This window comes from Mytilus trossulus, chromosome 4 (genome assembly GCF_036588685.1).
Source record: "Mytilus trossulus isolate FHL-02 chromosome 4, PNRI_Mtr1.1.1.hap1, whole genome shotgun sequence".
Classification (NCBI taxonomy): domain Eukaryota; kingdom Metazoa; phylum Mollusca; class Bivalvia; order Mytilida; family Mytilidae; genus Mytilus; species Mytilus trossulus.
Window position 1 is genome coordinate 3,326,953 of NC_086376.1, and position 69,766 is coordinate 3,396,718.

At 32.0% G+C, this 69,766-nt stretch overlaps 2 protein-coding genes across 2 annotated transcripts; one reads left to right on the forward strand and one right to left on the reverse strand.

Annotated features, from left to right (window-relative positions):
• Positions 1-15,809: 15,809 nt before the first annotated feature.
• LOC134714498 (slit homolog 2 protein-like) lies at positions 15,810-18,642 on the forward strand. Its single transcript, XM_063575794.1, has 2 exons — positions 15,810-15,904; positions 16,221-18,642. Exon 2 carries the CDS (start codon positions 16,233-16,235, stop codon positions 18,450-18,452), a length of 2,220 nt encoding a protein of 739 aa, XP_063431864.1. The 5' UTR covers positions 15,810-15,904; positions 16,221-16,232; the 3' UTR covers positions 18,453-18,642.
• Positions 18,643-34,625: 15,983 nt separating this feature from the next.
• On the reverse strand, positions 34,626-60,552 carry LOC134714499 (CWF19-like protein 2). Its single transcript, XM_063575795.1, has 18 exons — positions 60,446-60,552; positions 55,476-55,586; positions 52,438-52,539; positions 51,466-51,579; positions 50,536-50,658; positions 49,751-49,951; positions 48,122-48,905; positions 46,865-47,013; positions 46,079-46,297; positions 43,202-43,276; positions 41,154-41,219; positions 40,391-40,505; positions 38,963-39,051; positions 38,561-38,677; positions 38,136-38,291; positions 37,181-37,261; positions 36,253-36,354; positions 34,626-34,838 (listed from the first exon to the last, which is right to left on the reverse strand). Exons 1-18 carry the CDS (start codon positions 60,530-60,532, stop codon positions 34,680-34,682), a joined length of 2,850 nt encoding a protein of 949 aa, XP_063431865.1. The 5' UTR covers positions 60,533-60,552; the 3' UTR covers positions 34,626-34,679.
• Positions 60,553-69,766: the final 9,214 nt, after the last annotated feature.

The following is a 69,766-nucleotide window of genomic DNA, read 5'->3' on the forward strand; positions in this document are numbered from 1 at the left end:
ATGTGCTGATTGTTTTTGTACACCTGTTGATAATCCTAATCGTTATCCTTTGTTTCAAGTCTCGATTCGGTTAATCTTTATATTTTACATATGTACATGGATGTGTCGTGTAAAGATTACCAACCGGCAAACCCAAGGGTTACAGGGACAATTCTACACATCCAAGCATTATGAAACTATAAATATGACATAAAACATAAATCAGTGAAGGTATGTCTTACATAAAGACAGTTATCAAGGCAAAACAAGACACTTCTTATCGAGTAGGTGTTATCATTTTGTCGGATTGTTTTGTTATTCTGCTTTTTTCCATTTTATATTCTCGCTTCCAAAACAAATAGCTGAATATCCATAAACATTTCAGAAACATTTCAATTTCATGTTATGGTTCACCTTCTATCCTTTTTTTTTTGCTACATGAACATAGCAACATAGAACTTCCTTATCAATAAACAGAAGTAGATATGTAGGATTCTAAAGTGCTATGGGGACGCTTAAGTACGATGGTCACGCTAAAGTGCGAAAGTCTACGCTAAAGTCCGATGCCTCCGCACGCTAAAGTGCGATGCTCCGCGAAAGTATAGACTTACGAAATGTAGTTGGATTATGACGTTTACCGCCGCTTATACAAACCGAAAATGAACATGCCGGAAGATGAAATAAATAATGGGGTCGAACAGATGCATATTAATATTTACGTCTACGTTAAAATATTGTCGATTGTATTAAAGACTATTAACGTCGGTAAAAAAAAAGGTACCTGTTTTCAAGCGTACATAAATTGTTCATTAAAAAATCAGTGTGTACATTGTAGCTAGTAAAATATACCGTATTAGCAATCGCTACAAAAATAGGGAAAGCTAAAACAACAACCTCTTTCTCTTGCATTTAATTTAAAGCCTGTTCAAATAAATTCTATTGATTCCGACAATGACCGAATTTTGTATTTGCAACTGCTAGCTTTAAGGGGATGAGTTTACATTAATAAGCTGTGTAAACGGCAAGCTACATCAATTATCCAATATGCCCGTCGTCCTGAATATGCATGAAATATTTGTCACTGGACGTTAAGCAACCAACAATCAATCCAATACATCCGAATTGTGAAAAATTCCTTTAAAGGAAATATAGTATTTTGTGACACCTAAATAACCTATTTTTTGAATTATTACTAGGTCAGTCTTTTAAATCTTGAAACAGTCACATAAGACTATCGGTAAAGTAAAAGCCTATCGCATTATATTTTATATCATAGCAAACTTGATTTTGCATAAATACTAATTTTAACATTAGTGCCCTTGAACCTTTTTGTTTTGTTCCATCGCATTTTAGCGTGCTATACCATCGCACTTTAGCAAACAAACATCCATCGTACTTTAGCGTGAGAAACCATCGTACTTTAGCGTAGACCATCGCCACTTTAGCGTGACCATCGCATTTTATAGTACCATCGCACTTTAGCAAACAAACAACCATCGTACTTTAGCGTGAGAAACCATCGTACTTTAGCGTAGACCATCGCCACTTTATCGTGACCATCGCATTTTATAGTACCATCGTACTTTAGCGTCCTACATATGTAGAGCATGTTAATATTTGTGACTCTCAGTGTCAGTGTCAGTGTCAGTGTAAGTGTCAGTGTCAGTGTCTGTGTTTTTCTTTTTCTTTAATAATATTGATTCTTTTTGTAGCATGGTTTCTTGCAACTTTATGTTTAAGATGCTGGTTAATATAAGTGCAGTGTGTGACATCTATGTTTATCATTATAAGGAAGACACTATATCAAGGGCACAGTCAAAACCAGTGAGGTGAAAACAAACGGATATCACCGTGACTTAACAAATAATACGAACTGTCACTGTGATAACGATTAGCATAGGAAAGACAACAGTAATTGGTTCATTTTCTGTAAACAAACAGTTTGGCTGTATTTACGTAGTTTCAAAAATAAATTAATGTCAAAATAAGACATGTTCAACTTTCGACTGTTGTAAGGAAAAGAGTGCCAGAGTACTTTACTATTATTATATGAAATTATGTTAAACTCTCTGTAATTCCTAAACCATAATGAGCTATTAAATAAAATAAAAACCCGATGTGGTTTTTTTTCAAATTAAAGATCTCTGTTCATTTTCATGTAATTATATCCCCCGAAAAGTACACTAAACTAATTTTAAAACTGTCATCTGTTCTCGAAATGTTGGGCTCAAGATGTAAGATGAAAAATAATATTACTCCGGAATATTTATCAACCTTAGTTCCAGAGTCCCATGCAGCCATACATTATCATAATACGAGAAACTCGTCCCTAATACCCCCTGTTCGAACAAGAACAGCACTGTATTCAAATTATTTTTTACCGGCAACTGTACGTTCATGGAATCTCCTCCCTGAGAATTCTAAGACCAGTACTTCGGTGGGGGCATTCAGGAATTGTGTCCAGTCTCGGGCGATTAAACCTCCAAATTATTATTACATTGGTAAGCGTTTAGGTCAAATTTATCACTCAAGACTTCGTATGCAATGCAGTTCTCTAAATCATCATCTTTTTGTTAAAAATATAGTGGATTCGCCACTTTGTTTATGTGGTGCTATAGAAACTACAGCGCACTACTTGTTGCACTGCCCCCGTTTTCACATTATGCGTGAACAGCATTTTTATAATATCAATATAATACATTTTTTGTCGGAAGAAATCTTGCTACACGGTACAACGGACTTCAGCTACGAACAAAACATTGAAATATTCTTGGCAGTTCAAACATTTATACTCAGTAGCAAAAGATTTGTCATATGATAGCACGCATCTTGTTCAACAAGTAATACTTATATCTATAATTGTGTCCGTTCAGAAACATACACTTTATTATTCCGATGTATATATTTTTTTCTTCTTTCTTGTGTGTCACAAACCTTATTATATGTTTTTTTCTTCTTTCCATCTAGTGTAACATTGTTATTTTTTATAACATTTTACCCTTTGAGTATTAAAATATGAAATGTTCTTATTAGGAAACGGATTAATATAAGCTAAGAGCTTGTTTCTGGATCCTATTAATTATTTTACTTGTATTATTATGTAAATGCCTATGTATGTACCTGAATATAATTAATAAAATATGTTTACACTAAGATGTAAGAATAATTCGTCTTATTACACTCTAAATATTGAATGTCATCCTTGAATAAAACAAAATGTGTTATCGTGTTGCTGTGAAATTGATACACGCTCAGTCTAATGTTGTAAGAATGTGTTATCGTGTTGCAGTGAAATTGATACACGCTCAGTCTAATGTTGCAAGAATGTGTTATCGTGTTGCAGTGAAAATGATACACGCTCAGTCTAATGTTGTAAGAATGTGTTATCGTGTTGCAGTGAAACTGACACACGCTCAGTCTATTGTTGTAAGAATGTGTTATCGTGTTGCAGTGAAATTGATACACGCTCAATCTATTGTTGTAAGAGTGTGTTATCGTGTTGCAGTGAAAATGATACACGTTCAGTCTATTGTTGTAAGAATGTGTTATCGTGTTGCAGTGAAATTGATTCACGCTCAGTCTATTGTTGTAAGTATGTGTTATCGTGTTGCAGTGAAAATGATACACGCTCAGTCTATTGTTGTAAGAATGTGTTATCGTGTTGCAGTGAAAATGATACACGCTCAGTCTATTGTTGTAAGAATGTGTTATCGTGTTGTAGTGAAAATGATACACGCTCAGTCTAATGTTGTAAGAATGTGTTATCGTGTTGCAGTGAAAATGATACACGCTCAGTCTATGGTTGTAAGAATGTGTTATCGTGTTGCAGTGAAATTGATACACGCTCAGTCTATTGTTGTAAGAATTTGTTATCGTGTTGCAGTGAAAATGATACACGCTCAGTCTATTGTTGTAAGAATGTGTTATCGTGTTGCAGTGAAAATGATACACGCTCAGTCTTATTTTGTAAGAATGTGTTATCGTGTTGCAGTGAAAATGATACACGCTCAGTCTATTGTTGTAAGAATGTGTTATCGTGTTGCAGTGAAAATGATACACGCTCAGTCTATTGTTGTAAGAATGTGTTATCGTGTTGCAGTGAAATTGATACACGCTCAGTCTATTGTTGTACGAATGTGTTATCGTGTTGCAGTGAAATTGATACACGCTTAGTCTATTGTTGTAAGAATGTGTTATCGTGTTGCAGTGAAATTGATACACGCTCAGTCTATTGTTGTAAGAATGTGTTATCGTGTTGCAGTGAAATTGATACACGCTCAGTCTATTGTTGTAAGAATGTGTTATCGTGTTGCAGTGAAATTGATACACGCTCAGTCTATTGTTGTAAGAGTGTGTTATCGTGTTGCAGTGAAAATGATACACGCTCAGTCTATTGTTGTAAGAATGTGTTATCGTGTTGCAGTGAAATTGATACACGCTCAGTCTATTGTTGTAAGAATGTGTTATCGTGTTGCAGTGACATTGATACACGCTCAGTCTAATGTTGTAAGAATATCCGAAAATCAGTGAATTCATGGGTTTTTATCGATTTCATTGATTAAAAATCACCTACCTCAAAATATAACTATTTCTTCATTTCTTGACCTGTTTTTATTTTTAAATTACATACGGGGAAAAACACTAAAAACGATTTACACAGCTTTGCTTTAAAGTATTCCCCTTCAATCATTCTGCCGGTTTGCAATGCGCAAATCATAAAGTACTGTTGTCTCTATTCATAATGATTTGCATTTATATACTATTTGTTCATGCTTATATCCATAATCTATGTTATAATGTGTGTTTGTGTGTGGGAGGGGGACAATGCCTACAGGTCCCGGGGTTATGTCTATTCATAATGATTTGCATTTATATACTATTTGTTTATGCTTATATCCATAATCTATGTTATAATGTGTGTTTGTGTGTGGGAGGGGGACAATACCTACTGGTCCCGGGGTTATGTCTATGAATTGCAACTTACGAAAGATATGGGGCGGAATCAGGGTCATAATTTGCGCTTTTAGCGTATTTTAAATCCATTTAAGTGTATGCTTAAATGATTCAGGCATATGCTTCCTCCATCTTGGATTATAAAAAACAGAGAACCAAAGGTCCAGATTTTCTATCAAGTTAGAAAGATTTGATGCAGGAATGGAGATGTTTAATATGAATTTTCATTTAAAAGAACAAATTTAAAAGACTATAAATTATAAATATTAATATTTTTGAAATTGTTGATTATTTTTGGTTGTTTTAAAAAAAAAAAAATTGGCATTTTAAGCGGAGGTAACTCTAAAACAGTGCATTTTCTGAAGGAATCTACATGGAATTTTCCTATTTTGTATTTTAGCCGGAAAAAACGTACGGTGACCCTATCTTTTGTTTTGATATTGTGAAAACATTGTCTGAAAGCTATCTTTTCCTTAATTATTTAACAATTCTATCATTTTGTTTAGTTTCAAATCCCGAAAGGGTATTTTTTCCTGTATAATTCATACAAAATGTGTCATTTTGTCACGTCCTGTAGCTTGAGAAAATGCGCGGTGACCTATCATTTCTATTATATTTTTCAACATATATCAATAGATACTACCTTTTGGCAAAGTATGAACAAATTCTATCATTTTTATTTTAGACTCCCATACCACCTTAATTCGATATTTATGATCTTGATTCCACATAATAGAAAGCTATCACCAAAATTTGCAAATCTTGTTTTACAACTATGAATTAACTCATCATAGATACCAGGATTGATATTTTATATGTTATATTTACGCCAGACGCAAGTTTAGTCTACAAAAGACTCATCAGCAACGCTCGAATAAATTAATGTTAAAAAGACCAAATAAAGAACGAAGTTGAAGATAATTGAGGCCAAAAAATCTTAAAAGTTTTGCCAAATACAGCTAAGGTAATCTGTATCTGAGGTAGAAAAGCCTTAGTATTTCAAATATTCAAAGTTTTGTTAACAGTTAATTTATAATAATTATGAACATATTATCATAATAACTCAAGTCAACACAGAAGTGCTGACAACTGCGTTAGTGATACCCTAGTGGAATTAAAACTACACCAGTAGTGGCATCGACCCAGTGGTTGCAAATAAACTAATCTTATAAACCAGGAATGACATTTTATATTTACGCTAGACACGGATCTATCTTAAATTAGATACAAAACAAAATAAGTTTTTCTTCACTCTAGACTAATTTATGAAAAATAATATCAATCTGGCAAAACTTTTGAAGACATTGTCAAAGTTAGCAATAATTACTAATGGAAGTTAAGCAAACAAAAAATAAATCATTAAGAAGATTGATATTTACAATCGCATCTTTTGAAAACACAGATATCAAAAAGTGTACATCATAAAGTTAATAAATCTTTTTATCTCAACTAAACATTACCTATTCAAAATATTAATAACCTACTCAAACAAATTACTAGTTCTGAGTTTACGAAATCAGGTCTAATTTACTTATTGTTTTATCTTACTTAAAAATGAAAAAAAAAAACAATTTTATGAAAGCAGATTTTGTTATAGTCAATATTAGATATCTATAAACATGATAAATAAAGGCAACAGTAGTATACCGCTGTTCAAAGTACATAAATCGATAGAGAAAAAAAAAACAAATCCGGGATACATACTAAAAACTGAGGAAAACGTATTAAATATACGAGAACTACGACACAACAGAGACACAACACCGAAACGTAACACACAGAGAAACAAACTATAATGTAACAATGGTCATTTTCCTGACTTGGTACAGGGCATTTTATGAAAAAAAGGTGTGTTGAACCTGGTTTTGTGGCATGCCAAACCTCCGGCTTTAATGACAGTTTTAATTATAATTATCAAAAATAGTTTTATACACCAGACGCGCGCTACGTCCACACAAAACTATGCCCAGATTTTAAAAGTTTGAAAGCCGTAACAACTATCAAATTGAAGATCGCCGAGGACCAAAAGTTCCAAAAAGTTGTGAGGCGACGGTTATCCGCCTTGGACAAAACATCATTATTATCAAGAATAGTACATAGTTTTGCAAACAGTAAATTTTATACAATGACTATATAATAGATATACATGATTAAACTGAAGTGGTGACTAGCTATAGTATAAAAAACAAATAAATTACAAAATCACAGCCCTATTAGTCATAGTCAATGCAACGCCCAAATAAACTATATAAATTTCTAAAACGTGTTACGAAAATTGAGAGAATTTGGATGAAATTCAAGATTAGATTTCTATGACTTATCTAACTTATATTAATAACAGTGAACATTATAATACTAATGAATATTTGATTGAAGTAGTTATTAGATAATTAATTGTATTATCTAGCTTTGTGGTTGTTTTTCTGATCAAACTGCAAACCACATATATAGTGTAAATTTCGTTGATCCAAAATTAAATCTACCAAATGAACTAGATGAGTAGTTACCACCCAATACAACACAATAATACAACAGAATAAATACGATTTACAACTACAGACATTAAAACATTTGAAAAAATTTGATGACAACAACAAATACAACATCAAAACCCAGCACATTAGTTTGGCATGGATAAGTACCGTGCCACATCTTAAAGCAATACGAATTCATACTCAGAAAAACAGTCACCTTCGGGAATAAGTTATGTTCGGTAATAAAGACAAAGATACATCGTATGGATCAACCAATTTGTGATGGTGTCCGTAAAATTTACAGAGTGTCATTTTTAATCTGTCCTCATAATTTTGTTGGAGCAGTTTCTGCGTGAGGAGCACACTCCTGTATATGAAGTCCGTATAGTGTGAACCTGCACAAGAATAACGTATTAATTGAGATATAAAACACCATACGAAGGGGCAGAGGCTATGTTACTGCTGAGAAATGGGAAATTATTAATTGGGAAGTTGAAATCGTCCCGTTTATTATAGATTTTCGTGTGAAGTCGTCCATCTGTGTCAATATTGAGGAAAAGATCAAGGTATGAAGCAGTCCTTCTAGTATCAGAAGTATCCTTAATTTCAATATAAAAAAGATGTGGTATGATTGTCAATGAGACAACTGTCCACAAGTAACCAAAAATGATACATACATTAACAACTATAGGTCATCGTATGGCTTTCAACAATGAGAAAAGCCCATACAGCAGTTCGCTGGGATATATGAGATGCAAGTATTGGTTGAAATATAGGTTATTCAGTGAAAGGACATCATCAATATATCGGAAAGTGAAATGAAAGAATTTCTCCAGGTGCTTTTTCTGTTTAAAAGGGTTTGCATGTATAAAAGTTTGTTAGCATTTTGAAAAAGACAATACAGTCTTATGAGCATGTAGAGCAATAAGAAGTAAAATAAACAAATATTGAACTCCGAGGAATATTCAAAAAGGAAGCTCCTAATCAAATGGCAAAATCAAATGCTCAAACATATCAAAAAATGGATAGCAAATGTCATACTCCTGACTTGAAACAGGCATTGTATGGCTAGCTAAACCTCTCACAAGTATGACAGTCGCATACAATTGTATTTTATTGACAAAGTTGTGTGAACAAAACAAACAAACATAATAAGTTTAATAAAATGAAATGTCTTAAAATATGTCCAAACATGAATAAATGTACATTGACACAGCATACTAAGTATTTGATTTTAAGACAACCGCACTCGCTCTCGAAAGCATTACTCAGATATCAATAGAGATAATTTTCAAAATACAGTTATATTGACCATTATCATCATAATTGATTGTTATACTAATTAATACCCTGTTTATGTTTGCATTTATGAAGGCCTCATGGAAGGTTGGTTAAATAACTAACTGTGTAACCCTCTTAAAATAGAGTATTGTTGTATTGTTACCAGTATTTAAAAACATACTGGAGCGTTAACAAAACAACAACATCTATGATTGAAAATGCAGTTTATTGCGTAACAACATCGTTAAAACAATCTTTAGGACAGACTTATGTGACGTATGAAATGAAAATGTTTTTAAAATACTTGCTTTTACACTCACTTGTTTCCAAAATTGGTGCAGATGATAAACTGTAGTCATACTTATTGTGTGTAGTCAAGTCTGAAGACAACCCATAGCCATTGGTGAATTTTGTGGTGATTTTCGGAGATACATCAAAGTCACTCTTGTATGTGGTTGCTCGGTCCAAAAATATACTATAGTCGTTCCTAAATGTGGTTGTCCCGTCAGAAGATACACCATCGCCATACTTAGTAGTAATGTTCTGCTTTGGGTAAACTTCATCTTTATGTGCGTTCCCAAAATGAGAAAAACTGCATATTACAGAAATGACAGAGACCAAATACATTTCGGCCATTGTTATCAATTTAATTCGTTCGACTAGTTAGCTGTTGAACATCAGACACGAAGTGTGATAAAGCTAATAGTTTTGAGATATATAACAAACTTGGATTTAATGGTAATATGTCATCAAATAGCATTTTGGCGAAATGTCACCAATTTATTATGCTTTAAAAATGTCAGACAAATTTCATAATGATATTAAAGAGATCAAAAACGCAGATAAGTTCGATTAACAAAAGTCATCATTCGCTTAGTTTTAAATTGTATATTTCCTGGATCCCTCAAGATTCAAAATGGCTAAGTGCCATTCGACCAAAGTGAATACAAATGTAACTGTTCTGTAACAAAAGTATATTTTAAAAAGTACAGATTCGATTTTGAAAGTTTTTCTACCCTATTTAAATGTTGTCGTTTTTACAACAGGAGCAATGCATAGTCATCGAGATCAATATCATCCGTTACCTAAATGTTAGCTTAATTAATCATTTGCAATCATTTTTTACGAACAAAGTAAAATAACAAACAAACCGAATTCCACAGAAAATTTAAAATTCAAAGCTGCTTGTCAAATGGCAAAATCTAAAGATCAAACAAACCAAACTAAAGGTGTATATGATGCACAAATGTATATGAAAAATGTTGAGATGAGTAATAACAAGTTAAAGATAAATTATTCTTCTATTTTTAGGTATATAATTTACATTGAATGGGTAGGATAAGGGATTATGTATATTCCGTGAAGCTATCGGGGATTCTGTTAATCACTGGGAAAACCTGGGTTATAACATATAAGTACTACAATTGTCAGCTATTTTGCATAATCACTAGAAAAAGTCCGGGATTATCTGTTAAAACTAGAATGAAGAGAGAAGGAATAAAAGTAAAATAATGTATTCTATAAAATCATATTCAAATATATTTCGAAACATCAACTGCAAAATCTGAAGCACAAAGCAAAATCACAAAAAAAATGAAGTCCAAGGAAAATTCAAAAAAGAAATTCCCTGATCAAATGGGAAAATCAAAAGTTCAATTTCATCAAACGAGTGGATAACAACTGTCAAATTCCTGACTTGGTACAATACAAATCTTTTTTTTATAAACTACATTGTAAATTAGGAGAAAATCTTCTATGAGGGTCTTGATTTGGGGCTTCTTGTTTCTTTATACTTTAAATTGTAGATAACTTTTCTCTGTAAAGTTATTTTTATTTGGTCTTTATCTGTATTCCGTGCATTTAAGCACACGATCATTTGCTTCTATTTTTCTCAGTCCCTTTATTTTAATCTACTTTCGCCTTATTCACTATTGAAAAAACCGTTTAAGATCCTTTACCATTTAAAATTTTGCTATGCTTATCCTTTCTTGTTTTGCAACAACCCTGTACCCTTCTTTTTCCTACAAGAAAACCCAAAACCCTAGCATTTGCATATTGTATCCAATTGTAGTGAACATTGAAGTGAAACAACTTTTCCTTCAAGAAACATGAACTGAAGGTGCTAAAAAGTTCAATCAGACACATAAAATTTAGCTCCTTGTGTATCATCTACGCATAATTTTCAATTGTGTAGTCCTGTTCAGCCCTTTTATGAACGATGGCCATTTTAAACTTCTAGTACATTACTAGAACAGTTTTAGACAGTTCTGCTGACAGTTCTATGGTTAGATCTGATTTATTCAGTTCTGCTGACAGTTCTATGGTTAGATCTGATTTATTCAGTTCTGCTGACAGTTCTATGGTTAGATCTGATTTATTCAGTTCTGCTGACAGTTCTATGGTTAGATCTGATTTTTTCAGTTCTGCTGACAGTTCTATGGTTAGATCTGATTTATTCAGTTCTGCTGACAGTTCTATGGTTAGATCTGATTTATTCAGTTCTGCTGACAGTTCTATGGTTAGATCTGATTTATTCAGTTCTGCTGACAGTTCTATGGGTAGATCTGATTTATTCAGTTCTGCTGACAGTGCTATGGTTAGTAAGCACTTCGGTGTTGACATGAATATCAATTACATGGTCATTGTTATAAATTTACTGTTTGCAAAAGTTTGAATGAATTATTCGAAATACTATGAAGGTTCTTATCCCAGGCATATATTATATTAGCCGTATTTAGCAGAATTGTTTTAGTTAAGGGTCTTCAATTCTCTTAAATTTTATAATTGATTGGCTTTTTAACTATTTTGATTTGAGCGTCACTTATGAGCCTTAAGTAGATGAAACGCGTGTCTGGCGTAATAAATTATAAGCCTGATACCTTTGATAACTATTAACACCATTGGGTCGATGACACTGCAGGTGGACGTTTCGTCCCCGAGGGAATCGCCAGCCGATTAGTTAGCACTTCGGTGTTGACATGAATATCAATTATATGGTATTTTTATAAATTTACTGTTTGCAAAAGTTTGAATTATTCAAAATACTAGGGATGTTCTTATCCCAGGACTAGATTACTACGGTCGTATTTGGCACAAAATTTTGGAATTTCGGGTCCTCAATGCTTTTCAACTTTATAATTGTTTGACTTTTTAACTATTTTGATCTGAGCGTCACTGATGAGTCCTATGTTGACGAAACGCGCTATAATGGATGTAGTTCGAATCTCGTTCAAGGCAAGGTGAATTTGACTTCGAAAAAAATTGTTAAGGAATGCAACTTTTACTGAAATTGATCGGTAATACTCTTTGAGTACAACAATTTCTCAACAATAGAAATTAAAGGGCCTCTTTTATTTAGCTAATGTCGATGGAAGTAATATAAAACACATTCAAACAAAACAAACATTTTGTCACGGTTTTGTATACTGTTCAAAGTAATTAAGAATTGAATTAAGATAGAAAAAAAATATTATTCAATGGTTAAATAATAAAATTGATAGTAATTGTGATATTCTATGACGAACTGTATTTTATTTGACAATATTGTTTTTATCGATAAATAAATTTATCATATACTTAGACTAAATAACATATGATTATTACTGTATGATAATAGCATTAAATTAAACGTAAATTCCATATCATCGAATTGGTGCTTAGCGGGCTGATATGAAAAGTATATCACATGCTTCGATTGTTATGACATGCCTTTCCGTAACGTTATCGCATGACATTCCGGTGATACTCGGCAAATTCCGGAAAATACATCTCAATTCTACGTTTTCAGTGGAAAACATTACAAAGTAATGTACAAAACAATTATTTAGATACTGGAAAGTATATTGTGTAAAATAATTTAAAAAAAAAAACACAAAAAAAACAAACAAACAAATTAATAATAAATGCCTTTTTAAAAGTTTCAAACACAATTTAGAAAATTACTTTAAAAAATTGACTTTTCAAAACAGTGTTCATTATGAATATTGTTGAATAACTTTTTTTTTTGTCGGTTTGTACATATTTAGATATTTTTCTCTTCTGTTTGGGTACAATGTATACGATAGAATTCAAAGATTTCATATCGAATGTACTAAATTTGGGGTCCGACATCCGTAAACTTTTCACTCTTTGAAGTTCTATTTTAGAACCACGTAAAGGAATCAATATATGAATATGTTATTTTTCTCCATTGTTGAAGCATATGATAAAAAAGATCATAACATGTCATTTTTCATATCGCATGTATTATCAGCCCTTGGTCAATATCAGCCCTCGAGCCATTGTGAGTGACCGAAAATGCCATGTAATAATCTGATAGTATGGCCATTTAATTTCCATCTAATAAACGTCTAAATTTCACCAGTTGCTCCGATCGGTCTTAATCGGTGATCACTTACAAGAATTTGCTCAAGACTATTTAAAGATACTGAGTTTTGATTGTAAACTTTTTCTTTTGTTAACTAGTAAAAATATTTTTCTATTTTTGTAATCTTATTTAGCCTTACGTATTTTTCCACATTCGGCCTACATATGAGTGAAATATTTGCCACTGAACAAATAACGAAAATCAATCAACATAGTATGCATTATTAAAATATAGGTTAAGATTCAAAGTATGCAAGTCGTATTAATTGAGTAATTTATAAGTTATCTCTAGTATATGGTACAAATATATAGTTTACTTTTAGGTTTGCAAAAAATTATACTCTTTGTTAAAATCAGTTTTTAGTTATCTCCAATGAGATTAACAATAATCATTTCTTATTGGTAACGAAAAGTCATCTTTCAGATATTGATAATAATCTCTGGGTTGTATTTTTCCTGTGTTTCCGAATACTTTTTTAGCTAGATAAAGACCTTGGAGGAGAGAAGTTTAGTATGTTTGATAGTATAACTAAAGGTGATTATATCAAATCAGTGATATATTGTAAAAAGTAAAATAAAATAAAAATACGGAACTTTGGGGAAAATCAATTCGTAAAGTCCATAACCAAATGGCAAAATCAAAATACAACACGCATCAAAAACGAATGGACAAGAACTGTCATATTCCTGACTTGATACAGGCATTTTCAAAAGTAGAAAATGGTGGGATAAATCTGGTTCTATAGCGCTAGCCCTCTCACGTTGATGACAGTCTCTTCAAATTCCGTTATAATTTGGTTTAAGCCAGACAGATATGTAACTTTTGAGGGTTATGATAGCACGTCACATCAGTTGGTCTAAGTAATGAAACTACTCTTGTATTCCGATAACTGCTACAAAAAACACTTGTTGTTATTGCATAAAAAAAAATCACGTGTACTTTTATTTTATTTGTATTGTTGTATAACATATTGTACACTTATATTACGAACTGTCCTATATGTTGTGTGTGCTAGGTCAAATTAAATATTGGAATTTGAATTATTATTTGGTATTAGTTACATTATCGAACCTGGTGCTTTCGTAAGAACAAGACACTGCTTGACGAATAACATGTTTAAAAATAGTCTTACATTAAATCATGTCTTATGGCATGAGTTATTTAACGTATATATTAATGGACATATCTTCCTATATCTATATGATTTACAAGGCTGTTTAATATTAAATTTCATTACAACAGTTTATAATTGAACCTTAATGGTATAAGTCATATACAACAAATCTAACCCGTACCTTTCTTTTCCAAATTCTTAATATAGGCATAGCCATCTGTTTCAATTATCCACTACAACCTTTGATGTCCAATTTAGTGGAAAGGTCTCTTGTGAGTGACTTAATATCTTCAATTGTTATAACCACTGTTTCTGGTATGTACCAACTGCTAAAATTTCATTTAATGTATTACTGCGGCAAATAATTTTATTTCACAATTGCTGTAATAAAAAAAATAGTTAAATTAAAATATATATTCTTTTAATTATTATAGATAATATCGGTAACTAGGTTAACGGTACAGTTCATCTTAGGAACAGACTAAGTTCATCTAAACCTTACTATAAGCTAAGTTTAAAGTCTACTATGCGATACGGGCTTTGTTCATTGTTGAAGACCGTACGGTGACCAAAAATTGTTAATTCCTGTGCCAGTTTGTGTCTTGTGAAGAGATGTTTCATTTGCAACCATATCACATCTCTTTTTCTATACGTGTACGTCATCATCAAAGGATTTAGTAACATTTGAGATGAGAAAGCTACAGTAAAGGCACTTTTCTTACCTTGAATATTTGCCAGTTACATGCATTTTACGTATCCAGTATATTTTTCCATAGCCTTTGCTTTTCTTTAAAATACGAGTTAATAATGTTTTTAACTGTAAAATCATTTTATGAATTAGGTTAACCATCTGTATGATTTCATTAGTTTTCACATTTATCAGTTAGTAATAAACTGTACTAGATTCTATAAGCATTGCATAATTCTATTGAAGGGATCAAAAACATTGTCTTTTTCGTGTATTTTAAAATATATGTTCATGTTTAATGTATCCCATAATGTGTGATCGTCTATGGAGATTCCTCATTTTAAGCTAAATGAAGAAAATAAATAATAACATTAATATACCTTTCATATTCAAATCAAACATTAAAATATTTACCATCAAGGTTCCAGAAGTTTAATAACTGTTACAAAACTAAACGTAAATTGTATTTGCATTTTAATAAGATATAATAGTTTTATAAATAATTTGATATTAATCCAATTTAAATTAAAAATCTCGACATATATAAAATGTGAGCTATGTTTTGTTGGAATTAAATACAGATGGGTGTATATAGTTAATGAAGAGCTTTTCAAATATTTGAATGTATTTTAGTATTTATTTTTGTTTAACTGAAACAGTTCGTTTGAACATTCTTTCTCGTGTAAACTAAAGATAAAAGTACAAATATCATAAATTTATTGCATATACTTCTAAATTGAAAGCCTTTAAACGATTTTATCATGTTAGCACTTGGTTTTTAAATATTTCTTGTTACCCTTTGTCAAGACATGTTACTTAATTATGATCACTCCATCGACCAATGTAAAGATTAAGGTTGTCTATGTTTAGAATCGAACTATTGACAGGAAATATATGGTTTTCATTTTAAATTTAAATACCCTTTATTTACTTTCTAAACCAATCAGGCTGACTTCCTTGTATATTCTTTAAATAAGTACTTAAGATAAAATAGTTTAGGAACACAGGTATTTCAAGTCTAATAGTTCTTCAGAGACATCAGAATTGAGGTAAGACAATTCTAAAGATTTGTTCTAATTTTATACTAAAAAATTGTAGTTGATTATTTAAGTAATATACAAAGGTAGAATGTTTTAAAAGTGCTTAATGACTTGAAATACGGATCACAAAATATACGAAATTTACATTCATATCTATTCATTGGCATGTTTCAGTCACATGTTTGATACTGTGATATTTTACCAAAAAAAAACACATGGATTTTTTTTTATTTTTAGAGAAGGTCTCAAAAGTGCATATTCATCATATTCATTTTTTTAAATACTGCCCATTCAGATTCTCTTATTTTGTTATTTTGTTTTACAGAACCAAGAAACAATGGCTACTGTGTACGTCTTGTTTCTGCTTGTTTCACTGCTATCGAGAACCGAAGGTCAAAGCTGTGATTATAAAGGAACACTGTCAGGCCACACAACTTTAACCAAAGCGCTCCTAACCAGCTGCCCACGTGATACGACTTATATAGACATTTCGTACAATGACTTTACAACAGTTTCAGTCGATGCTTTTGATGGCTTTTATGCTTTGGCGAAGATAAACATTACCAATAATAAGATAACTGAATTACCTGTTGGTCTTTTTGATCAGTCGTTTAAAGCATCTCTAACAGAGCTTTATGGTAGCGATAATATAATTGAGTCGTTAAAGAATGACGTGTTCGAGAACAATTTCAATCTTAGAATCCTTGATCTAAGTAATAATATGTTAAATTTCATAGACACCAACGTCTTCCATAAGGATCTCTCAAAACTAGAACTGGTTAATATATCGTACAACCAGATGACATACTTTGAACCATGGCCATACATACCAGAAACACCTCAAACCGATGACATTGACTTAGTGTTTGACATTCAACACAACTTGATTGAAAAATTTACAAACACAATGAACTGGACATACAACCTTGTTGAGCCATACGAGTATTTGGTGAATCTACAGTTCAATAAGGTTTCTGAAATGTCTGATGACGTCATTTTTATGTACCGAGATAAGGTTGAAGATCAAAGTGTACTCACGGAATTACTAACATACAATGTCAACATAACAAACAATCCATACTTCTGCAATTGTAAATTGTATGAATTAGTTAGAGATCTGCATTCTTCGTTCTTTCTTTACTACAGAGTGGAAGAGTACCGGTACCGATGTGCTTCACCTCCTCATTTGGCAAATGTCGATTTGTTGCACGATTTGGATCTCGATCAGTTTGTTTGTAATATAACAGACAATTGTCCTTTAAACTGCACATGCCAAGAGAAACCATATATATCGACACTCGAAATGAACTGCACGAATGCAAACCTTCGCGAACTACCTCAAACTCTCCCGCCAATGTCAGATAATATCCAGTACGTTTCGCTATATCTTTCTGGAAACCGCATTACTGAAATTACAAAACGAAACTACAGTAACATTATTTATAATTTGACAGTTTCAAATAATTATATTAACTATATCGATGGAGAAGCTTTGAAGGAAATGGTTAATCTTAACAACTTAGACATTTCTGGAAATGCTTTAAAATTCGTACCAAAAGAAATACAAAAACTATCTTTTCACAAAGTCAAAGTTCGTGGAAATCCCTTCCAATGCGAATGTAATATGACATGGATGGCAGATTGGATCGCATTGTCAAATGGAGCTGATGAGTCTTCTATCACGTGTTCCTCTGATGAGAAGACACACGTCATCAAAGATGTAACAGAAAAGGGTCTGGGTTGCAACATATCAGACTTTGTCATCATATTCAGTGTGATAATGACTGTTGTTGTTGGAGTTATCATAGGTGGTATTATAACGGCAAGACGATGTCCATATGAAACTAAAGTGTTGATTTACCGTTTCTTCAAAATCAAACCAGATGGTAAATACAAGATTGATGAAGATATAACAATGCATTACGATGCGTACTTAAGTTATGACGGAGAGGATATCCAAGTTAGACAATGGATCAGAACTATTTTTATGAAAAAACTTGAGGAAAACGGAAAAAAGAAATACAAATTCTTCTGTCCTCTACGTGATGCCCTTGCTGGGGATGATTATGGTCCAACCCTTGTTCAGGAAATGACACAATCCCGCCGTATTTTTGTTTTATTATCTCCTGGATATTTTACAGACACATGGAGAATCTTTGAGTCAGATCAGGCAGAAATGGAACATAATGCTAGTAGTGAGAATCATCCACGTGTGGTATATATTATCTGGCATGATGAAAATGAAGTCATAAAACAAAATCTCCAAAAAGAACCATGGAAATCAAGACTTATAGGTAAACGTGTATTATCACCTGACAAAAGATTTTTCTGGTCCAAAATTCGTTATGAACTGCCAATTAAGCCAAGAAGCAAAATAAATCGTGTTAATAACAGCTACACTGATATTCAAGAGGCAGAAAGAGACGAACGACAACAAAACAATGACATAAAAGTGATATGTAAAAAAGACTTCATACCACTCGCTAATAGACCTCAATCAGCAGCAATCGGTGGTGTAAGTCATGATAATTTGTATTTAGAGGCTATAGAGTTATAATGTTGGAACTTAATCAAACACATTCTGTTATAAAAGTGCAATGTATTGTAAAAGTATTATGATAATTAGGTCTAGTAGAAGTATAGACATTGATTTTGTATTAGCGCGTCATGTTGAAGCTGCAATCTACGGCAGCTCAAAGTGATCTATTCATATGCAAAGGGCATTCATTAAAATATGTTGATTTTTACTCGTGTTATCTTCTTCACAAATTATGATTTGAATTACATGGGTTTTTTTTTTATTTTTGAAATGTCACTTATTATTCTGCATCATCTTATTAATAAGCTAAACATACAAGAACAGTGCAATACATTGATATTCAAATTGGAGAGCTAAGAGTTGAAGAAGTGCGTACAAAAACATAAGTTCAGGAAAAAACAAACACTTACTATAACACCTTGTTCAATAAACAAATATGTAACAAACAACAATGAAAACAGACTTTTACAGATGAGGTTCTCCTTGTTCTGAGCGATCATGCTGGTCCAAAATTATTAATGATAATGAATTTTGGAAGAAATGTCATTCAAAAATGTCATAAAAAGTACAGGACAGCACACTTACGTGCATATCACAGAGTCAATTTTGTAACTACGTCTAATGCAACAAAATCAATTGAAATATTTTAGTGTTGTTTATAATACCGAATTTAATGTTGATGATAAGAAAAGTAAAAACAGACAAGTATTTTGAGGACGATTACACAATTCTTAATAAATGAATGAGCCTGAAAGATTCTCTCTTGTAAAGCTCGCATACCTCACGGAAACACGTATGGCCTTCAGCGATGAGAAGAATCCGTATTGTAAGTTATTAGAGTCCCCAATATGACAAAAAGGGAATCAATGGTAACGAGAAAACAAACAAACTTTTCTATGATACTGTAATAAACGAAGAACAAATGTTGTCATACAACAAACAAAACACAACTACTGAATCACAGGCTCCTGACTTGGGATAGACACATACAAATTGTGACGGGTTTTAACACGTGTCCCGGTGCTCTACCCATCTGTTAACCTGGGACAATGATGTAACAGCTAGACCTGATAAATAAAGATACAGTTATGATCAGTTAAAAAGAGCTTAACACGTCAATTTGACAAGAAGCACATTTATTTTAAGTCAAAAGTTGAAATATACTGATCAAATAGAACTTTCAGTCACTGAAAGCCAGTAACAATTGATAGATGGATAATAATTACCCCTTTATGCACATTATATAAATATATAAATTGGTACGAGCTTTAGAAACAGAAATGAATATTGTGATCGTAGCGAGTACAAATACATTTAAAATTATCCGAAAGACAATTTATAAAATGTACATTTGTTATTTTTATATTGCAGTTTCATGTTTTAAACTTTTAAATTCAAACAGTTGTCTTTGATTTTTATGGAAATCGACACGGTGCAGCCCCCCCCCCCCCCCCCCCAAAAAAAAAATAAACAACAAGAAGCAAACAAACAAACAAACACATACAAGAATAAAAAAACAAATTCAAGCAAAATGTAAATGTTACTTTCAGAAAGCTAATTTTCACATTACCGTTTGCTTAAAATATAGGAGGGATGTCATGGGTTTGAAAAATTATTTATTATATGCATCAGGGGTGGTGTTCTCGTAAGTATCCTAAGATTCGTCCTAAGACACATCTTAGACAAATTTTAGGATGGACTTAGTATCAACTTATGACACTCTTAAGTTGTGTCTCGAAGCTCTCTCAGACGAATCTTATGTTAGGACGTCCTAAACATTTCCTAAGTAATTTTTTTAAATCTTTAAAGTAATTTTTTGATAAAACATTTATCAATGACGAAATTCTTTGATAAAATTGCTTACGAATTTTGTAATAACATGTATAGAATTAAATGCATAATTACCAATGTAATTTTATCAAAAAGGATTGTTATTAAAACTTGAAAACAATTTGTTTTGAAATGAGAATTAAATTTGAAGTGTAATCGTATCGTGAAACACGAAGTTCAAAGTTTAAAATCATGCACAATTTTTTTATATACGAGTTAATAACCGATGGTGCGTTTCATTTCATGTTCATTTTCACGTAAAATAATGAGCAAAAAGCGAACTCCAAACATTATTACACTAGGATGAAGATAGGATGCTCTTAAGACACCTTATTGGGTGTCCTAAAGTTAGGACGAAAAATGAGATATATCATAAGTTAAGAGAGCTTCGAGAACACGACTTAGGACAAAGAGTTGTCATAAGATAGACTTAGGACACGTCCTAGTCCTAAGATAGCTTCGAGAACACCACCCCTGGGGTGTATAAAAAAGTTAATGCTGGAATTCGTATGAAAGCTGCTTTCATAAGTTGTCATTGTTTCAGTGATGAAGACTTTAGTTTGAAGTTTAAAGGACTGTTTTAGTAATATTGTGTGACGTAACTTTAGAACTATATATAGACTTAGTACAGATGTTCCTAATGCATCAATTACTTTACTCTATAGTCATTGTTAAGGGGAAATACCTCTAATAATTTTCGTAATTTAAGATGTAAAGTTTAAAGGCAATATACTTATTTAAATTTTCGATGTCACTATATATATTTGAAGTTCATTATCTTTTTTGACATGTTTGAAACATTAGATAAAACGTAAGTTGTTTTAACACGATATGTATAAGCTGGAATTGCAAAGCAAGATGCCGATACCTTTTAGAATAATACCGGGTATACATTTGCCTACACGATGTAAAGCGCAAATGAGGGAATAATCTATTTCACTTACATGGAAAGGATAACATGAACTAAAAAGATATTGGACAGATCAAATCAACACTAAGATTATTTTAAGTTGTGTATATTTCACTACTTCATATACTGATTACATTGTTACACTCAACTAAAAGAAAGGAATGTGTACGGCTAACAGGCAGTCCCTATTTACAAAATAACTATTAATAGACTTTTATATACAATACAAAAGCACTCGACTTTTTCAACTTGACATATGTAATCTATTGTAACACATATTCTCTACTTCTAACATCTTTATGCTGCATATCCAAACAAAACATTTTCACCCCCAGTAATATTCATGTCGAACTATATCATGAATATATTTATCAAGTGAGCTATGTATGTTACTAAGAGTGGAGGTCGATTGTAAACCTTTCTTAATTGTTTATTTTCTATATTAGGGTATATACCATAAATTATAGTTATCAGTTCTTGAAGTGTGAAAGGTTTTAAGCAACTAATCCTTCACGACAGTTGTCACAACCTTTGATTGAACGTTACTGAGTCTATCCGAGAAAACTATTACTTTCATTTTGTATACTCTTTTATTTTTCAAATAGATAAAAAAAAAATAGCTTAACCAATTTGGCACTCAGTCTGATTAGATCAATTCATTAAAAATCAATGATAATATTCCCTTTGATCTGATAATGTTAGAAAATCCTTGGACTATTAAGAGGTTGTTACAATTCTCAAATTAAAAACATCAGATAAGTTAATGTGACCCTCAAATAGCGTACATTGCAGTTGCTGTTATAAAATTACAAGTATTTTTTACTGTTTATGTCATACGAGGCCAGTAAAAGCTTTTTCGAATTTCAAGTGAAGTTATATATTATTTTTATCGACTGCAGCAACGTTTACCACAGATTTTTCGAATATACATTTTTTTATGAAAAAAGGACGTCATTCAAAAAAATGTTGATACTCCGAATGTTAGAAGCCAGAACTCGGCATCTTCAACACTAGTGTTATATTAAGGTATATAGGAATTTTTTTTTGAGACAAGTGCCTGTGATCTTCAACTACCAATTCTAATTTTAGCTCTAATTCGCCAGTACACTGTTGACATCAAACCATAAAAGCAAATGCATTATTCTTCTAGCTATCTTCCTGACAATACCGTGCGTTTTCATTTTTTTAATACCGTATTAATAAAATAGATAATTCTTTATTCTGGTATACTTGGACACCTCTAATAAACCAAACGACTATACGACGACATAACGTCTGCTTAACCAGATTTTTTCACTCAGTATATTCAACATTGTACGATTACTACTATATTTACACTAAATCCACTGGATGTTGTACGGATTGATAATTTAGTTTTAGAGGCATGTTAGTGGCTTTGAACTAGCTGTCAGATAACTGCGAGTACATTCATATATGTTCCTAGTGGCTTTTTGTTGTCGGGATGTACCCGGCCACGTCAATTTGTATTTTTGTCAATCTGATGAGTTAAGCCTTTTTCGCCTGATTTTTACAGTTCGTTCTTATGTTGTACTATTATACATTATGTATGTATGTATGTGTCCCAAGTCAGCTGTAATTCAGTAGTTGTTTTTCGTTCATTTTTGTATATAAAAAGTTAGTTTTCTCGTTTGAACTGTTTTACATTGTCATTTCTGAGCCTTTTATAGCTGACTATGCGGTATGGACTTTGCTCATTGTTGAAGGCCATATGGTGACCTATATTTGTTAATTTCTGTGTCATTTTGGTCTCGTGTTGACGGATCTCTCATTGGCAATCATACCACATCTTCTTTTTTTATATCTCGTGAATAACAGAGGTCGATAACAGGGAGTACTATATTCAAATGTGTTTTTGAAAGTTTTCACAACATGTTGTTGTTTTTTAACATACGAACAAAATTTATCATAAATGACAGATAACCTTCGTTAGTATAATATATACAATGATTTTTATAAATCTTATCAAAACGAATCTACAACATCTTTCACCAAACAAATATCATGAGGGTTAATTTCTTTAATTAGTTATCGATTTAATATTACACTGACATTGGAATGATATTTGCGTGGCAAACGTTTTCGAATAATAACAAGGATAGTATATATGAGCCACTTAAAGCGAAAAAGTACAAACAGTGTGTTTATGAACTTTACGGGACATATTGTTAAAGTTTGTTAAAAAACTATTACATTTGTACCATTTTGTATCTGTAGAAAAGGGTAATATATAGGTCAATTATATACCGAAATTTTCACATAAAACTAAAAACAAAAACGCCAAAATATTTGACTTAAAAAAAAAACATTGGCAAAGCCGTATGATGTATTGACCCAGCCGCAATTTTGCAACTGTCCCAAGTCAGGAGCCTCTGACCTTTGTTAGTCTTGTATGCATTTTGGTTTCTTGTGTATAATTCGGAGTTTAGTATGACGTCCATTATCACTGAACTAGTATACATATATTTTAAGGGGCCAGCTGATTCCCTACATTGAAGACTCATTGGTGGCTTCGGCTGTTGTCTGCTCTATGGTCGGGTTGTTGTCGCTTTGACATATTCCCCATTTCCTTTCTCTATTTTAACAATGTTGCATACCGTTTCAATATAAAACTGTTAATGACACTTTAGAGAGAAGATGTCAACTAATCTAATCATCTCTACGTAGGAATAAAGAAATGAATACAAAAGTAACACGTCAGAGAAAATGAACAAAATTATCTTGTGCTTTCTTAAATTGATATATTTTTAAGTTCAGTCAAGATAATTTTTTTAAATATTATATCAATCAACAGGCCTTAGACGGGATTCGAATCGTTTTAGTCATTGAATTCGCTTTATTTCTGCTTTGTAGTTGTCTTCAGTTGTTTAATATCATATAATTCAACAGTCCTTAAACGGGACCCGATTTCATTTTGCAATTATATTGCCATGTCTGCTATGTATGCAATAGCCTTATCCTCACTGTTGTCTGGGAGAACAGAAACATTTGAAGGCACTTAAACTAAAATGAAAAACAGAAGATTTGACCAAAATCTAAATTAAGAAAGTTGGGAGGAGTAAGCACTCGAATAAATAATTCACAAGTCTGCTACCAATTATATTTCATACTTTTTAGATTTTTTTGGTTTTCTAACTGTTCAAATGGACATGCTCTACTGAAAGCGCACTATTCATGAATGACAGAAGTCGAATCTTTGTTTACGTTGTATATTGTCACCATATTTAATAACTTTGAAAATTCATTCGAAACAAATGCATTGTACATGGCTAATTCACTTTTATTGAAAGGAACTATATGATCTTGCTTTTTTTAATTATTATTGTACATAAAATATATTAAATGATTTCAGTTGAATACATTTTTTGGAAAACGCTTTTCACGACATTCTTTTGATTTAAAAAGTTTTTTCACATCAATGTTTCACATCTTTTCACGATTTAATGCACAAATAATTTTCATAAAAGTATATAAAATATTGTTAGACTAAAACTGACGTTGATAGGTAACACCGTACCCGGCCACCGAAAGCTTCATGTTATATGAAGCCTGGTGGTCGTGTGGTCTAGCGCGCCGGTTACAGTGCAGGCGATTTGGTGTCACGATATCTCAGTAGCATGGATTCGAATCCCAGCGAGGAAAGAACAAAGATTTAACATTGTTGGCATGATGTTTAGACGAGTTGTTAAAACGAAAATTGCACACAAACCATGTTTTATCATACAATATTTTGATAACTAAATGAAACACAACCCACAGCTTGTTGGTTTCATTTAAGCTATTGCATCATCTTTATTTTTTAATTGGGCTTTGAAGTCTTAGACCTGAAATAAAACTTTACACATTGTAATATCCCATTTGCAACATTTATTTCATATATAAATGTCTATGTCTATGTCTATGTATTTGTCTGTGTCTATGTCTATGTCGGTGTCTGTGTCTGTGTGTCTGTGTTTTTGTCTATGTCTATGTTTTTGTCCATGTTAATGCTCATGTCAATGTCTATGTCTATACCAATGTTTATGTATATGGCAATGAGTATGTCTATTTCTATGTCTTTGTTTATGTCTATGTTATGTCTATGTTTATGTCTATATCTATGTCTCTGTCTATGTCTGTGTACTAGTATGTCCCTATCTGTAGACAGATCTGACAGACGAAAACTTTTAAAAGATAATCATGTAATGAAGAAAAACAATTTAGTTTCTACCACTTATAACATTTTAAAAGCATTATGTGTTTTTACTTTTAAATAAAAAAAAAAGGAGCTGTCACATTCATAGGTACATGGGGACAGGACAATATGTTTTGGCCTCCCCCGTTTATCGGAAACCCCTTATTTTTCTGGTTTTTCATTCTTTCCAATTATTTTCGTGTTTTAAGTATGATATGAACATAAATATACCAGAAATAATTTGTATTTGCCACTTACTATCAATTTCAAACCGCTCACTAACCACAGCAGTCCCTGGAATCGGTTTCACAAAAAATATTACGACTAAGATTGAACGTAAGTATACTGAATTGTTCATGATTTACGATCTATCTAGTCTTAAGTATTTTTGTGAAACAGACTCCTGATGTATATGACTATATGTGTGTATGGTCATATTTGTTTTATTTTAGTTAAGTCGTGAGAGTAATGTCCCTTTGTATAATGATACATATTTGTCATTTGATGTTATCTATCTCTTTGGAATAATTGTGCCATGGCAAAAGATGTGATTGTCCTAATTAAGCAAATATAACTTTAGCGTCTTGGGGAGGTAAATATGTGTCCCCCAACCACACATACACCATGTGCGCAATACCCTATTCAGTTACAGTCTTATTGTCAGTAATAAGGAAATAAGGGTTCGTCCTAGTCAGCATGCACTAACAGTTGAACTTATCTAGTCATGTTTGTTGTTCTCCTGAATATGTACAAAATGACACTATATGTCCATCATGATCTTAACGTTTCGATGAACAAAAACAACTAATCTAAAAAAAATGCACTCGAGAGTATTAAATTTGTCAACATTTCAAAGTCAAAAAATAAGGTAGTTATATTTTAGGGTTAAACAAGTATTTTTGTATTATCAAATAAATAGAGTGAAAATTCTCTGAGTCTTTCGAACTGTAGATAATTGTCGAGTAAATAAATTGTTTTTGTCAAATATCTATCCCATTTGTAATCTGTTTAAAGTAGAACAGAAATATTAAGCGAAAACAGAAATTAATATAAGGAAGGTCAAAATTGAAACCTTTAAAATTATCTATTGCAAATCAACTTAAAAGACTGCCAAAATAGTGAAATTGTATAGCGAGATATTTAATTTGTTTGTGAACGGTAATTGATTATAATTTTATTAAATATATAAATGCTATTAAATATCCAGTCAAAACTTGTTATGAAAATTAAAGTAATTCGCATGAATGTACTTCCCATACATGTATTTATAGAATACTAAAAAACCCAGGTTGTTCTTGATTTCAAACGTCAGTCGACCAGTATGTCAAGGTCTTTAAATCCTCCGCAGTTATTATATAAATCTTAATTTTTTTTAAAGTTCAGTCACCTTTACAACAGCTAAATTACTTTTTTACGACTTTTTTTAATATATACCGTTAGTATTTTCCATTTTGAGAACTCTGTTATCATTTTACACTTTTCTACTATTTCTGCTATCATTTTTTTTCTTTCTTGCAAGTTATCTTTATTTAAACAATACGATGGGGAAAAAAACGATGGAATTAAAAATAAAGCTAGTCAGTTAATGTTTTCAAATATGTCAATTCCGTATGAAAATAATGGTAGTTCACTTACAAAGTAAAGCATCGTGATGATGAAAAACAACAGTGAAATGGAATTTATAGAATTGCAATAATTAAGTGCGTTTAGAATCAAATAACAGAATACAAATGCATAAAATCTAGAGATTGAATAACCTATTAATTTGCTTAAAAAAACATTGCATCTGTTTTAAAGTACGAAGATTTTTATTCCTTTAGTTTTGGTGATCTATAAAATATAAAAAGATGTCCATTGATTTCCAATGAAACAACTATCCACCGGGTACCAAAGAACAAGGACGCATTTACGACTAAACGCAAACCGGTATGTTGACCTCTATGAGAGAGATCTAAATGTAGACTGAAACCCCGACGTTTTGTGTTTATCACACAGTTCTAATCTTGGTGGTTATTGGCGTACAACTTCTGAGGTGGAACAATAAAGGAGTAGGTTCAATAAGACCCCTACATAAATATGGGCTGTTTTTGACAATACAATGCACATATATCGGGTACTAGCATCGTTTAGTCTAGCTGCGGTATCGTAGCTCTTTAGGTCCTTTTGTTATTTTTTGACTATTTGCGGACCGCAAATAGTCAAAAAATAACAAAAGGACCTAAAGAGCTACGATACCGCAGCTACGTTTAGTCATGCTAAATTACTGAAATCTTCACAATTTTAGCATTTAAGTTAAATTTTAGACGGTTTCCGTCTTATATGAAAGTGGTCGCATTCGTATTCATTCATAATATTGAAAAGTAAGTTTTATTAGATGATAATACATTTAATGACATTTTTTGGCATATTTGATAGAATGTTCATATTTAAGCTTGAATCGGAGCGTTTTTTATGACTAAATCAGTTAAAATCTTTCACATGAATTAATTGAATCAAATGAAATAGACGCTTAAGTGTTTAAAAAGTGTCCAAAATCTTTTGTTAGATGAACCTGAAATTTGAGGCCAAAATCGGCTAATACCGGTGTTATATAGCCATTCTTCCCCCATGCCAGTTTTTCCCCCGGGGGAAAGGCTGGCATGAGCCAATATTTCCCCCGTGGAAATTTTGGATCATTGCCATTCTTCCCCCGCGGAAATTTGACAATACGTATACATATAGTCACTTTTCCCCCATGCCAATCTTTCCCCCTATATAATAGATATCACCGTATATATGTACACGTCTAAAAATGAAACCGAAATAGGTTTATAGATGCAATTTGTTAGCTCTTTTACATTAATACAAGTTGTGTCTACAGGTTTATCAGTCTGTCTATGTTTCAACTAATCTGTCTTTCTTTGTGTCCCCTAGTCTTTCTACATTTTCAACTGCATGTTTGTCTACATGTCGAGAAGTCTGTCTATATATTCACCCGTCTGTTTACATGTTTACCAGTCTGTCTACAAATTCACCCGTCTGTTCACATGTTTACCAGTCTGTCTATGTCCACTAGTCCGTCTATATATTTTCACTAGCTTTGAAATAGATTTCAGTAACTGCGAGTACTTTTATTTCGGTGCTTTGTTTCTATTGTTCTTGTGTAAGTGATTTTTGTTCGACGTATCAACATTTTAAGGGAAACCAATTGCAACTGATACTTTTTTCCTTGCGATGTGTTGTCCTAGGTTGGGTTCATTGGGGAGGGTTGAGTTTATGGCCACCACATTGTGTATGTACCAATGTCCATTCCAAAGCCAGGAACATGTATATATATATTACCGGGTACATTGGTTGTTGTTGGTTCATGTCATTTGAGTTTGTATTTATTGTAAATTATTTTGTAATCAATAAGCCTGTTAGTTTTGTTTGTTTTGTTCCCTAAGTTGTATGGTCGGAGCAATTTATAGCCGACTATATAGGTTTTTTTTGTTCATTTGTGGAGGCCGTACGGTGGCCTTTTATAACTTACTAAATGTACCATGTCCGTGTAACTCCGGTGGATATTTGTATCATTAGTGCTAGATCGTGGTCGACACTATATACACTTTTAGGGCAGGTGGAATATTCCTGTACTTTCACGTTTCCACTGCACGTCTCCCATGCTGGTTGGAGAGGGGGTACATATCTCACCTAGGTTTGATGAAGTTTCATCCTTATCGAACTTCTTCTCCTGAATGAAAGCTTTAAAATGCGATGAGTATCTTTCTCTATCCATGCCTTTGATGGGTACTTTAACCTTGTGGTACAAACATGATTTATCATGTAAAGTCAAAATCTTCAAACTGACCAGAAGTGGTTTAAGTAGTTGTATTCAGTAGGTCAATGATATTAAGGGTTCACGAATGAGAATGGATTGTATCACTGGATCAGAATGTGCTTCGTGTGTATAAATATAACTTGTATGTTTACATGGTATATATAAATACATATCAATTTATAGTAGTACAATGAAGCTTTGGTACCGCTAAACTAATCAAAAAAGTTAATATTCTTTCTTTAGAATAAAAATTTCTAACTGACGTCGCCGACGTTATAAATTTATAAAGAGGAAAAACTAGCTTATCATGCCGCAAAGGGGAAAAATTGGCCTGATCCTCGTTTTCCCCCTATAACGTTGAGGGGGGAAAGTTTGATCATGCCAATTTTTCCGGGGGGAAATATTGGATCGATCCAGTTTTTCCCCCAGGAAAAATTGGCATGGGGGAAGAATGGCTATAGGACACCGGACCTACTCCTTTGTTTCTCTCAACATTTTAAAATGTAAGAATTTTAACTTTTATTCGGAGAATAGAAGGCCTGTAAACTTCACTCCTCATTTCCATTCTCAATGATATTAATAAGTTGCTGAGAGAACAAAAATCACTATCTCAACTTAAATTTTCAGATCTAATGTTGGGCTTAATTTTATAAGAAGTATATACATAAATTATTTATTGTTTAAGCCCTATTTAACCACGCGTCATAAAATAGAGAGAAAAAAACCAAAGGACATGGGGTTTCCATCCATGTTACGAATCAGTACATGCACAGCAAAAAGCAAACAGAAGCAAAGGAACAGCGCTGTTATTGCTGTTCTTCATCCCAAAGTCACAGTGAGTTACATAAAATTGAGAAAGGAACTGGGGAATATGTCAAAGCGACAATAACCCGACCAAAGCCGGAGCAGACAACAGCCGCAGGCCACCATTGGATCTTCAATGTAGCGAGAAACTCCCGCACCCGTAGATGTCCTTCAGCTGGTCCCTAAAAAATATGTATACCAATATACATGTATACATGTGTAGACGTTTAGATGTATGCATATAATTCGTCTCAAATTTATCCCAACAATCTTTGATCTTCAAATTTGCGTTCACAATTTATTTTTATCCCTCGATCACCTGCTTCTTTGGTATCGTTACACCAACTTTATCCATGTCTTTTTAATTTCAATCTTCCAATATCACTTTATATTTCTAAGAACGTCTAAGAACGAATTGTGATGGCTTCATATTTACAACCCTCATAATTGTAATATGTAAATGACGTCAAAACGTTTCTGTTCAATAATATTGTTGAAAACATAAAAAAAAAACAATGAACAACACATATCCAATACCATTTCGTTTAAATATATATTACAGACCAACGGGTAGCAGGATGGTTACCTCAGAACAATACGCGATAAACTGTTTAATAATAATCTTTTACTTTTAAATTATTGATTGTCGGTAAATACCCAAAACCCAATTGGTTAAAAATAGATCCAATCGTCATTTTGGCTTCGTTTTAGTTTTCCTTTATGCATTTATTTATCAAACTTCAAACTAAGCCGAAATAAAATAATATTGTAAGACATAACAACATGCAAAATAAAACATTCTTCTGTCTTATAAGGTCTTGAAACAAAACAAAAACCAACAACTATATTACACATGGAAAAAAAGTATTGCAACACCTTGATTTTTCAAACCTTGGAAAATTAACTTCTTATTTTTAGATAGAATATGATTAAATATTTGTATAATGATATTGGTACACTGTTAATGATAACTTCGGCATTAAAACGAAATTAAAAAAAATGTATGATTTTTTCTGTTTAATAACAGCAATTTTGATAACAAAATGAAGTCAAATGAAGTCATTTTTGCACAAAAAAAAGGCATTTTACAACTTTTACGGTAATTGAATATAACATTGTCAGACATTTCAAAATAAATCTTAAAACGATAGTTTACATCACGTTGAACTTTATAGACCAAAAAATCAATACTTGGTGAAATTCACACGAACATCTGCCTCTAAACGTCTTCTCATGCCTGCTACCAATCATTTCGCGAACTTTTCGTCCAATAATGTCCCATACATGCTCGATAGGGTTAAGATCTGGGCTACAAGCAGGCCAAGGAAGAGTTGTTATTGCTTCTTCACGCAGATAATCGATAACAGCACGGGACCGATGTGGTCTAGCCTTATCATACATAAAAACTGGTCTTGAATTCAGAGGATGATTATCAAAGTGAGGCACCACACTTGCCGCTAGAATGTCTCTTTGATAATTTTGGCCATTCAGGTTTCCTCTAACGGTTTTAAGAGCTAACTTACAGTCATGTGAAACACATCCCCATACCATAATCGATCCACCCTCAAATGCAACAGTTTCAATGATGTTCTTTTCAGCATACGCAGTATTTTGCTGACGCCAAACCCGACCATCAACCGTGTGCAAAATAAACCGACTTTCATTGGACCAATGGATCTTCCTCCAAGTCGCTAAATTCCAACGTTGGCGAGGTCTACCCCATTGCATACGGGCAACCTTATGTGTCTGTTTGTTGGTAAAATTCTCCTTACTGGTCTTCTCGCACGATAACCAACAGCTGTAAGTCGATTTCTTACAATTCTCTTTGAAAGTCTTCGGTTGGCAACCACTCACTTTTCAAGACTGTACTGTTTGCAAATGGTGTTCTTCTCACCAGCCTTCCTATTAAAGGCTCGGTTTTCTCTATCTGATGCCTGATCTTGCTATGTCTTTAGCATCATTTGTTGCTTGTTTTTTATTCACTATACGACTTATTGTGGAATGGTGATGACCAACATTACGTCCAATTTGTCGAAGCTACATACCTGCTGCTCGCAGGCCAATAATCTGCCATCTTAATGCAGTTGAGAGCTGTGGAGGACCCATTATATTGTTTTAATCATATAACTTGACAAACTTGGTAATGTTAAAGTTTTGCAATCAGTGGGGATAGAAACACCTGTTTTATTGTTTTCGGGTACAGTACCTGCACGTAAGAATTATAACTTATCGAGTCGACCTTTATTTATTAAACTCAGGTGAGATTTAATTAATGATAAACCAGTTCTATTTCGATAAATGATATCACAAAGCAATAAAGGATGTTTTATAAATTTGCTTTTCTTTTTGATGTTGCAATACTTCTTTTTCCATGTGTATATATTCAGTAAATAAAATAGTAAAATAAGTAATAAGTTAACAGTTCCATTCTATCGATTTCACCGTTCCATTTGGAAACTTCATGTCATGATAGGAAAACTGTCAATCCTATGCAATTAAGATTGAAGTCGGGTGCACCTGCACGAGCGGGATATGAACTAACAACCTCAGTGTTGACTGGCTAATGAGTACTGAAGTTACTACATTGCCCAATCTGCCACCGAGGCCTCTTAACTCAAAATGACGATCTACACTGTAGAAACTGTTACAAAAACATAAAGAGTATAGGAATCTTAAGTGATATTTAATTATCATTCACTAACTCTTCCCTTCATTATTGAAACATATTTGATATTAGACTGAATTCTTCTGTCGACTTCCTGTAATGCATATATTTCCTAATTTACATTACTATAGAAACTGTAGAAACATAAAGTGTATAGGAACTTCATTGCTATAAAAGAAAAAGATAACATAGAAACACAGCTCAACATCGAAAACTCAAGATTAGACTGAGCACCACAAACTCCACTGACCATAAATTGGAGGTGATATCAGGTGCTCCGAAAGGGTAAGTAGATCCTGCTCCACGTGTGGCATCAGTCGTGTTGATCATGCAAGTACAACCTTGGTAATACGTCTAATTCGGTAATTCACATTTGTGGAAGAGAAGAATAGCAGTTTTATGAAACAGGGTTATTTTTGTCATGTAAAATTCGACAACAGTCACCATTAGTTACAGAAAAGATTACAGCAAAACACTTCTTTTGAACTGATTTATTCTAAGTCTATTATATTCATGATTTATCTTAATATTGTCTCTTACAGGGAAAACTGATCACCAGAACGACCTAAAAGAGAAGTTTCGAATAAAAATGTATCAATAAAAAGAAATATGTTCACTGTTTTAATCTGCTATCAGTTGTTCAAAACTAAAGTCATTAAGAATGCCTTATTGAAATCATTAATTTACAAATTAATTGGTAAGGCCAGGGTAAAAACAATATACTGAGGAAGCGACAGAAGGGTTATAAACTAGTAGGTAACAGGTCAAAATTAAAAAAAATGTTAAAAAAAAGCCATTTAAGGGCAAATAACTTGATTAAAAATTATGCTGTCTGTGCTTTTTTATTTTTATTTGTTGAGATATTGCATTGCTGATCATTTTAGATATTGATCTTGTAGGAGTTATAGGCAAAATGCATATAACTCCTACAAGGGATCAAATGACAATTCCTACCAAGTTGTTTATAAACTTTTTTGGATGAAGATTTTTGCTATTTACCATTTCTCTCTTTCTATCTTGTATCTGCTAAATACACAAAATTGTGTAAAAAAATTATAGCTTTTCATCCTACATAAGCTTCTGTTCAAGTTTAGTACAGATCCAGGATAGTTTAAGAAAGTTATTAAAATTTCAAAACTTTAACCACAGAGTGGTTGAATATTTGTGAACACCGTGAATGTAGAATTGCTATATAAATATCTAAGAAGTTGTCTGATGATTTTGACCATGCAAATTTATTTGAAAATCTTGTTTTGCTGATCATGTTCAGCATATATGTTCTATCTATGTATGATAATTTTTCAGATATAAGGCAAAAATGAAAAAAAAATCAGTAAAATTCATCATTTAAGGTCAAAAACTCCTATACAATGTAGCAGTCCTCAGACATTTTAGAAGTGAAAAAGGTAGATCCCAACACTGAATATTCCTGACTAATTCAGATTTTCCATGTTGGATGGCAATCATATATATTTCTTAGAAAGGTACCCTTATGATGATTGCAGTCATGTTTGGTAAATTTTAGTCAATGATGAGAAAAGCTTTTAAATTAGTCTTTTAGGCCAGGTGAGCTTAAAAGGGATAAAAATCATTGTTCAAGACCAATCACTCCTTAAAGGAGTTCATCAGTGATTTTAACCTCCATATTTGTAGATCTTATTGGTCTGGTCAATTTTACCATAAGATGTTTTGCTTTATCTATAATTGTTTGAGATAATAACCAAAAATTGTAAATTTGATAAAAATTTAATATTTCAGGAGCATTAATTCTGAATTGGTATGTCTGATTTTTATGAAAATTTCCACAAGAGATAGATATTGTCCTGTGCAACAGTTTTACCTTTGTCAATTTGCCCTTACTGCTTTAGTTTCTTATCAACTTTTTTATATAAAATAAATTTATCTTCATCATGTGGTCTCTTGTAGAAATCTGTCTCATTAGCAATCATACCACATATTCTTATTTCTACACTAAGGACAAAAGATCATTCTTCTAAGAATTTATTGATTAAATATATTTTTTTCTCATGAAATAAATGTATTTGCTATGAGTCGTCATCATCTTTACAAAGTTTTTGTGTCCAGTCATATGGTTTCCATTTCTCAGCAAACTGTAAAACTTTCTTTCTCTGATCGTCAAAGTTTTCCTTTGTGGGTTTTCTCCATAACTGGGGTTCAGCATCTAACATCCCTCCTAATATTTCCTGTAATCATTAAATATTAATAGATCATGTTAATAAACATGATACAACATACAGGTAGGCAGTAGTCTGTAGAGTAGAAATTCAAAAAGGTACATGTAGTGATGATGGACTTGATGGTTGACTGGTCCAGTCTCGTTAAAAAATGGAAAGATATAGGATGGATGACTATAATATAAGAAAAAAGGTATGGTATGATTGCCAATGAGACAACTATCCATAAAAGACCAAAATGACACAAACATTTACAACTATAGGTCACCATACAGCCTTTAACGATAAGCAAAGCCATAAGACCATCTTCATTTAAAGAAAAAAAACAGAAGATACATGTAATACTTCTTAGACCAACAAGTGTTGTTGTATGCATTATCATGCTAAGAATTAGCTGCAGAACAGTTGCTCTTAGGGCCTTATGTTATTTTTTTACTATTTGCGGACCATAGAGCTACAGATTTTTCCTATTTCAAAATGTTCGGAATTGCGACCCAGGTTCAGGTCGCACTTATTAGTACAAAATAGGCAGAGAATGTATACAAATGGAAATAATTAGATAATAGTGTAAAGGAAATTAATATTCAAACATAAATAGGTACGTCATATCCTAGAAAAATATCTGACGAAACGAACTATATATATTGACAAGCTTTGCATTGATTTATATAAACAATAAATTTTTGGGAAATAAGTGGGACCTGAACCTGGGTCGCAATTCCGAACGTTTTGAAATAGGAAAAATCCGTAGCTCTATGGTCCGCAAATAGTCAAAAAATAACATAAGGACCTAAAAGCTACAGTTCTGCAGCTAGCTAAGCATAAGCCACTAACTATTTAAAGAATTCTAAACCGGAAGAAGTGGTCTGAAAGGTTTAAAACTTAATCTGATGTTTCATATTACATGTATCTACTGATCAAGTATAATAATAATAGTATTTTTTAAAGCAATACAGGTTACAGAGTTTACATATGCAAATATAATAGCAAAATTGATTAATTATGTATTTGTTTTTCAATTATAAACAGTTTGAATCATTGAATCATTGGCAGAGAATATGAATAATGAAATATGAGAATTATATACAGATTTTACCACTACATCAAGTGTGATACCATATTTATTTTCTCAAAATAGTTAAATTTTCATGCGTCAGACTGGCTGAGCATTTTAAATATTTAGATTTAACTGTCAAGAGTGGAAGAATATTGTATTGTACAAGATTTTGTGGTAGCATCTGTTTCTCTAATGATTTACAAAAGATATACAGACATTTTTTCATATTTTTTTCTGAATGATCAACAAAGAGATGTATTCTTTCTATGTGACATATTTTATCATTATGTGCTGTACTTTCTTTTTGAATTTTCCTCAGAGCTTGGTATTTTTGTTATCTTACATTTTTAAAACCAAATCACTTACCCTTCCAAAATAATAAGGAAATGTTTGTTCATCTTCAATAACATGGGCAAATCCTCCTTCATTTCCAAAGTCTACACAGAAGTACGGGAAACCTTTTGGTATCTGGAGAAAAAAAAAATGTTTTCTTTCTGTTTATAATTTGTTAAGTATTAAAATAAGAATGTTCAGGTGAAAGAGCTTGACTCAAGAATTTTCACTTAAGTTCAATCTTAGTAGTTTTTGGTTAAACAGAATTTTTATGATAATTATAATTACCTTTCCATCAGACTGGAATAGAATTGTTTACTTACAAGTCCATTAAAGAGACACATGTATGGTTTAAGGGCATACCATACAGTTTTGGTCCCATATTCACATTTTGATAAAAATTTCCATATAGACTATTTTTCACCTGGTTAAATCAAATATGATATAAAAAATATACCTTAATGTGCTACTTTTTTTTAGTAAAATGAGGTCAAGTTTTGAATATTTGCTCAAAATTTGGATTTGTGGCCATATTTTCCCTTTTGAAAGAAAGACATAACTTTTTTTGTAAGTATTCTAAAAATTTATACATTTTTTATTCAGAAATAACTCATATTTATCAAAGGTTCATGAATGTAGAAAAAACATCATATTTTGCTGTATATTTATCAAATTTACAAAGAACTCACTATTTAAGTTTTCATAAAAATTGGCACACATAATCGTCTCGCATAATCAAACCAAATGGCATTTTAAAAAGAGGGGTCCATGAACTTGTTTTCAAGTTAAATAAGTTTGAATGATACAAAACTGAATCTTTTCCCGATAAGTCACAGTTCGACGTCGTGAAAATAACAATTTACATTAGCAACATCATTACCTCCCCTGTAACTGTATCTTATGCCCTTGAGCTGTAGCAATGTAATTTTAACTGTTGTATACAATACTCTGATATACTTACTGCTTTTCGAACATTTCTCCCTCTAAGATCCACCAACTTTTTATTATCAGACCATTCATATTCAGCTTCCTGAATAGCTTTCTGGAAAAAAAGTTTGGCGTTCATTATCACTGAACTAGTATATATTTGTTTAGGGTCCAGCTGAAGGACGCCTCCGGGTGCGGGAATATCTCGTTACATTGAAGACCTGTTGGTGACCTTCTGCTGTTGTTTTTTTCTTAGGTCGGGTTGTTGTCTCTTTGACACATTCCCCATTTCCATTGTCAATTTTAAGTACTGCTGGAATAATTGAATCCCTATTCAAATACATCACTATTGTATCATATGAAATTGGTAACAATAAACCAGGTTTCTTACAAGTGATTTATTTGTATACAATAGTGTGTATGCTTATGCATGCTTACATTTATTGTAATAAATTGTGCTCTAAATCATGATTAAGAGATCCAAGTTTCAGATTGCAAAACAGTTGAATGGTCAATATGGACTTATTGTGAGATCGTCTAATGGTCAATACGGACTTATTGCCAGATCCTCTCATTCACCAACAAAATTCTGACTTTATATTATATCGGCCAATGATAATTGAACAAAATATATTGTCAATGGATCAACTTGTCAGAGATCTGTTGACTAGGGTCATTGACATTTGTTATCATTTTAAAAGCTAACCGCACAAGAATAATTAAAAACATTTCTTTTGTAAAAGAAAATGATTTGTAAACAACTTTGCATTTAGATTCTATGTGACAATTGTATTCAAGATAAATTAATGTCTCAAGCAGTCATTATGAAACTCATTCCATGCTTAATTGTTCCTTTTTAGATGTGTTTGGCAGGTTTGTTGTCCAAGAAGCCCTTATTTGCAAATAACTCCTTGAAGATATTTTGAGAATACCAAGGCAAGCTGCATGCAATGTCAACCAGGTTTGAAGATAAAGCGTATCCTACATACCTTAAAATATATAGGTGCCATATCACCTGTTTCTTTTGGTAAAGGCACACATTCTATAAACATATGAGGGTGCTGCTTTAATCTCATACTAGTCTCCATGAATACAATATCTTCATCTTCTTCTAAAAACATCTTTACTAAAGTCTTTCTAAATGTCTGCAAAGAAAAAGCATGGAAAAACTCCTTTGAGGCAAAACTGTTTTATAATATGACTTGACATTTTGCTCACATGATTCCAAGTTTTCAAATAATTTGATACTAGTTCAACTGCTGTTGTTTTCCAACCCTTTTGTGAACCATGACAATTTTAAATGTTTGTTTTTACATCATGTATTTGAAAACAGCTACCTGATACATATACTGATCTGAGTTCAAATGTATGAAAACTATATAAGGGCCATGAACTATCCCAATAACAAACAAACCTGCATTTCCTCCCACACATCTTCATCTATAGCTGTACAAGAAGGCGAGTGATGCATTGGAACTATCAAACAATGGCCTTCTGTTAATGACTTGTAATTAGGTAAACTTAAGTACGACTAGAAAACAGAAATAGTTCAATTATTATTAATCTGGTACATTGTACATGTATAATTGTTTCATATAAAAACAGAAATAATTCTTTTTTTATAATATTTCAAAAATGCATATGTGCAGAATAAAAGTGTTTATTCTTTAAGTATTTATTTTACCCCAGACATTTGTCAGACTTGACATTTCTCTGAAAAAGTGTAGATAAAGTTCAAGAATAAAACATTTTATCAATTTCTTTTAAAAAGTGTATGTAAGTATCAACTGAAGTATTGTTTGATATATATATTAACCTTTGTTCCAATAGCTATAATAAGATGTTTTGGCACATTTCCAAAGCAGAAATGACATCTTTCTAAAGCTCCAGCCATCTTCTTGTGATCTGTAATTAAAACAAATATGACAACTTGAATTCTTTTGACTAATAAACTATATAAAGATGGATGTCTCAATACACTTTGTTCAATTCCAAATAAAATTAAGAAATGTTTAAAATTTTCATGTTTTTGCTCTCTATTTGAGGTTACATGTTCATTTTGGGTATTTTTGAATGGTCTCTAAGTAACCAAAATATGAGTGTTGTCAAAATATACTAATTTGGTGCATTTTACAGTAAAATCTGATTTAAAAGACCAGCTCAAGAGAGAAAGCAAAAGTGGTCTCTCAATACAGGTGGTGTTTGATTCAATGGTGGAAGTACAGTAGATACCAAATTATCTGGTTTGAAGACAATACATTTCATCAATAATACATTTTGTGGTTTTGTAAAACAATCTGCATTCAAACCTATGGAAATATGTAATTTGTTAAACATCAAAACTCATGGTTTGACAATACCAACTAAATCAATGGAAATTGGTTTGCCACAAATAATAATTCGTCTATAGTAAAGATTTGTTCTTTGCTTGTTTTATGTCTTGTTTTATATTTGCAACTGTATTAAATGCAATATTTTTTTATAACTAATTTCATTCAAAACAACATTTGAACTAGAAAATAATGAATAATTAACTTAACGTAAAAAAACAACCAATTGAATTCATTGAAATCTACAATTGGTAGCCTAAAGAACCTTGCTTTCAGTTATGCATACTACAAAAAGATGTGGAAGGTGTACAATTCAAAATTTTAAGGCATAATTGTTTAAAGAACCTTCAGTGAAACCAATTATTTACTTTTAGGAAATGTGCGCAATTATTTAATAAAGTCACACTGCTGTAGGCCATGGTGGACTGCATTTAACATACAATGACCTGAAAAATCGCTATGCCAACATAAGCTGTGAATCAATAGTTCTGAAAGTCTGTGATCACTGTCCTCTAAAGAAAAACATGTTTGCAGAGGATTTTTTTAATATTTCTATTGCGGTTTAGGACATGTGTTTTAATAATAGAAACATATTTTCATTTTCAAATTTTGTACAAGTTAAAACCATTTTTAAGCAATATTTTGTTTATGTATTAACATGTACGATCGAGGTACTTTTGTACATATTATAACTTGTATTTTTGCATTGTACAAATTATAACCTGTACACAATTTTTGTACATGTTATAATCTGTACAAAATCGCAACTTGTACACAACATATATATCCATGAAGCCATGCACATATTCACTTATTTGTAAAAGTTAAAAACTGAACTAACAATAAAATATTAGCCTTATCACTTTTAAATAGCTAAAACCATCTGACAGACTTATTTATATTGAAATCATTACCATATATAGCTTGTGATCTTTCTTTCATCTCTGATATATTTATGGATTGTTTTTTAGCAGCTCTGTCCAGGAATACATCATCAATCTGGTAGTCATCATCTGTTTTATCTATCGACTATAAAACAAATATGTATAAAAGTGATATGTGGCAAATATTATATGCATTCTATTTGAAAAAGGCTGTTCTAGAAAATATTCTCTCAGGCTTTGGAATTCTGAATAAATGTTTACAAAAGGATTGTTCTACAATATAATCAGCATGAAATACATGGTAACAACTACAGATCTTAAATTTAAATAACTTTTAAAGAATTTTACAAAGATTTTTCATAATTAAGAGATAGATAACCCCATAAGCAAATTTTGAATTTTTCAAACTCATTTTTCTGTATTTCACCAACAAATGTACTATTTATTACACTTACAATACAAATATGACTGATGGAAATACCAGACCATAATGCATTTGTTTAGAAATATGACTGTTCAGCCCTTTTGTCTTCTGAATTTTTAAAGCCTTAGATAAAAATCTTATTCAAATATCATTGCTACAATGTCTTGCATTCTGTGACGTCTGTTGCCAGCATGATTTATACGAAATAGTTATTATCATTTTTTTTCGTATAATAAATATAATATATATCAGATGATCAAAACAATATGAACCTCAGTGGCCAATCATAAGTGTGATATTATGACTTCTGTTTTTTTTTTTTTTTTAAAGGTTTATCATTTTAGTAAGAAATGTTTACGATAATCTCACCCTCTGTGCCAGTCTGGCAAACATCTTGCTATCATCTTCAGCTGTACCCAACTTTTCTCTCTCAACCTATAAACATTTCAAATAAATTCAGTTGATAAATAAAAAATTTGTAAGGGTTCCGCGGAACCCAGTGTCTCGCCTATTTTTGCTGTAAATCGCAGGCTCAACAACAATGAGGAAAAAAATCAATAAAAATATTCCTCTTGTTACTATTTTATGATTGTAAGAAAATCTAAGTCCATTTAAAAGTAAATTACAGAAAAAACGGAGTAATCTTTTTACAAACTTTACTTCTGGATACAATCTTATGATCATAAATAAGCTTCTGTCCAAGTTTGGTACAAACCCAGGATAGTTTAAGAAAGTTATTAAAATTTTAAAAACTTTAACCACAGAGTGAATGTAATGGTTCCCCGCAGAAAAACTAAGTCCATTTAGAAGTAAAATATGGAAAAAATGGATTTATTTATTTAAAAAATTTACTTCTGGATACTATATTATGATCATAAACAAGCTTCTGTCCAAGTTTGGTACAAACCCAGGATAGTTTAAGAAAGTTATTAAAATTCTAAAAACTTTAACCACAGAATGAATGTAATGTTTCCCTGCAGAAAAATCTAAGTCCATTTATAAGTAAAATACGGAAAAAATGGAATTTTATTTTTACAAAATTTACTTCTGGATACTATCTTTTGATCATAAACAAGCTTCTGTCAAAGTTTGGTAGAAATCCAGTATGGTTTAAGAAAGTTATTAAAATTTCAAAAACTTTAACCACAGAGTGATTATTTGTTGACGCCGCCGACGACGCTGACGCCGACAGAATGTAGGATCGCTTAGTCTCGCTTTTTCGACTAAAGTCGAAGGCTCGACAAAAATTAAGGAAAAAAAGAAAAGAAGAAAAAGACATATGACTGCCATAGGAAAATATCTTATTGGTGTTCTTGTTTTTTTTGTATTACATTCGTCATTTTGGGGCATTTTATAGTTCACTATGAGGTATGGGTTCTACTCATTGCTATAGCCTGAACAACGACCTATAGTTGTTATTATCTGAGTCATTTGTTCTCTTGTGCAATGTTGTCTCAATGGCAATCAAACCACATCTTCTTATATCTTATTAAGACGTTTTGATTGTCTAAACTATTTATTTGCCTTTGAATTCAATGAAGAAAGCCATTCACTCTTTTGGTATAACAAAAATTTTAAGCAATCTTTTGTCAAGCTTATTTTGGAAATTTTTGATCGCTTTTATAAATAAGATCATATAATTGCATCTGCAGAAATTCTTCACATCCGTATTTATTGACGGTTGAACAAAACTACAAATTTGCCCCAAAGTGGGTCATCAGGTGCAAAAAGCGTCAATTTTGACGATTTTCATCCCTTTTCTTGACCCAGAAGACCCATGGTTGCTGGTTAAGGTATCCAGTTGTAGCCTGCGTGTAGAGTGGACCCTAGTGAACAAATTGACCCCAACAGTTGTTAGGTCTGAGTGAATCTGATCTTGGTTCAGCAGTCTACAGAAGGTTATTTGGACCCAAAATACCGAATTTCACATTTTTCGCCGATTTTTGACTTCGAATGGACCCAAAACCGGAAGTAGTTGTTTCCTATGCATATTTCAATAATAATAATGATCAGTAGTTATATGGCCGTGGGTTTGCACTATCTTTGCCAGTTTTATGCCTCTGAACTTCTTGTGTAAGATACAGATGTGAAGCCTACCCCTCCAGAAGACAGAGTTTTAGCCAATTTCAATTTTCCAAGTCCGTTTTTGTGCTCGAAATGCTACTTATACACGAGAAACCTGAATATGGATAGCCTCAGGTTGAGGGAACATGCATAACTTTTAAAATAAGTATCATAAAGTGGACTTCTAAAAGTATGGAACGCCATTGGAGCCAAACAACGGTTATTAGGGTCCGCCCGTCAAATGACGGTCACCGCATGGTAAGGGTTAAAATCCAGAGAATGAAATTAATTGGCCTAATATAACATCATTCACCACATTGTTTACAGAAATCACATAAAGATATGAAACTTACCAAACTCTTCAAATCAAACTTGTCATCATCATCAAAATACTGTTTTCTCTCTCCTATTCCACCATGGGTATCAACCTGGCAAAGAAACATTATCATACAAAATCTAAATTTCAATTAAAAAAATTGACAATAAATATTTATAACGCTAAATATATCTTCTTGTATAAATGACAGTGCATCATAAGCCTCTAAAGGCTGGTTGGTATTAATATACATGTTTATCATATACTTAGACTAAATAACATATGATTCTTACTGAATGATATTAGCATTTAATTAACGTAAATTCCATATTTTTTTAATTGGTGCTTTATAATAGCGGGCTGATATGGAAAGTTTAACACATTCTTCGATTGTTATCACATGCCTTTCCGTAATATTATCGCATGGCATTCCGGTGATACTCAGCAAATTCCGGAAAAAACACCTCAATGCTACGTTTTCAGTGAAAAACATTACAAAGTAATTTAGATACTGCAAAGTATATTGTGTAAAATCATCAAAAAAAAAAGAAAAAAAAAGAAAGAAACAAATTATTAAATAAATGTTTTTTTAAAAGTTTCAAACATAATTTAGAAAATTACTTTAAAAAATTGACTTTTCGAAACAGTGTTCATTATGTATATTGTTGTATAACTTTTTTTGTCTGTTTGTACATATTTAGATATTTTTCTCTTTTGTTTGGGTACAATGTATACGATAGGAAGATTTCATTTCGAATGTACTAAATTTGGGGTCCGACATTCGTGAATGTTTCACTCTTTGAACTTCTATTTTAGAACCATGTAAAAGAATCAATATATGAATCTGTTATTTTTCTCCATTGTTGAAGCATAAGGTAAAAAGATCATAACATGTAATTTTTCATATCGCATGTATTATCAGCCCTCGGTCAATATCAGCCATCGAGCCATGCGGCTCTTGGGCTGATACTACATGCGATATGAAAAATGCCATGTAATAATCTGATATTATTGACTGCTTATGTTTAGAATTGTAATATTGTTTTTCATGTATATGTACCAAGTTGTACTTTAAAATAAAATAAAATTGAGAATGGTAATGGGGAATGTGTCAAAGAGACAAAAACCTGACCATAGAAAAAACAACAGCAGAAGCAAATATATATCTATCTTTCTATATGATCAAGATAGAGGCCCAGGGTAATATTCAATTCATTGATTTCAATTAGAGCTTTAATCAAAACCAATTCATATAAAAATAATAAATTCTTGTCAATTTATAAAAAATGGAGTTGTCGTTGATGCCAAAAAATTATGCCTTAAAGATATTAGATACTTTTATGAGAATAAAACAGCTCCAAATAGTCAGTTGAAGTGGAATTTACATTTTGGGAAGGAACTACCATGGGATTACATTTGGGAAACTTTGAATAACAATTTAGCTAACAGGAAAATTAAACAATTTCAATGGAAGTTACTACATAATATAATTTATACTGAAGAAAAATTACAAAAAATGAATCGCTCAAACGGGAAGTGTCACTTTTGCAATGAAAAAGAATCACTATTTCATCTTTTTATTTATTGTAAACTGGTGGAACACGTTTGGCTGGAAATTTTTGAGAAAATAAGGGAATTTTGTTCAAAATTAAATATCCAAAAATTACAAAAATCGGAAATAAGTATAATTTTTGGGGTCATTAATGCAGATGCATCTTATACCCAAATTTTAGATACGGTGCTTATAATCATGAAATGGGTTATCTGGAAAACTAGAAATATCGCAAAATATCAAAAGAAAGGGATAAGTAAAGCGATGATTTTAAATATGATAAAACATGAAATGCAGTTTTTGCACAAATATCTTAAAACGAATACGAAGATAGAAGCCTTTTCCACTATGTGTGACATTTTTTGTATATAAATATATATTTTGCGTGGTCAGGTCAGTGTAATGACCTCTTTGATACTGATTGAACAATAATATGTACACTGCTCTCAACTCCCTACATGTAATTTCTGTTGTGTATGTATTCATGTATATCTTCTAATTGTAACAAGACATGATGTATCATATTATAAACAAATATTTACTCACCATATCTTTGAAATTAATCCTTATTGGGAATCAAAATCATTAATCCATTTTATTTATGAATGAACTACACATCCCTTTAACAAATCGCACGTGGTAAATGATCACTCGACCAGAAATTTAATGTAATTGAAATTAACATAACAAAAGACGTGATGTACGATAAAAATGAAACTGCTTAATAAATACAGATAGCCTTTGTGAGAAATACATAATGATAAAAACATACTTTATTCAAATAATTATATATGGTGAGAGGTATAGATATATAGATCGATAAGGACTACATGTACAGGTACATTTGTACAAGGATAGATAATATTTATAAAGGTGGATGTTAATAATTTATAGTGGGAGTTTTTTTTTCTCATTTGCTTTTTCCCCGACAAATGAGTCTGTAAAAATGGGGCCCCCTTAGTTGTTCCCTGGGCAACTGAGGGTTGATGTAACAGGTGATTATTAATAAAATATGTTAAATATTAAAAAAAAAAAAAAAAAAAAAAAAAAAAAAAAAAAAAAAAAAAAAAAAAAAAAAAAAAACCAATTCATATAAACATCTACACATAGTAAGCAGTAAACTTTCATCCCATTCTAATAAATGAAGGAGATTTATCATAGACAAAATTTTGATGTACAAATGTATACCCGTATCTGTTTTCATTGGAAGTGACATATCTTATATAAATTTCAATGGAACTAGAATACATTTGACTAGTTAGAAAGTAAAAATATAATATAAAGGTATTTCCATGGTAAAATAGAGAATGCATTTGACCAGTTGTAAAATAATAATAATATAATTTCCACAGTAAAACCAACCTTTTGTTTCTTTCTCCTTCGTTTACCACTAGGTTTACCGTCTGTTAACATCTCAGGTAAAGGCATGATACGTCCTCGTTTATCTGTTCTTGTAAGGACAACAACATTATCTTCATCACCTTGACCTTCATTTCTGTCACCAGATGGAGCCTCAGTCACATTTCTTTCCTTTAACTCTCTTGCTTGATCTAATTCTGCTTTTAGTTTAGTAGCTTGGTCCTAATAAAGAGTTATTTTTCATAAGTTATATCTTTGAAATATTTTTGTTCATTGCATAAGCTTTAGTTTTTTTCTTTTGATTTCAATTTAATCATTTGCATTTATCATGTTTATTTTTGTCTTTCATAAATTAACTCTGTCTAACAGACAGATAGACTTTGACAAATTTGTATTTCAACCAAATATATTTATTCTTTTACACAAAATTAGTGAGAAAAGAAATAAAATTCTTTTTATCAATCTCTGCATCATGAAAATATGGTTTTAAGAACAATAGACATAGACAAACTAATACTTCATTACATATGGCATTTGTACACAAGGTACAAAGCAGCCATTAATCCTCTGAAATGATTTGTTTTATACAAATAGCTTTAACCATTGTAAAATTTAAATCATAAAGGATTTCAGTTCAATTGTTGTGAAATGTTTTAGGATTTAAAAGGAAGCATTCTTTTTATACATCTGATGGTACAATGGTTTTGCCCTTTAAATGAATGTTGAATTAAAGTGTTTACAAAAATAACTTTAATTATCCCTAAGGAAAAAAAATGCCAGTAATCTTACCATATCTCCCATCAGCTCTGCTCTAACAATTTTCGCCCCCAGCTGATTCATTTCTTGTTCTGTAAGAAGTTTTACAGGGGGAGCTTTAGGTGTGTCCTCTTCAGACTCTTCTTCTTCTGATGAACTACTACTGCTGCTACTACTGGTACCTAAAAAAACATGTACATTGCTACTACTGGTACCTAAAAAAACATGTACATTGCTACTACTGGTACCTAAAAAAACATGTACATTGCTACTACTGGTACCTAAACAAACATGTACATTACTACTACTGGTACCTAAACAAACATGTACATTGCTATTACTGGTACCTAAAAAAACATGTACATTGCTACTACTGGTACATAAAAAACATGTACATTGCTACTACTGGTACCTAAAAAACATGTACATTGCTACTACTGGTACCTAAAAAACATATACATTGCTACTAATGGTACCTAAAAAACAAGTGCATTGCTACTACTGGTACCTAAAAAAACATGTACATTGCTACTACTGGTACCTAAAAAACATATACATTGCTACTACTGGTACCTAAAAAACATGTACATTGCTACTACTGGTACCTAAAAAACATGTACATTGCTACTACTGGTACCTAAAAAACATGTACATTTATTGTGTGTGTACAAATGCATATATATCAAAGACAGGTAATCAAATGCCACAGAGTTGAATTGCAACATTGTTTTCTGTATAAATCATAAAGACATTTTTGTTTTTAAACTCAGTGTGACATTCAAATTCAACTGTCTATATATATATATATAGGTAAAAAATTTATAGAAAATTTGTCTAAAGCATTACATTTGAGATAGAATAGTTTTAAGTTGATTTTTTTTTATCAATTTTACACTGGTTATTAATTTAGTATTGTATTGATTGGAAGAAATTTGTTAAGTATTATTTCAAGTTTTGGGAAACCTATATGTATATATCAATAAAAATACTTCTCCACTCTAGACTAGATATGGCCAAAAACAGTCCCAGTTATGCCACTCATTGCCTTAAAAAGTCCTGAGTGAGAACCTTGCATCAAAGTAGTACTAATTGACAATTATTAGAATTAAATTTGCAGAATAATTGGTGCAATATAACATTATAGTTTTCCCGGCCACTCACTCAACAATGGAACAGAAGTGACAATGCCCCAAAACGCATGAATAATGTTCACTACAACCAGAGTTTTTGACGGAAGTGCATTGAACTTGAAAGTTGTCTATAAACACAGTCATAGCAACCATAACTCACTTGGTGGTGTTGGCTCCTTTCTTTTTCTTTCTTCTTTCTTTTCATCTCTGTATTTCTCCACTTTAACAAATTCCTTCTTCTTCCATGCAGGTATTTCTGACTTTTTAGATGAATACCTGTCTCTTCTGTCATTCCTTTTCTCCATCTCATCATCTGAACCACCAGGTCTTACAAATCTATTTTTAGAATTTTCTGATTTTTTATCAGCACTTTCTTCATTGTCACTTTCTGGTCTTTTAAATCTACTTGATAAAGATTTTTTGTTTGACTCCAAATCATGTTTAGATTTAGGAGAACGTGATCTTGACCTCCTTCTTTTATCCTGTTTTGGTGACCTAGACCTATCTCTTCTTGAATAACTTTGATATGGAGATCTACTTCTATAATCCTGTCTTCTATTAGGTGATCTTGACCTTGACCTACCAGGCTTCATGAACTTTCTATTTTTAGGTGATCTTGATCTTGATCTAGAAGGCCTTTTAAGTCTTTTAACATTAGGAGACTGTGACCTTTTCGTCCTTTCCTTTGACCTTGATCTTTTGTCTCTGTCGTTTGATCTGTCTCTTCTTCCCTCCCTAGATCTTGACCTTGAATGCCTTCTGTATCTTTCTCTTGACAGACTCCTTTCCCTTCTAGAGGACGTATACTGCCTTTGGGAGTTATCTTCATTATCATCATTGGGTCTCCTAAATTTCCTGTCATTTCTACCTTCATCTTGCTGTTTCATAAACTTTTTGTGTGACTTTTCTGCATCAGATAACATTTTCTCCAGCTTTTTTAGAGACTGTGGAGAGAAAATATAAGGTTAGGTGAGTTATTTTTAGAGAACAATTTTCATTCATAAATTTGCAGAATAATGTTATATCAATACAATTAAAGGTTGTTCAGTTTAGTTAAAATCTTTGAAGGCTTCAGAGTAGGTTTGAAAATTAGTACACACTAATTGGTAACAATATCTCATAGCAACACCCCATGATAATTCCTAATAACTTTTTTTTTATATCAATTACCATTGAGAAACACAAGAAAGGACTGTCACTATGACAGCTATCTTAAAAAAAAAAAAAAATCTGTTAGTTTACAGCATCTATTATATTCTATAACCATATTCAGTGTATGCCCTGTTTATACATGTTATATCACCATTCTAAGTATATGTAGTCTACTTCTATGAAATTTTAAATAAATCTTCAAAGTTTAGGAGTCTTACGTAATAATACTGTTTTTTTTTTTTATTAGAGTGGGGTGCTCATTTTTGCCATAACTTTCCATTTTTTCTGCAGTTTATTATTGTTCATGTTTTTATGTTTTTGAAGTAAACTGATATTTCTATATGAAGATAACATCAAAAGCGAAATATTCTTAGCTTAAAAACGTGTTTCTTTTGAAAAATCATATGAAAAGTTAGATTAACAAATCATTTTTCAGTCCTTTACGGTAAGAGTCGAAATTTTGTTTAAGTTTAAAAAATTATCATATTTGTTATAAAAATATAATTTTCCGGCATATTTCTTCCATTTCAGCCACCCTTTGAAGTTTTCATAACCTCAAAATCACTAAATGGTGAAATTGTGTTCCCGGCAAATATATGCCCCCCACTCTAAGAAAAAAAGAATATGTTTTACTTACACCATATTTTTCAGTAGCCACATCGTCTAGTGTTCTTCCTTCTTCTTTAGCCTGTTCTACACATCTTTGATAAGCTTTCTTCATCCAACTAAGTCCTCCATCCCCTATACCTACAGAAATACTGGATTTTGGTTTCATTTCCGGTAAGCCGGTGCCACCATCTTTCCAGTATGGGTTAAGTTCCAGTTCATGTAGACCAGGCTGTTAAATAAATAAATGAATGAAATATATATTTGTGGGAGGTACATTTACAAATCTAAACCAATACAAAGAAAAGTCTGCTCTAATGGGAAAATTTTGAATGCAAGTCCTACTATTTGTCTGTTGATGCTTAAGAGAATATTTTACTATATTCAACAACTTGATTGATATTTGCCAAAACAGTCGGTTCCAGTTATTTGCATAGCCTATTTGTCAGAATTATGCAAATGATGCAATGAAACAGATCTAGAGTATGCTTAAATCCAAAATGCCAAATTTTGTCAGCAAAGGAAAACACTGAAGAAAGATGAACGTCCATAATCCACTTACAACATTATATGTCTAGTGTCATACATGATATTGTTTTTTTTCACAATAACAATAGAATGACTTTAATTTAGACAAGGATAAATGCTATGAAGCCAGATAGATCTGTTCTTTCGTTATCATGTTTATAGGAGAATGAAATTCCCTTTTCAATTTTCAAAACTTTTTATATTATTTTCATTTATACCAGATGACAGAATACAATTTCAATTGTTTAAACCTGTGTTTTTCAGTACTAGTAATATGTCAAGTATTACCGTATCCAACATATTAGGCTTATCAGCATTTTCTTTCTCTTTTTCTTTTCTTTTCTGTTCAAGGATGTCCTTTTTTGATATTGTTGGAATCAAATCCATAGGACTTTCCATCCAGCTGTCTCTCTGAAATCAGATAAATATGTAGAACTCAAATCTATGGTGAGTATCAGATCTATGGTAAATTCCTAATCTATAGTAAATATGATGTCATAAATGCATACAAAACAAAACATATTTTTTTTCCCTCCAAATACTTGGCAGACTTTGATATTACATCATAATTCTTTGTTACATTTGTATGTGATGCTGTTTTCTTGTGCTTTTTTTTTTATTCCAATGGTATTTTCTTTTAACATAACCATGATAACCAATAGCATTACTGTAAATTCAGAAATTATTGCGATTTTGTCATTTTAGACTTAAATGCAATTTGTATTTCTACCATTTTGAGAAAAATCCTGTTAAATTCATATAAAAAATTTCAAAATGCGAGTTTAAATTATTGCGTTTACAACTCACTCGCATTTTTCGCAATAATAAAAACCTCGCATTAATTTCTGAATTTACAGTATTTAAAAAGAAATTCTTTTGGTTCAAATGAATATAAGGTAAAATTTCAAACTGCTTGTGAGGTTAATTTCTTAAAGGACTTGGTTAAACAGAGGGTCAAATACATGATCCCATGCACAAAGAATGAAATGTTTATTCTTCAGGGGCACATCATTACACCTTTAAAGTCTGTGTTCATAATTCATAAATGGTTATGACAATATGTCAACATTAAAGTTCTTCTGTTTCATTTTTCAGTCGATTTCAAAACAAATTAAAAATGACAACAGCAAGAGGTCGCTAAAATGTAGAATTAAAAAAGACAACAATATAAATGCAATACATGAAAAGCAAAACAAGTTAATCATTACTGCATTTTACCTGTAGTTGAGGTCCTTTAATGACTCCCTTTTCAACATTTTCTGATGACCCACTTGTACTTGTGTTAGCAACAGAACCATCCTTCACAACCCAAACAGGTGTTTCATCTGAATCCTAATAATAAACAAATGTAGAACATGTATAAAAGTTGTTAAATATTCTTCTTGAAAAAATGTCACTATTAAAATTATTTAAACAAGACACTAGCCATTGAACATTTTTTTTGTTGAAGGAATAATATTTTGCAGGTTGTCCTTGAAGTGTCATTTGTCTATAAGACAAAAACACAAATGTATGATGTGTCAGCATGTTTTGTGATGTTAAGCAAAACAAGAATGTATCCCAAATACATGGATGCCCACTCCCTCTTTCATTTTCTATGTTCAGTGGACCGTGAAATTGGGATCAGAACTCTAATTGGCATTACAAAGAGAAAGATCATATCATAGAAACATGTATAAGTTTCAGGTTGATTGGACTTCAACTTCATCCTTGACCAAAAACTTTAACCTGAATCAGGACAGACAAACCAACAAATGTAATGACGCACAGACCAGAAAACATAATGCCCCTCTACTATCTTAGGTGGGGCATAAAAACTTAAGGTATCATCCATACAGTATTGATTTTGCTTTGTGTCTAAGCTTGAAGAGTCTTCTAACTTTTTTCACATTTTTGGCCATTTTTGAGGACTTGAAAGTCATGGTCATATTTTCAAATTATCAATTTTTTCATGATAAAGAACCATTGAGAATTTAACATTACAAATTGAAATTATTTTTCTTACTTAAATTTGCATATTTCTTGGGAATCAACCATTCACTATTATTTCTGGAACAACAATCGCAGAACAAACAACAGCATTAAGGCATCCTCTAACTATATTTAGCTAAAATTAAATGGCTATTACTTAAGATGTATATTGTATCGTAAAACAAAAACCAACCATTCTTTTTTCTAATGTTCTATTACCTCATCAGATGAACTTTCACTTTCAGATTTCTTTTTTTCTTTTTTATGCTTCTTTTTCTTTTTCTTTTCTTTCTTTGCTTTCTTGGACTTTTTACTGAATTCCTTAAATATAAATTAACAAACATTGATGATATGACCATAATGTTGCAATAAATGTGTAAAGATTTTTATTATCATGATTGTGTGAATATAGTTTAAAATACATGTAAGGGAAATATGTTGAGAAGTGTTTCACATTGTGGAGCACATACATGTTAAATGTGTTGAGAAGTGTTTCACATTGTGGAGCACATAAATGTTTAATGTGTGGAGAAGTGTTTCACATTGTGGAGCATGCACACATACATGTTAAATGTGTTGAGAAGTGATTCACATTGTGGAGCATGCACACATACATGTTAAATGTGTTGAGAAGGGATTCACATTGTGGAGCACATAAATGTTAAATGTGTTGAGAAGTGATTCACATTGTGGAGCATGCACACATACATGTTAAATGTGTGGAGAAGTGTTTCACATTGTGGAGCATATCAATGTTAAATTTGTGGAGAAGTGTTTCACATTGTTGAGCACATACATGTTAAATGTGTGGAGAAGTGTTTCACATTGTGGAGCACATACATGTTAAATGTGTTGAGAAGTGTTTCACATTGTGGAGCATATCAATGTTAAATTTGTGGAGAAGTGTTTCACATTGTTGAGCACATAAATGTTAAATGTGTTGAGAAGTGATTCACATTGTGGAGCACATACATGTTAAATGTGTTGAGAAGTGATTCACATTGTGGAGCACATACATGTTAAATGTGTTGAGAAGTGTTTCACATTGTGGAGCACATACATGTTAAATGTGTTGAGAAGTGTTTCACATTGTTGAGCACATACATGTTAAATGTGTTGAGAAGTGTTTCACATTGTGGAGCATATCAATGTTAAATGTGTGGAGAAGTGTTTCACATTGTTGAGCACATACATGTTAAATGTGTGGAGAAGTGTTTCACATTGTGGAGCACATACATGTTAAATGTGTGGAGAAGTGTTTCACATTGTGGAGCACATACATGCTAAATGTGTGGAGAAGTGTTTCACATTGTGTAGCACATACATGCTAAATGTGTGGAGAAGTGTTTCACATTGTGGAGCACATACATGCTAAATATGTAGATAAGTGTTTCACATTGTGGAGCACATACATGCTAAATGTTTTGAGAAGTGTTTCACATTGTGGAGCACATACATGCTAAATATGTAGATAAGTGTTTCACATTGTGGAGCACATAAATGTTTAATGTGTTGAGAAGTGTTTCACATTGTGGAGCACATACATGTTAAATGTGGAGAAGTGTTTCACATTGTGGAGCACATACATGTTAAATGTGGAGAAGTGTTTCACATTGTGGAGCACATACATGTTAAATGTGGAGAAGTGTTTCACATTGTGGAGCACATAAATGTTTAATGTGTTGAGAAGTGTTTCACATTGTGGAGCACATACATGTTAAATGTGGAGAAGTGTTTCACATTGTGGAGCACATACATGTTAAATGTGGAGAAGTGTTTCACATTGTGGAGCACATACATGTTAAATGTGGAGAAGTGTTTCACATTGTGGAGCACATACATGCTAAATGTGTGGAGAAGTGTTTCACATTGTGGAGCACATACATGCTAAATGTGTGGAGAAGTGTTTCACATTGTGGAGCACATACATGCTAAATATGTAGATAAGTGTTTCACATTGTGGAGCATATCAATGTTAAATATATTGAGAAGTGTTTCACATTGTGGAGCACATACATGTTAAACAGTCAGAGATATAACTCTATAGGGTTATTACAGAAAATAACTTGTGTGTGTTATTACAGATAATTCTCCTTAAATTTTCTTAATCTGTAATAACATATGTTTGTTATTTGTAAAATTATTAAATCAATAGTGGACTCTAGGGAACTCTTGAGACTTTGCGCAGAAACTAAATGCATAGCCTTGATAATAAATTATTAAATTGAATTAACACATTTTTGATTAACCATGGTTAATCAATGAGTAAAGGCTATTTAGGAATTAACTTAGCTGTGATAACAAGGCTTAGTTATTAAAGGAATGTAACTTATTATATAAGACACTTGGGAATTACTGAGAAACTTGCGCAGAACCTCATTACATGCTCTGGTCATTATTTCATACAATAAGTTAAAATACATAGTAATTAAGCATGATTTATGTCTGAGCAAATTCTTTGAAGTGATATAGAGAAGCTGTGATAACACTCTTTAGTTATTACAGGCATATTTTTTCTGTAATAACATATAGGTGTACTATTCAAAATTGGAATACTATAAACTGTCACATCTTTAAGTTAAGTAAACATAAAGACAATAGTAGTATCAATAGAACTTGTATAAATTTTAACTAAACTTATGATGTATATTGTCTCTTTGAAACATGTAACATACGTATGTTATCAAAGTTCTTTGATTTTTTAGTCCACAATAACAAATGTATGCTATTTTCCTGTAATAACCCTATAGAGTTATATCCCTGACTGTTAAATGTGTGGAGAAGTGTTTCACATTGTGGAGCATATCAATGTTAAATATATTGAGAAGTGTTTCACATTGTGGAGCACATAAATGTTAAATGTGGAGAAGTGTTTCACATTGTGGAGCACATAAATGTTTAATGTGCGGAGGAGTATTTCACAATGTGGAGCACATACATGCTGCATATGTGGAGAAGTGTTTCACATTGTGGAGAACATACATGTTAAATGTGTGGAGAAGTGTTTCACATTGTGGAGCATGCACACATATATGTTAAATATGTGGAGAAGTGTTTCACATTGTGGAGCACATACATGCTAAATATGTGGAGAAAGTGTTTCACATTAAATCTCAGTGTTTAATTTATGATAAATATATAATCATCAAAGACAGGAATTAACACAAAATTTATTTCTGCTGAGGTATGGAAGAGATATTAATAAGTGGAATTTCAACATAACAATGAACATATCACCATCTATATCATCATATTACCTTTTGTTCCCTTTCTAGTCTCTCGTTTAATGCTGGGAGCATCCATGTATCCTCTCCTCTCAATTTGGCTTGTTCTTTTTTCCATTGCTCTTTTTCATACTCCTTTTTAGCCTGAAAGGAAAGTTTTCCTACATGCATTATACAGCATTTGGGATATATACATTTGTATATCAATGTTAAACTACACACATCAGGGATGGATCCGGGAATTTATGAAGAAGGGCGTATTGCAATTAAAAGTTAAAGGGAATAAATCTCATGAAAATATCCAGTGTTCTCCTTTTTTCACTAAGGTAAGGTGGGTGTTTTGAAAAAAACACTTGCAACCGGTTGATTTTTTTAACATTTTCAACCAGGTTTATTATTTTCAGTTTTACTGTGGGTTGGGGTCACAAATAGAAGGATAAGTATTGTATTCACATTTAATGCAATTGAACCATTCTTCTGCTATCACTGCCAGCCTTTCATTAAATGATTTGACAAATTAGTTTTGTGCATACATGTATATCGGATAGCAGATCATAATTAATGGCTTATGCAGGACTCCCTACTCCTACAAAGTCTGCTAATGCATGGCCTATCGAACCAAGTTTCTGTCCTGTTCTCCGCTTTAAGTGCTGTATTTTTGGCACACAGAACAGTAATATCCTTCTTTGACGATTATCCATTTAAAGTCCTGTTCATATTTATCACCACCCCTCAAATGAGGGTTAATCTCTTAATTTAATGACTATCCCTTTTATGAGGGGTACATTCAAAAAGAAACAGATGACAATGGATGAGGGGTAACCTCTTAATGTAGTGACTATCCCTTTTATAAGGGGTACATTTAAAGAGAAACAAATGAGCACATATTTGTTTCTGGCCTTTTTATCATTATGGACACTCTTGTAGAAAAGTTGTACCAAATAAAACGATTTCCCCCCTTTTAAGGTAATAAATCTAAGTTTTTCTTTTTCTTTTTTTCAACAGTAATATGACCCCTTGCCTGATGGAAAGTCCCTCATTTGAGGGATATCCCTCATTTTGGAATTGTTCCAAACCTGTTTATCTTCGCGATCACCTGTGTGCCGTTTCTGTTGTTTTGATACTTTTTTTTCAATTTCAACAATTTCAATTCAACTATCCGTTTGTAGTTGACTTATATGGCTTAGAATTTTCCTTATCAACATCATCATCTGCCTTTCCATTCCCCCGATTAATAAAAGAAAACATCGAAATTTGACGATCCGCCATTTGTGTCAATGAAAACAAACTGCGAGGTAAGATTAGTATTTAAATTTTTACGGTGCAGAACCGAAAAAAATCTGAAATTTGAAAAAAAAGCCGACCACCTCCTAAAATGGAAAGGTGGTCGGCTTTGAAAAGAAGGTGGTCGGCACACCCGGCTTAAATGCCAAATGGAAAACACTGAATTATCTGTGGACAATTATATCCTAAAAGTTTCCAATTGAACAGGGTTTATCCCTTAAAAACAAGGGGTTATTATGCTATTAAAGAAAAGAAAAAAAATCTTAGCTTTTTCAACTTAAAAGGGAGAAAATTCATTATATATAGAGCAAGTTTTCTGAAAGAGGGTCTACTTATAAATAAAGTCTTATTTTTAATGATAAAGAAGATGTAAGTCCATGTAATACTACATAGATGTATAGTTCTTTGGGAAAAGTTTCTTCAAATAATGGCAGTTGGAATCTCTTTAAAACAACTTGTATATATCTAGGTGCTAAAAGGCTTTAACACTTTTCAAGTTACACATTTTGTTTTGTCTCTACTCTGGCCATGGGAATTTACCTAGTTTAAATGAAGGATTAATTTACAAAAAATGATAAGACTAAATTGACATTTTGTAGGCGTCTATAACTGTAACTTTTTAATTTAGGTTTAATATTTATTGCTTTTAAACAGTTAGGGGAATTACTTAAATGAGTGATTTTTTAAATCACTGATTCAAGTACAATGTAACATTATGTTCATAAAGGTTGAAAGTAAGAGTTGTCTTTCTTTAATAATCACCCATTTGAGTAGTACAAATTTATCATTAGACTAAGTGATTTAATTTTATTGTAGTTTTAAATATAGAATACTAATGATCCAGAGACTAATTATGTTTCTAAACTTATCAGAACCAACATCTGTGTTGTCTAGGATGACAGGTCATGTCAGGTGATGACCTTGTACTGAATCTAGGATAATGACATAAAAATCACTTGTTTAAGCAAGGTTGGCAAAAAAGCGGTCAATACTATTGACCATGCCAGTGGTAAATACCGGTATTTACCAGGAAATACTGGCAAATACTGGCAAATACTGGTTGATTGAAATTTTGAGTGGTCATTACTATAAAAACCACTATCTACTTGATCAATTATTACTACAATTAATAATTAATTTATATCATGTATATAGAAAGTGTTCAAATCATTTTTAATGCTTTCATTTCTAATTCTATTTCAAATTCAAATTTGATTTATGTGTACAATATTATAGCAAAAGATAAAAACTTTTTGTCCCTGCTTCAAATTTCCATTTCCAGCATGAAGAAGGTTTTTATCTCCAGTTAAATAGCTATAGACAGGAAATAATTTATTGTTTAAGGGAGCCTTCATATATCAATTTTATTACTTTCAACCCATGTACTGTCAACTTTTATTGGAGGCTGTTGTTTTAGTAATTAAATTTTCACACTTAGCAATGCCAGGTGATAGGTAAAAAGACCCATGTAACTTCATTTACCTGTAGTTTTATTTACCTATAATTTTAATTACCTGTAAACATACATTTTGAATAAAAATATATTGATTTAAACATGTTGAAATAAAATATGAATTTGTATCTTTTAAAAGTATGCAATATCGTAATTCATAAAAACTAAATTTTAAATCAGTAAGACTAAGTGTTATAAATGAGTAAAACATATCAAATTCATTAATTTTATAAGCTGACACATTTTATTTGACTTTTTATCAAGATTTTACTTTTAATTAATAGTAGAAACAACCATGAAAATTTCAATTGACCAGTATTTGCCAGTATTGACCACTTGGGGAGTATTGTCCGGGGCGGTAAATACCACTGGTAAATACCGAGGGTGGTATTTACCGCCCAACCTTGTGTTTAAGTATCATACCTTAATTTCCTTCCAAAAATCACTTCTTTAAGTATCATTATTATTATAACCCCCACTAATTTCAACACCCTGGAACAGTGAAATTTTTATGGCTAACAGTAGAATTTTATTACATAATCTGAAAGATGAAACCTTGAATTTTACAGGAAAAATACTCCCACTGCTGGGAAAAATCTGTTGAGAAAGTATCAGTTCATTAAGTTAAGCCATTATTGTAGCATTTATTCAATAAAATAGAATTTACAGCTAAATGATAGCATCAAAGGCATAAACTTTGCTACTTAAAAGAAGCAAAGAGTACATTTTTTTTTTCAATTTTACTCATGAAAAGATATTATCTAAACATGCTAAACCTATGTTTAAAATTTTAGTAAAACTACAAAATCACAATTTATGACAAAATCTTAAATAAATTTACTACATTATTTTTTGTTTCAATAAGTCCCCTGACTCTTAAAACACCAAACAAGTTATTGAAGTCATAAATTGTCTTAAATTAAAGGGAGACAAATCTTTGAATCTACAAATTTAGACCTCTATGAGTAAAATGCAGATTTAGACTTATTCATGTCTGAGCTCTGACTGTTGATGTACCTTTATGGGTCATTATAAAAGAGGGACGAAAGATACCAAAGGGACAGTCAAACTCATAAATCGAAAATAAACTGACAGCGCCATGGCTAAAAATGAAAAAGACAAACAATAGTATACATGACACAACATAGAAAACTAATACCCCACCAAAAACTAGGGGTGATCTCAGGTGCTCTGGAAGAGTAAGCAGACTCTGCTCCACATGTGGCACCCATCATATTGCTTATGTGATAATAGTAATGCTTCCCTTAGTAAATGTTGTAGATACTTAGTCAGCCATTATCAGTTGAGTTAAGAAAGTACATCTTAAGCTTAGTCAGTATACACACTGCATTGTAACACAAAGTTCCTGTGTTTGAGTCCCGGTTGAGACAAAGCAATTTTGTACTGAAATTCAAGCTCAACTTCTATGTGGTTACGGCAGTCGGTAATCCCACAACTGCTAATGGCTGACTAATAGTCCAGTCAAACTAAGATGTAACCTCAAACTAATTGCAACAGAAAATGTTTTAGTTCTAATATTTGGTACTATGCCCTTTATATATACAGAAAAAAGTCCCATAAAATCTAATCAGCATTTTAAATTTCCTATGGAAATTTACATTAGGAGGGGAGATAACTCTTGTAAAAATCAGTCATTTTTGGTCAGTTTTTGATTGTTTATCTTGAAATTTATGTGTAGTATGATACTTTGATGGGGTTATAAGTTTGTATTTGACTAAATTATATAATCTTCTGCTCATGAAATGTACAAAACCGAAGTGTTATGGGTAGTTTTTTTTTTTCATACATTTTTTATTAAAGAAAATGCAAATTTGAAGCTTTGTAACCATTTTGAAAAAACATAATGTGAAAAATGTGTTTATATCGGTAAATCATATTTTTTTTCAGCAACTTACTTATCTTAAGAAACTTTGAACCACAAAAAGAAGAATACATGCTTAATTATTTTTATTAAATTTGAGATTATTTACCTTGACATGTTGAAAAATTCAATAAATGGTCAACTATAATAAATTACGAAATCTAGATTATAGCTTGATAAAATATATGAAAACACCTTTACTGCCCTAACTTTAAACAGATTAATACTTTTAGAGAAACCTTGCTTCATTGGCGAGTAAGATTGGGCGACAACTAACAGGCACTTGTTTCTATCCATTGGAAGACCCACAATCAACGTATATTTACAAACAAGTGCCTGTGCGACAACTACATAAACGTGGACCCGCTTTCTACTTGAAATTACTTTGGCAACTAAATAATCCCTGGCTTCTTGTATTTCCTTTCTTTTAGTCTTTTTGTCTGTTGTGCTTTCAAATGCAATAGCACTCATCTTCTCTAACGTAGAGGATTGAAAAGTATATAAGGTAAAATAAGGAACAATTGACGGAACAAAATAAAAATATTTCCGGAAAAGTAGCGACGGTAAAAATAACATATCAGACATATTTATGATATTATCAGTGTGAATTATTAAAATTATCTTTTGCAAATCTTGACACTGTTATCGAAAATTCTAATTTTACCAAATTATACATCGATTCGATAAATTTTCTAATTTTAATAATAAATTGTATTTCAATTACAAAACATTTTTTTAGGTAAGCATAATAAAGGTGTGCCATTTTTGCCCTAAAAAACGTAACAATTTTAACAAAACATTAACTGAAAATCATTCCATATCGTTATATGACTAATCATTTTGATCATATAATTTCGCAAACTATGATTATAATTCATATTTTTGGCACATCCCCCGTGCACCCAATGATAGGAAAATAATTCCCCGTGATGCATACACAATGATTACAGTTGCCGTAGATCTATAAAATTGAGAATGGAAATGGGGAATTTGTCAAAAAGACAACAACCCGACCATAGAAAAAAACAACAGCAGGAGGTCACCAACAGGTCTTCAATGTAGCGAGAAATTCCCGCACCCGGAGGCGTCCTTCAGCTGGCCCCTAAACAAATATATACTAGTTCAGCGATAAATAACGCCATACTAATTTGAAAATTGTACACAAAAAACTAAAATTAAAATAATACCAAGACTAACAAAGGCCAGAGGCTCCTGACTTGGGACAGGCGCAAAAATGCGGAGGGGTTAAACATGTTTGAGAGATCTCCCCCCTCCCCCCTATACATCTTTGCTAGCCAAGGGTAACGATGCACTCCCCGCCTCTGGATCGTATCCAACGGTTAGCGAAGATGCGGATATCCCTATAATTCATTTTAACAGGCACACATTAAACAATTTATTAGAAAGAAGCAAGTGGGTGAAAGAAAGATAACACCACCCTATATAGGTTCAATAAAACCTGCATTGAGGCATTCATTTGGTAGATATTTTTTCCATTCTTGTTTGTCTTCATGCAGTGTCACGTTTTAATACTTATTTCCAGCTGGTATGTGCATAAAGATGTTAAAAATATATATATCTTAGTTTGGTTGTCATTTTGCATAATCCATATGTCATTGACTTACTTTCTAAGGTGAATAGTCTCAATTTTGGATATACATGTGAGCATATGATTGAAGCTTTAAACTTTCTGCTTGATAACATTTATGTACGTTTCGGCGATAAAGTGTATCGTCAGGTAGTAGGTATTCCTATGGGCACCAACTGTGCCCCTTTAATAGCAGATTTATTTCTATATTGCTATGAATCTCAGTTTATGACCAAACTCAGTAAAGACCCATCATTGTTACATTTGGTTGATACATTCAAAAATACCTTCCGTTATCTGGATGATATTTTTTCGTTGAATAATCCAGAGTTCTCTAAATATACTTCAGAAATTTACCCAAACGAACTTACTTTAACTAAATCTAACATAAACAGCAGCAGTTGTCCTTTTCTAGATTTAGACATTTCAATTTCAAACGGGAAACTTCACACTAAAATTTACGACAAAAGAGACGATTTTTCATTTCCTATATTGTTAATTTTCCTTTTTTAGACGGCGATGTGCCTTTGGCTCCATCATACGGTGTTTATATATCGCAACTCGTTCGGTTTGCCCGTGTGTGTTCTGATGTCATAGATTTTAACGAACGTAATCAATGCATCACTGGTAAATTGTTGTGTCAGGGATTTCGATACCATAAATTACTTAAAACTTTTACTAAATTCTTTCATAGATACAAAGATTTGATTAGTAAATTTGGCTATACCTGTAGAAAGCTTATTAAAAATGGTATTTCTCATCCTAAATTTTATGGTAATATTGTACTTAAAGCGAGGAAATCACTATGTGATCCTTGTAAACTCATCGAACCTTTAAACAAACTTATAAGTAAGGGTTATCGTACCAATATTGTAATTAGATCTCTGAATATAGTTCACATTGGCACTAATATTGATTTTGTCATTAGCAAATTAAAACATAACTAAATTTCATTATCTTTTGAGGCGAGATGTATAGGGGACACAGCCACGTTTACTTTTATTTCTATAGAAGTCGCTCTTCACTATACTACTACCTGTCGATACATTTATTTTTGGCATTGCACAAGTCATGTTTTCTTTGACTATTAATGACGTTAAAATACTAAATCCCTGTGATGTGTTTTAGTCGATTTTAGTCTCTGATGCATGATTTTTTACTATTAATTGGTTTTGGCTTTTAACTAGCTGTCAGTAACTGCGAGTACTCTCAAATCGTATTTTCTTGTTAATTCGACCTGTTGATACTGTTTATAATGCTTTTTTGTCATTTTTTATTTATATGGATCTTTGCTGTATACCAGCTTTGATTATTTGTAATATCTTCAATTTTTCACTTATTCTTACAACATTTGTATAAACTTCAAGATTATAAAAAAACGTTTTTTTTCTAAAGTGAACATTGATTGGTTAAATATTTCTCAGTGTGTTTGAATTTGTTTGTTAGCCTTTTGGTCATGAATGTTTGTCTCTAATAACTGTGCATTTGTATTCAGATATCGCAGATCAAATTTATTCGTTCATTGTGTAATCATACGTTTTTTGATTGAGTTAAGTCTGCCAATTGATATTTTATCGTATGTTTTTATATGTTGTGATGTTATGCTATTGTTTCAAAAAAAGGGAGAAGGTTTGGGTCCATTAAAACGTTTAATCCCGCTGCAAATGTTTGCACCTGTCCTAAGTCAGGAATCTGATGTACAGTAGTTGTCGTTTGTTTATGTAATATATACGTGTTTCTCGTTTCTCGTTTTGTTTATATAGATTAGACCGTTGGTTTTCCCGTTTGAATGGTTTTACACTAGTTATTTTGGGGCCCTTTATAGCTTGTTGTTCGGTGTGAGCCAAGGCTCCGTGTTGAAGGCCGTACTTTAACCTATAATGGTTTAATTTTTGAATTGTTGTTTGGATGGAAAGTTGTCTCATTGGCACTCACACCACATCTTCCTATATCTATATAACAAGTAAAAATTGTCTTGTTTCTTGATGCTGCATATATTATCGCATTATCCTTTAACTCTACTTTCCGCTATATAGATGATGTTCTTTCACTAAATAATTCATATATTTGGTGACTATGTGGAACGCATCTATCCCAATGAACTAGAGATAAAGGATACTACAGATATAGTTAAGTCGGCTTCATATCTTAACTTACATCTAGAAATTGACAATGAGGGTCGATTGAAAACAAAACTTTACGAAAAAAGAGATGATTTCAGCTTTACAATTTTGAACTGTAACGAAAATCAGTCATAGTTTATTTATTTTTATGTGAAACACCAGTTGTCTTTCCCTGTTTATTATGTTTCTATATGTTTATAAGTTTCTCCATAGTTGGAGCACCATGTATTACTTAAAACACCCCTAATTTTGGTATAGTCTTGATTTTCACCCCTTCACGTATAATGGACCGTTCCATATCGTAGTATATAAGGCAGCTCAAGACAGAGAAACTTTGTCAGTTTTATGTGGACCGTTGAAGTGTTAACATCAGGATTAAATATTCCAACTGGTAAGTAGAGTGAAATAAGTGATTCCAAAGGATATATAAATAGTGTTCGGATTTATATGTGGATGTTGCAATAGTGATTGTGATACAATGTATAAAGTGAATCTAATATATATAAGTGGTTATTGTATTAATGAGAATACAAGGTGTATACTTGCTGGTGTTGCAAGTTGTACTATATGGAAGTGTGAATGCTTCATAGATTTGTATTAGTGAGAATACAAGGTGTTTACTTGCTGGTGTTGCAAGTTGTAATATTGTGGAAGTGTATTCGTGAAAGTGCATTGTGTTAAACCTTACCAGTTGGATAATATTCATTGTGTGGGAACTCAAAGGGATAGTTAGTGCGTGAGTTCAGCTGTGTTGATATGATTATATATTCCTTGTGCATTGAAGGATTAGTGCAAGTGTAAATGTGTCATTGTGTTATTGTGGTTAGTTGCAGATTAACAAGGTGATATTAAATATTGGTGAACGTTGTAAATAGAAGTTGTGTATATGTGATTTTGTGTTCATACGTTTTGTGTAATACTTACTTGATGCATGTTGCAAAGTAATCTGTTGGTGACATGGTGTAATAAAGGGCCGTATGCATGTTGCATAGTAATACGTTAGTGACATTCTGAATAAATCGGTCTGATACATGTTGCATAATGATAACATAGTGACATTGTGTATATATATTCTGTTCTGATACAGTGTGTTTATGCATTGTGAATAAGTTACTTCACCTTGCATTTTGATTTATGTGCATTGTGTTGTGTATATAGTTTTTGTTGTGAATCAATTTAAGGATGGGTTAACTGTTTTGAATAGGACAACTGGTTGTGGTGAAAAATTGAGGTGAACACCTGAAATCCTGATTTATTCAGATACGGATCCATTGATCGTCCGGTTACACGTTACAGAACTTTACATTTCTAAGTAGCAACATTCCAGCAGCACCTGCATACGGGGTATATATCTCCCAATTGATACGATATTCCCGTGCTTGCATTTCCTATCATGATTTTCTTGATAGAAGGTTGCTGCTCACAATGAAGCTATTAAACCAAGAGTTCCAAATGGTGAAGTTGAAATCATCCCTTCGTAAATTTTACGGACGCCATCACGAGTTGGTTGACCGTTATGGAATAACCCTTTCACAAATGATATCGGATATGTTCCTTGCGTCATAACTACAATCCCCTTCCCTTTCATGAATGTGACCTACTGAATTAGACTATTTACCGGATTTGTTATCACATAAGCAAAACGACGGGTGCCACATCATGACGGTGGAGCAGGATCTGTGTTGTTAAGGTAACACGATACCGAATGACGTTACGCCACGAGTTATCGTTCCTGACGTTATCGAATAACGTTCACACATGTATGTACAAGCCAATGCAGCAGGTTCTGCAAATACAAAGTGATCTTAAATAATAAAAAAAATATTTTTGGTAATATGTGACATTTTTAACGGAAACTTTTTCTAGGTGCAGAGTGCCAAGAGTTTTGATGCAAAGCGTAACAGTTAACTTATTTGACATAGATTGCTTCATCGTTTTCCGGCAATTTTTCTGCTCATTGTTAACCTTTAAAAATGTATTACTTTACTTTAAAATATTCTGTTTCTTAATATATTTAAGCATCTGCACGATTTAACTATATAAAATTATGGTCTTATGCATAAAGGACTGAATTTTGTCACTTTATTTTATTCTTTTTTGTTGCAGTACATACTTGTTCATGATGCACGCAGTATCCCCGTGAAATTTTCTTTTGAACGTATAATTCTTATCTAGAAATTTAGGATGATGTGTAAAAAAATAGGAATTGTATAACTATTAATTCGTATAAAAATGGTCGTCAAAAACACCGCTCGGGCAAAATGGAAAAAGGTTATCTCCTGGATGAGAATTCGAATAGAATAAGTCAAAAAAGAACAATCATACATTGAACAATCAGACTTTGAAACTCATACAGAAAATAGTTTGTTAGTAGGGAATGTAAAAAAGTGGTTTAAACAGTCTCTAAAATTCATTGGTCTGTAGAGAGTAAATCCGATATAGTTTCTGAAACATTTATAAAATAAAGTGCTAGCTTTGTAATCCTATAGACCAAATATACACGGGACAGACAGCAAATTCGGAATGAGGCCTGAGAAAGTTAACGTAGAATGAGAAATACATGAGAACTTGATTCGGTTAAAATGAAATTTAAATCAATTCAGGTCCAGTTAAAGTGTGATCAAAGAAAGCCCCGTGTATCCACTTGCGTATATAAACGCAAGTTGATAGTCAGGACTGGCTGTAGTCAGACTGGTTCCGTGACATTTTTTTCTTTCGAAATTTACAAGAAAACGACTGACTAACTTTTTATTCAAACGACAGAAAGAGACTTGTTCCGTAGTGAATACAAATACATCTTAATTTTCTGACAATGTACATAATTTTTATATTTTGTTTTTATTCTACGAATTACACCCCAAGGGTGACAAGGGAATAGAAATGATCACTTTGTCTTCTTTCGACCAACAGTAAAATGCTTCCAAAGTGAGGCGTCCATTTGGCTGTGCGAGATGTATCAACTTTGCAGCCACATCCGGTCAGAATATGGACATTAAATCCGATGCATCGAATAAAGAGAGTGCTATGCTCTTTGAAAATAAAAAATCTTTGCAACAACTCTTTGAGCGGTCGATCCGTATGTGGCCTGTTGCAAGATAAAATGTCTGTCCCTATCCAATATACTCTCATTTTCCAGTGTCATTCCAAATTAACTCGACCATAATACCGGAAGGCCTCTATTACATAACCTACCAATTGTATTTATTGTTATTTTGTTCTCGCCCATACATGTAACATGCATGATCTATTTGTCACTGGACGTAAAGCAATTTGCAATCAATCTTACAACCGTCACTTGCAACTTTAGTTGTTAAAATTCAAATCATTGTCTCTATTTTTTTCTATTTAAAAGAAATCGACAAAGTTTACGAACATTTACGCAAAAAGAAATATCAACGTTACCGTTTGCTCATTATGGAAGTGGGGTAACATGAGACAAGTAAAAGTACAATTATAGATAAAGCAAACAATTCTATGCAACATTTTATTTGTACAACAGTTGGATGTTATAATGATAAATGGAGATATTGGGATATGCAATTTATAAGAAAGCAACATCTGGAGTCAAGGCTCAGTGTTGAAGACCGTACATTGACCTATGGTTTAATTTTTTAAACTGTTATTTGAATGGAGAGTTGTCTCATTGTCACTCACACCACACCTTCTTATACATGTATCTACTTAACGACATCAAAACATCAAAGTATTTGTAGAATACGTATCACACTAGCATTTCAGTCTCTAGTACATATTTGTTTAAGTCTTTACACTTTTATTCTTCGGTAGAAAATTCAAACCATTATGAGAAAAGGTGGTGCGGTAAAATAGCCAATTTATCAACTTTTCACAAAAGACAAAATGACGGAAATGTTAGTTTGCTTACATTGCTACTTCATTTTAGATCTCCAAATAACTATTCCATCATATGAACTAGATATTCGAAAATATGTTTTGTCACCAAAATCCTAATAGGCACGTATCATCATATTGTGTCACTTGTGTCCGTTCACCCGTCAATCCCGAACTTGGTACATAGGGTGTATACGGCTAGTTATTTAGCACTACAGTCATTTTGCCTCGGATATAAATTATATACATAGTGTTACAACTTATATTAAAGCTGGGCATATCATCTGGATTTTCTTTATTTTTTGTTCATGACAGGTTGCTTAGGCATTTTGATAAAATATAAAAGACACGCAGTGTTCAGACTGCAGCTTCCATCCCCTAAATGTGGAATTTCAAGCTGGAACCTTTATATTTCGCAGTTTGTTTTACTTATAAAGAATGCATATCTGAACTCAAGATTTGTTTTGTATGAAAAACAATGTGAAATGTTGCGTACAGTTTGCAATGTTTGTCTTGCTTGCTGAGCAACCAACTGACTCATTTACACCACACAGAGTACGCTATACTTATGTATGTAGCAAATTAAGAATATGACCGAGTTCAGAAAATTCCTTTGAGTTTTATTATTTTATTTTTTAGGATGTGTATTTTATCAGGATCATAATTTTCACTCATAATTTTCACAACTAACAGAATGTTTAACCTTTTTTGACTGGTGCATCACATTTGTCTTTAATAAACAACTGTTTTCAAAATTGCATTGTATCGTCCCGAAAATGCATGAACTATTTGCCACTGAACGTTAAACAACCATCAAAAACCGAGCAATTACAAAACTGTTAACTGGATCATATTTTTCAAGTACTCTGTTTCTGCATGGATGCAGCGATGACAACACCATCAGTGTCTTAAAGGATGGAGTAAAAAACTCAGTAATTCAAATGAATTAAACGTCAAATTTTTCAGGTTATTTCCACTTGAGCTTTCCAAAATATGAAGGTATTTTTCATGATTTTAATAAAATTTTAGAATTGAGATATTATTTGAATAATCTTATTTAAAAAAAATACGTGAATTTAACGTGTACCTACCTCCGGTGATTTATTCATGAGCAAGTCTATTATAAGATATACGTGAACCCAACCAGTTCAAGCAAGTTTCAAGTATTTATAAAAAAAAAAGGAGATGTGGTATGACTGCCAATGAAACAACACTCCACAAGAGACCTAAATGACACAGAAATTAACAATTATAGGTCATCGTACGACCTTTAATAATGAGAAAAGCCTATACCGCATAGTCAGCTATAAAAGGTCCCAAAATGACTATGTGAAACAATTCAAACGAGAAAACTAACGGCCTAATTCATATAAAAAAATGAACGAAAAACAAATAGGTAACACATAAACTAGGTTGGTCCCCTCCGTAAAACATTCAGTATGCCTTCGGAATATACAACTATTAACCAAGAATTTCAATAACGGCCGGGAAACAGACTACACATAAACAACCACAACCACTGAATTACACTATGCTCGTTTGGTGTGAAATTCAGACAAAATTAACAAACAGATTCCGACACTTATTTTTTTCCCCATTTCGCTGAGTAGGAATAACGTTACATTCTGTATTCAATAACGTCACACGTTTTCGGTCAAATTCTAAGGGTATCAATCAACTTTGAAGCAATTTATCTCAAAAACAAGGATGGTGACATATAAGTTTCTATACGTGTATGGATTCAGTATGCAATCCTGGATATTATGTTAGTTTTTTGTTTTTCTCCGTATATCAGAACATAGCCATCCATTGAAAAATCTAAAAAAGTAAGCCGAAAAATAAGCATTTCCCCTATATACCTAAGTAAATTTGTCGCCAAAATTGACGTTTTCTTCTGAAAATACCAAGAAAACAAAAATGGTGACCCCCATTTTTTATTACATATTCCGATGTAACTCGATTCAAAGAACACGTGTGCCAAGAAGTTTGGAAATCGGGAGATATGCCATTCGGTATCGTGTTACCTTAATAAGATATCACATAAAGTTGATATGATATCTTATAGTCTTTATAAGATATCTTATAAAGTATATGAGATATCTTATAAACAATTTTTATATAAGATATCTTACATAATTTATAAGA

Bases quoted from the DNA above. Each gene is read 5' to 3' on its own strand.
- LOC134714498 (XM_063575794.1), top strand. From the start codon at position 16,233: ATGGCTACTGTGTACGTCTTGTTTCTGCTTGTTTCACTGCTATCGAGA.
- LOC134714499 (XM_063575795.1), bottom strand. From the start codon at position 60,532: ATGAGTGCTATTGCATTTGAAAGCACAACAGACAAAAAGACTAAAAGA. The intron at 47,014-48,121 runs GTGAGTTATGGT...ATGTTTTTTTAG, and splicing joins AAAGGAGCCAACACCACCAA to GTACCAGTAGTAGCAGCAGT. The intron at 37,262-38,135 runs GTATGTAGGATA...CTTTTTTTCCAG, and splicing joins TGGCACCTATATATTTTAAG to AAAGCTATTCAGGAAGCTGA.